Consider the following 72,089-nt stretch of genomic DNA (forward strand, 5'->3'; position numbering starts at 1 on the left):
CAGCCCAGTAACATCTCTACACTCCTCCCAGGGTGCCTGTTCCTACTTCTACTTCCTGTGCATTTTCTTCTTGCTCTCCAGTTTGACCAGTATGTCCCAGTTCAGACATATCAATCTTGTCTTCCTTTCCTGACTTCCTACATCTAAAGATGGAGAGCTCCTCTGCGCTAAGGAAAGCTTCCTTAAAGTTCTGCCAGCTCTGCTCTGCTCTCTTGTCCTTGAGGACAGATTCCCAGGGGGTTTTGTTGGCTAACATCTGTTGACCCTGCAGAGCTGGAAGCTGGCTTTTCTAAGATTAAGCTTCCTGATTTCTCTGTCTGATATCCCTTAAGAGAGTGAACTCCACCATTGTATAGTCACTGCAACCCAGGCAGCCTCCAATCCTGATGTCACTAATCAGTTCCCTAATATTGGTGAGCAACAGATCCAGCAATGAATCCACCTGGTGGGGCTGTGTATTATCTGGCTCAGAAAGTTATTCTCAGTACATTCCAGGAATGGATGTAAGAAGGGAATGTTTAAGATGGGGTTTGAGTTTTTTGGTCACCAGAAATTCTGACTTTAGATCAACATGATCCACCTTTCCACTTTGAGGGGTTCTCCTGCATAGAGTGCAGCTTGTGCAGCCTGACCCATCTGGCTGAAATCAATAGCTGGCATATCTGATGCTACAGCAGAAAAGCTTGTTGCCAGGAATGTGCATGATGAGATTTTTTTTTTCCCCCAGCAATAAAATCAGAAAAAAAATCCAAAACTTCTTCAATGTCAGCTCCATGGTAGAGGCCTATGTACCACCCAAAAACAAAACAAGCTTCTCAGGAGATGGAAAAGAATTAAAACCAGGAGAACTTTTAGTCTCTCCTGCCAAAGGAAAATAACCTCAGCCAACAATAGATTTGTTTTATCCAACAGTTGCACAGGGAAGAAAAGAAATAAAAAAGAAAGAGAAATGGGATGATGAAAGAATCTTGTTTTGACGTGCTGATCCTGCCTGTCCATTCAGCATCTTAGGGCAGCCTGAACTTCACTCCCTATTTTGCAGAGTATTTTCTTTCATCTGTTTTTAACCAACATACCTCTGAGTTCAGCTGCTTCCAGCTCTAGCACTGCAGGATTCCTGAGAAGTTCTGCTTTAACATTATCCACTACCTTCCTAACACTGGAAACATGAAGTGCATCTCTTCTCCTCTACAGACTGAGAAGTTGTAGACTTTTTTAGTTACTTCTTATGAAGAAATGCGTCCACTCTTTTCTTCTAACTCCTCTACAGGTAGGCATGCTCTTCTCATAGGATTGTAGAATCATTAAGGCTGGAAAAGACCTCTAAGATCACCAAGTCCAACCCCAGCCCATCACCACCATGCCCACTGACCGTGTCCCTCCACTCATGGAGTAAAGCAGTGGTGTCAGATCCCAGAGCAGTAATTGAGGACATCACATTCACCTTCTGCTGAATTCTGACTCATTTCTGGCATTTCTATGTCAGCTATCCAACAAGGACACAAAAGCCTCCAACAAGAGTGGTTTCCCTGTTTCTCCAGCTAGTCACTAAGGTTTCAGTGATTTATTGCTGGTCTGCCTGATGCTCTCGCCTCTAAAATCTTGGACCATCAGAAGACACAAATAACAACTCATTCTCCCATTTCTGCAGCTGCCTTAACATTTAAGGACCATCTCTTACAGAAGGTAGCTCTGCATGCCGCAGTCATGAACCTCATGCAGCTGACGAGCACAACCCACCCACCCTCACCAATGCAGGCTGTTATGATTGGAGGGTGAAGTCAATCTGAAACGTCCTTCCAAGAGCAGGTGTATGCCAATGGGAGGTGGAAGTGCTCATGATCTCAGCAGGTTGGAAACATCTGGACAGCAGATCTGCTCCAGTTCCTTGCTGGGTTCAGGGGGCTGTTTCCCCTCCAGACTCTGCTGTTTGGTCTGGGAGTCTGTGTGCATGCATTAGTAGAGATACAGATAGATCTCACACAACAGCTTCCAGGGTGCTAAAATAAGTGTTGGGAATGTGATCCTGCACAGCATTTATGGGGATATAGGGGACACACAGAGAGCATGGCCAGAAGCAGGAAGGGGCCCTTGCTTTTTGCTTTGTGGAGACAGGTTTCCCCCTGCACACCATTATTGCAGGGGTGGAACTGGATGGTCTTAGGATCATAGAATCCTTAGAGTTGGAAGGGACCTTTAAAGGTCATCTAGCCCAACTCCCCTGCAATGTTCAGAGGCATGACAGCTGGATCAGGTTGCCCAGAACCCGGTCCAGCCTGACCTTGACAGTCTCCAGGGATGGGGCATCCACCACATCTCTGAGCAACCTGTGCCAGTGCCTCACCATCCTCACTGTAAAAGATTTCTTCCTTATATCTAACCTAAATTTCCTCTCTGTAAGCTTGAAACCATTTCCCCTTGCCCTATCACAGCAGACCCCACTAAAGAGTCTGCCCCCTTCTTTCCTGTAGCTCCCTGTTAGATATTGGAAGGGATACTTCAGATATCTCCAAGGTCCCTTCCAACCCAAGCCATACATTTTTTTTTTTGTATGAACTAAAGAAAAAGGATCCCTGTGCAGGCAGAGTTCTTGGGCATGAAATGGCAGTCTGTAGAATATCCTTCTGTCATTAGTTCTAAAGACAACCAAGAAAATGAAGTTAGATTTTTAGGAGGCCAACAAAAGGTAAGAGAAATATCCCAGGAGAAGAAAATGAAAAAGTCCTCAGGTTTCTTTCAGAGGAAGGTATCATTATTAATTTTCTTCTTTTTTCTTTATTCTGCCCCAGTTTCTCATCCTACCATCTTGTACGTTTCTAGCAGTTCCTATTTCCCCATGATTATAGAAAATATAATAATGACTGAGGCAACAGATCACGAACACTTGAGCAACTAGGAACATAATGGGGGATGAGAGGGAGTTTGACATTGTGCTCAAGTTTTTCAGTATCTTTCAAATAAGAGTGGTCTCGTGTCATGTTGTCTGCTGGAGGGGAGGAGGAAGGCTGAGTCATGTAGTCCTCCAGGGATGTAGACGAGAAGACCCCCCATACTGAGCCACAGCTCTAATACCTTGAGCACTGGGCTCAACTCTGCATTTCCTGTCATGGTTGCTTTGAAGCATTGAGATGAGCAGTACAATGACAGCTGCAGGGTCCAAGGTGACCACTGATTTGTTACAATAATCACTGGTTTAAACACAGTTTGTGTGAGATTTGATGTCTGCTGTCATCAGCTCCTCTCATCTTCCTAGAGCTCTTCAAAGAAGACAGAGGTGCTGGGCTCTGCATATAAATCAAGGCCCAGGCACATAGTGGCCTCAATAAATACCAACCATTACAAGTGGTTCTTTACCTGAAATAGATTCATAAACCCAACGGAGCAAAAATAGACTATTTATTTGGAATATTTTATTTCTCTCCTCATTAACAAACTGTCAGGCAGCACATCAAAATCTCCACCAGGTCATCTGTTATTCATCAAATAATTTATGAGAGCAGAACTGACATGCACAGAGTGCTTTTCTACTGCCACTTCATGACAATTATTCAGCAGCTGACCTGTTTTGACTGACACTGACTTCATCTTACGAGCCCTGCTCTCGCAATGTATCAGTGATAATATTTAGACTGATAAGATTGTAATGGTAGTCCATTAAACATTAGCAACCACTTGAAGTTCTGTCCTGCCAGTACTATAAAGAAACTACAGAGTAAAGTATTTGTATTTTCACTTTCATTGTGGAGACCCCCCCTAAATGATTGCAGCTGGTTCTGGAGGGAGGATGCCAGCACCTGGTGCAATGCAGTTGTACAATTAGTCATATTCACAATGATCTGTATTTAACCCAGAAGAAAGCCAGTACCATTTTTTGAGAGATAAGCATGTCCTTGATTAATAGCCTGAGTGCTGTATGCAGATGAAGACCTGGCCAGGCAATGTCTGTAATACATAACAGCTGTTCTAGAAAATGTTTTGCCTGAAAGAAAGTGACGGAGCAAATAATGAATGCATTGAGCAGAGTTTAACTTGAAGTTGCTGCATTCCTCTACACAGAAGCCAAAAATCTTTCAAAATCTGACTTGATGGGGAAACCACTGAACATTTTCACTCATTCATAAAATGAACAAATTTCTTTTGGGCTTGAGACCCTCTGAAAAATTACTTTTCCCGTTCCAAGGACTGACTTAATTCTCTATGGGCAATTATAGCAATGCAGCAGTTAGAAGAAAACACAGATCAATCAAGTCTGGACAAAAGTACATCACTCCTCTCCCAGTGCACATCCAGGCTGCACTCAACAGATGCATAATTTAGCACTTTCCTCTCATTCTTTAGTCTAAATGTCACTGCAGTCGTGGGAGATAGTAAAGGTTGATGACGGATGGATACATATCTCTGGGGCACATTCTCCAAATCCATTCAGATAAATGAAATTCTAACAAAAAATAAATTAATTAATGGAAACAGCTGCTACACACTCTCTAAGTGGAGGCAGATAAATAAGGTGGATCTACTTCTGGTGGGTTTTTTGTCTTTTTTTTAATGTTCTTGTTTTTTTTTCTATTAAAAATAGCTGTTATCAAGACTGTGTTTTGGTTTTGTCACACAGGATGTCTCCGTGAATAGCTGTTTGGGCTGTGAATTTATACCATGTGGTAGAATCACTGCCAAGAGTGAAAACATACAGGAAAAATATTTAGAGATGAGTACAATGATGTATTAAAGAACATTACAAGCTTCCACAAACTCACCTACTCTGAAGGTAGTCAAATTTTAGCTTTGGGGTTTATTGGGTGTTTTCATACTAGAACTACTGTGCAAAGGGTTAGAATTGATGTTATTTTTTGCACAATTTGTTCTGAGCAAAATTAACTCCTTGCCTCCCATTTATGTCTCAGTCTCCACTTGGGACCACCATTGAAGGGATGAATGGAGCCCAGCAAACCCTGACTGCTGTGGCCAAGGAAGACATTTGAGGGTTGTCGTCAGCCCCATCCATCTGCTCGTGGCTGATAGTGGAGATCCCAACATTCCTGCTGCTGGAGATGTCCTTGAGGCATTCTGATGAGCTCTCAAATTGTTTTCCTTCTCTCCAATTAATTAGGCAGCTATCTGTGGCATCCAGAGTAGCAACATTTTTAATCTAGCATGTCAAGACAGCCATCTGTCCTTCCTCCCTGAGGCTAGAGGAACTTGTCCTGTTACAGATAGGGTAATGCAACCACAGAGAGGCAGTGTCACTCAACTGGATAAAGAGGGCACAGCCATGTTTTTGGCTCTTCCCTCCATCCCTTCTGTTCTCAGTTCCTTCTGCCCATTCCAACAGGATTTCTCCCTGTTCCAGTCCATTTCCCCTTTACTTTTTCAAGTTTCTCTGCTTTTTACCTTCCTTTCTCTTTCTCATACAAGTTTTCTGTTGTCTCGGGCATTTCAGCTATTCTCTTGTAGTTTCTACTGGTCCTTCCCAATTCTATTCCACACTCGGTGCACTTCTCTGCACCCTTTTTTTCCTTACTCAGCTTTTGTGAGCAATTTCTTCCCCATGTTCCTTGAGCCACACACTACAACCTCCCATGGGTTCTTTGTCTCCTGGGAGAGATGAGTGGGTATTACACTATATTGATCAAAGGAGAAAGCATGACAACCTACGTGACTGTAGGCAAAAGTTTCCATGGACTCCTAAGAGGATCTAGTACTATTTGAGATGAGCTGGGGCACCCTGTCACAGAAAAGCATCTTCCCAAAGTCTTGCATATGGTGTGTTTTATTTCAGCTTGCATCTGAAGATTAAGACTAAAACAATTAATGATTAATCAAGTTACTGTCATCCTTCATTCTGTCCTTATCTAGTTTGGCTCATCACTCAAAGAACACTCACTGTATGAATACACAATTAAGAAGGATGATGTTCCCAAATTACATATAATTGTCCCCAGTAGGAACCTACTGACAGTTGTGCCAAAGACCTAATTTCTGGAAATCACTGACTATATGCTTTCATGAATGTTCCATTTTGTTGCACCTCCTGTCAATTTCATGGGTGTTTTTCATTCTCATTCACATGCTAGAAAGTCTAAAATAAATATCCCACAAGAGTAATATATGCCAGATAAAGAACATCCCTCACAAAGGCTGGAATTGATGATCTGATCATAGAATCATAACATGGCCAGAGTTGCAAAGGACCAGAAAGACCATGTAGTTTCATCTCCCCTGATGTGGGTAGGGTTACCAACCACTAGACCAGGCTCCCCAGAGAGCCACATCCAGCCTTGACTTCAATGCCTCCAGGGATGGGCATCCACAATCTCCGGGCAACCTGTTCAGTGCATCACCATCCTCTGAGTGAAGAACGTTCTGTCACACTGTTGGTGATTTGATGTCTCGATGATGCTCTTCACAGAATCACAGAATTGCAGAGGTTGGAAGGGATCTCAAGAGATCACCGAGTCCAACCCCTCTGACAAAGCAGGTACCCTATGACAGGTAGCACAGGTTGGTGTCCAGATGGGTCTTGAATATTTCCATAGAAGGAGACTCCACAACCTCTCTGGGCAACCTGTTCCAGTGCTCTGTCACCCTTACTGTAAAGAAGTTCTTCCACATGTTCGTATGGAACTTCCTATGTTCAAGTTTTAGGCCATTATTTCTTGTCCTGTTGGTATGCATCACCAGCCTGGCCTCATTCATTTGCCTCCTTTTAGATATTTATAAACATTTATCAGTTCCCCACTCATTCTTCTTTTCCCCAGGGTGAACAGATACAGATCACTCAGCTTTTCCTTGAACAGGAGATGCTCCAAGCTCTTTATCATCTTTGTTCAGGACTGCTTCTAGGAGATCCCTGTCTTTTTTGAACTTGGGAGCCCAGAACTGAACATAGTAGTCTAAACGTGGCCTCACCAGAGCAGAGTAGAGAGGGAAGATCAGCTCCCTTGACCTCCTGGCCACATTCTTTTTAATGCACCCAGGATACCATCAGCCTTCTTGACCACAGGGCACACTGCTGGCTCATGGACAGCCTGCTGTCCACCAGGACCCCCTCAGGTCTTTTTCTGCAGAGCTCCTCTCCAGTAAGTCAACCTCGAACCTGTACTGATACACATTCCATACAAAGAGGCTTTCAATATTCCTAAAATCCAGTAAAGGCAAACAGGAACACCAACAGAGGGGTTATGGGCTCCCACATTTTTCAGACAAAAAGCTCAGTGCACTGAAAATTTTAACAAAAAGCACAACATAGCCAAGAGTCAGGCAAAAAAATAAATAAATTCTTTCAGTTCTGGAAAGAGAAGAGATGCCAAGAAACTAAAGAGATGTTTCAAAGAATCTTTCCCTTGGGGCAAATTCCTACACATCCTAAACCTCTCCTTAGACACATTTCTACCAATTTTCAGCTCCTGTTGTAAAATTCTGTTTGGAATTTTCCCCTGCAGGTCTAACAGGAAGAGACAATACCCACCTGGTGGAAACACAGTCATATCTCCTTCACTTTATAGATAGAGAAGAGAGGAAAAGGGAAAATAAATCTGTACATTTTTCCCCTGTTGAATTAGTCTTTGATTTAGAGTATTTAGACCCATTACTGTATGCACCTAATCAAGTGGGTTTGGGAGTTGTAGCAACAGCAAAAACACACATCTGCTGGGGAACTTCTGCCAGACTCCTCCACCCATCTGCATTACAGGTAGACCTAAAGAAGTCTTTATCCCTCTAGGCTCTAACAGAGCTGAAAGGTTTCAGAGTCAGACTGAGCAGGCTCCCAAGCCTGAACTTAGGCTTTTATCCAGTTAAGCAGCACGCAAGTTAAAATTGAAATCCACAATCCTAACCAGAGCCTGCCCTGCAATGTAAGCCTATCCTAAGTGGTTTGCAGAGGAAGCCTGGGGCATACTCAGCTACAACATCAGATCTATATTGTTCACAGGATGCATTTTCTGTAATGCCTCTGATCGTGGTTCCATTACGCTATTTACAAAGCAATTTCTGCTTTGTGTACAGTTCAAATCCAGGCAGAAATGGATTTATAGGTCTTTGAATGCAAATGCCTTGTTATATGATACGGAGTGGTGGGTTGGTTGGTTTTTCTTGCCTTTTTTTTTTTTTTTTTTTTTTTTTTTTTTGCAAGAAAGCTAATTACAACATATTTCAGAGAAGGTTTATGTTCTCCTGCTCTTATGCTATCAGCTTTCTCAGCTACTGCAGCAATGAAAATCACATCCAGATTGCAGAGGAAATCACTCTAATCTGTGCAGCATGCTGGACATTAATTCACACAAAGTGCAAAGTTATGTGAAGAAAGATGGTCGTGAACTTAGTTTCTCAGGAAGGAGGGAAAATGTTTCTGGAAAAAAATAAAATAAAAAGACAATGAGGAAAGAAAGGAGAGAAACTTGGAAGAGGAAAGAAAAGGGGAGCCAAAGAAGGAAGGTGGAGTTTGGTCAATTAAAATTTCCCAAGAGCCCCAACTACTCTTTCCCCAGAGTAGAAATTGGAGTTAGAGGCCGTGCTTTAGCATGCAAGCCTTGGCTTTCCTTCAGCTCTCTCCATGCAGCCCTTGTCCAATTTGTTGCACTTGTGGAACTGATTAGTCCAGAGTGGAACCACTGTCATAAATAGGGTTATCTGAAATAACCCAGCAATAACCCCTTTATTCTGAATTCCTCTATGACTCCACGAGGGCAACTGTTGGTCTTACATGGGGAATGAGCATTGCATATATCAACAGCATTGGTACAGAGCAACCTCACCAGGTGATGTGGTTCTGGGGTTTGGGCACATGGAAGGACAAAATATGGTCATTTTACCAGAAATAAGACTTGGAGCATGGAGGAATGATAAATACAAGTGGGTGCCCCATCCCTGGAGATCAAGGCTGGGGCCAGGCTGGATGGGGCCCTGTCCAGCCTGCTCTGATGGAGGCGACCAGAGGTTGGAAGTGGATGGGCTTAGAAGTCCCTTCTAACTCAACCATTCCATTATTCTATGATTCTATCACTCCACGATGAAGAAGACTCCAGCAAACACCTCTCCTGCCCCAGAGCTATGAGTATGTCACAGCTGTACTTCTGGGGACAACGATGAGACCACTTCTATCCCCCCAGCCGTATCTGATAGTATGAAATGTATCTAAGGTGAAGGAACAATTCTTGCCACTTCCCATCCAGATCTGCTAGGTCCAGAGTCCCCCCACTACTTTAGAAGAATTGCTAAAACCCATGGAAAAGAATGCTATGGTTGACAGCTCAAACACAACCTGGTTCTTCAGCCTTTCAGGTGAGATGTGAACACCAGTCTCCTCAGGGTAGTCAGAAGGTTTTCTTCCTCCATGGCATTCCTCTGTATTCACTGTACATATTCCCTCTGCAAAGCCACATACATTCCAATTCCAAGGACATGGTATAAGAAACAAGGCTGTAGCTGGAGCTAGAAATGACAATTTTACTCCTTTCAATGCAGGTGAAGAAGAGGTGAGAGATATTTGTCTTACATTGCTGTTGGTCTCGGTATCAAAAATTAGAATAAAAGCAAAATTAAAAAGGAAAAAGAGAAAGGGGTAAAAGGGGAAAAATGAGGAAAAGGGAAAAGGAGAGGAAAAAAAACAAAAGAGAAAAAATGTCCAGGATTGACTGAAGGTAAAAATCAACCCAGGTTCGTTTGAAATTTGGCCTTCCTTTGTGTCATGCCTATGCTGAAACAGCCCAGGTTCACTCCAGACACGGCCAAAGTCTTTTTAAAGTGCAACCCAGTCCTGTAAGGTACAGCCATGGTACTGTACAAATTGGTCTCCATTAGCTCAGGTTTGGGGCCAAGCTGACTTGAAAGCAGCTCTGGTCTCTGAGGATCTGGGGGGAGTCATAGTGGAGGTGGGAACCTGGGGAAGAGGCATCAGGTTCACCTGCTGTGAGCCAAAAATAAGGAGCCCCATCAGCTGTGCTTCCATCCACATGGTAAGAAGGCCTTTTTGAGACAGAGAGAATAAACAGAGGGGTGTTAGCTCCCACCCCCACATGGCCAAATGATGACATTCTCTTTTATAAGAAGTTAATTACTTTCACAAAACCCCACATGCTTCTCATTGGCACGGGTTGGGGTGCTGCCGTTCTGCTCTTTGAATTGCCATACCTCCTTGATTAACTCTGCCAGAAGAGCAAGCACAGCTCCACGCTGGGGAGGCTCGGCTGGCTGGCTTTCATAAACACTTTTGCAGGCCCACAAATCTTTTGCAGGAGCTCAAAGGGAAATTAATTTGTTACATAAATTTTAGGATAAACACCATGGTTGGGAGGCTTCCTGGCTTCGTGTAGTGGAACAGAGCTGGGGAGAGACACAGGTTGGGCTCGTGGGACAACAGTCTGCTGTAGAAACCCATAGCCATTCTAATTACACTGAGACACCTGCCTTCAACAGGCATTAGAGCTGCAGGATCAAACACTTAACATTTAGGAAATGCCAGAATTAGGGTAGCTGTGCCATAACGTTGGATACTTTTAATACTTTTATTTGTTGTTTGTTTGCCAAAGCTTAAATGAAAATAAATTTTGTTTTGTTTTATTTTTTACTGGCTTTATATCAGTCCCTTGGAATGAAATGGATCCATGAAACTGGAAGTCCTTCAGTCTTCATTTGAGATCAACTTGGAACGAGAATGAACATAATGCCTCTATTGGATCCTCTCAAAATTAAGCCTAGATTCAGATTTGAAGCAAAATATTGCTTCCTCCTGACATGTTCTGTTTGAAGTGGCTGAAAAATCTCCAGAATTTATTTATTTTTTCCAGTGTGAGTCCCATGCCCCAATTCCCATTCATTCACACACAGAATGCTGTTCCCAACTAATTTGCAATTTGCATCCCGAAGCCATTTGGTTTTAATTGCCATCAATTATCTTCTGTGCAAGGATGCATCACAACTTAACTGAATAAGATGAATGTATGCTCCTTTGGTCCAATGTCTGGGGCTCATCACCTATTTTTTGTTTAGGATGGATGGGGCTTGCTAGAGAAGAAACTGTTGAAAGTCTGCTTTCTTCCCCTTGTTTGTTGCTGTGAACCATACTGTTGTGCCTGGCCAATCCCTGCTCTGAAGACTGAACAGCTTGTTTTTCATAGCTTCCCTGCAGCACTGACTACACTGATGCTTGTGTGCTTTTCAAACAGGAATCCATCATGTCATTGCTCAGGAGCAGGAGGATGTCACCACAGCATCCAACAAAGCCAGTGTCAATACAACAGCCCAAGAGTATCTGCTAGCTTTCAGGAGCTGGGAAGTGGAGATCTGCTGGTGTTTTGGGAAGGCTATTCCCACCTGAAATTTGACTTGAAATTAGGTGTCCAGACTGGCATTTGGATTTCTTATGGTCAGGGGATTAAAATCAGGTGAATGCAGAACTCAGTGCCCATTTAACCACCATCTATGAGAAGGTGGCTCAGACGTGTATAACCCAGTAGTATCTCTTCTCCATCAACAAGCTTTTGCCTTACTCATCCATCTCCTTTTCTTCTGCAACAAACGTTGTAGAGGGGATTGAATAACAGCCCTTTCCTTGCCAAATTGCATAGTAATGATTGATTTTTGTTTTGTTTTGTTTTGTTTTTTTCTGAGCATCTACAGTGTGTTCAGTACTTAAATCCGTGGCTTTCTGGCCATTTGTTGAGCAGGAAATACAAGATGGGAATAAAGCCAGAAATGCCTGCTTTGTATTACACATGCAAGGACATCTTTATACCTAAAAGTAATATATTTTATTAGACATAATATTATAGCTAGGAAAAGAAGGTGAATTTACAGATGTGTGAACCGTTTTTCAGATATGGAAAAGCGATAGCAAATGCCACAGTTATATTCAAGTTGACAGCTCAGTTTAACATGCTATGGATTCTTTAGACCATCTGAGAGAACAGCTAGTACTCACGAAGAGGGGCAGGGAGCATGATGTAGAGAAGTCATGATTCAGAGAGGCTGGTTATCTTCCATGGGGAAGGAAGATGCGAGACATTCATCGCGCGTAGAGCTATGAAGATTTGATGAAAGATATTATATATCAAATTATAAAGTTTTATGAAGATGTTTTACAACAAGGTGACCTTGCCAACCACAAGGAAGTCCTGGACCATTTGATCTCAGGTCCTGCTTTTACACAAAACCAGGATGGAGGTGGCACTGCTAGAGCTGGTGCAGTGGAGCACATTGGCATCAGATTTATTATATAATAATTAATTCATGTCATACCTAGAATATCCCATCGTTGTCACACAAGATGTCATTCTCCTTTTGCTTATTCTGTATTTTAGTGGAAACATGAAACAAGTTTTGATTTATACAGTCACGTTCTGGGGGGCTGCTATGTGCTGACATAGCAGTGGTGGATCATAGAGCTGGCCATGAGTTGTGCACACTCATCAGTGCAGTGCAGTACAGCTTGCTCAGCTGTCGTGCCTGTGGCAGGCAAAAGATTCTGGACAAGTGAGCATCCTGACCTGTGACATGTCTTCACACACCTGTGCAACAATATTTTCAACTGTAATGATCTGCTAGTTCTTCATAACCGTGCTCATTCTCAATATTTAGGTCACAGCTATAACTCTGCACTACAGAACTGAAAAGACTTTTTAGAAGACACTCATCAGCACACAGCACTTCAAAAAAGAAAGAAAGAAAGAAAGAAAGAAAGAAAGAAAAAGAAAGAAAGAAAGAAAGAAAGAAAGAAAGAAAGAAAGAAAGAAAGAAAGAAAGAAAGAAAGAAAGAAAGAAAGAAAGAAAGAAAGAAAGAAAGAAAGAAAGAAAGAAAGAAAGAAACAAAGAAAGAAAGAAAGAAAGAGAAAGAAAGAAAGAAAGAAAGAAAGAAAGAAAGAAAGAAAGAAAGAAAGAAAGAAAGAAAGAAAGAAAGAAAGAAAGAAAGAAAGAAAGAAAGAAAGAAAGAAAGAAAGAAAGAAAGAAAGAAAGAAAGAAAGAAAGAAACTAATACAATTAAACAACAGAAGAAAAAAAAAGGTGAGGAAAAGTTGAAAGGAGAGATTTAGACTAGTTATAAAGGAAACGTTTTTCATAATAAGGGTGGTGAGGCAGTAGCACAGTTTGCCCAAAGAGGCGATAGATGCCCCATCCCTGGAAACACTCAAGGTCAGGCTGGATGGGGCTCTGAGCACCTGATGGAGCTGTGGGTGTCCCTGTTCATTGCAGAGGAGTCGGATCAGACAATCTTTAAGGGTCCCTCCAGCTCAAACGACTCTATGATTCTCATTTCTGAAAAGACATCTGCGTTGGATGTGATGTATGCTGATTCTAACAAAAGTTTTGGAGGCAAGATATGTTCCTTCACTTGCTGTCCAGCAATGAGAAGTGATGAGGGTGTGTGAGCAATAACTGGCTGGCAATTGCCTCCTGTGTAACACACTGTGTATTGCTGGAACAGGACCTCATGGGTGGTGCTTGGGACAGCTCTACTTTCCCCATCTAAAAGGAGGAATGTCTATGCCACAAAGTAAATAGCAGGCTGGAGACTGGGTACAAGCCTGCTGAGTGCTTCAGTCTTTATGCTTACTTATGCCTGGCTCTGTAGCTCCAACAACATGGGTGGGATCCATCCTTGCTAAAGATGGGTGTCAAGACAGACAGCTCTGCCTGAGCTAGCCACCCTGGCATTCATTTGCCAGAATATGATCAGTGTATTCAAAGAGGCCTAGGGAGTGATTTGCTTCATCCCAACATGTCAGAATACAGAAAAGATGTTCAGAGCAGAAGATGTGGAGCAAGACAAACAGCCTGAGAAGGGAAGGCTGAGAACCAAGGACACTCCAGAAGAAAAGGAAAACAAATTCAAGTAAGCTGTGTGATGGCTGCATGATGATGACCCTGATTGGAGGAAGAGTGTGTGGCTTGGAAACAACTCATGACTCTGACTGGATAAGCACCTGTACACACAATTAAGGAGTGTTTGTGGAATGTTTTGTTGACGTGTAAAGGTGAGTGGGAAAGTTAAAGGAGAAAACTTGTGAATATATGTAAGAACTCATTAGAACCTGTAAGAAACTATTTGGATTATCCATATCTGAGTCCACGCCTCAGATGCTGCACAAGGATGTGGCAGGGTGAGTTATTCTTAAAATTCAGTCATCCTGACTGAGTTGAGCTTTCCTTTTTTGGAGAATTGGGATTTCAGCAAGGTGGTGAGAAAGTTCTTGCTCCCTCTAAGCCAGATAGTTCTAGTCAATGCTGTGTCTGACATTGAGCACCTGATAACTGAGTGAAGTCAAACCTGGACCTAATTTGCTGTTAGAGAGCCCCAGAAAGGACACTTCAGATTCATAGATTTACATAGGATCATGTTTTATTGAATGGGCTTCCAAGAAGGCAAGTCTAAATGATTATGAACTTCCCTGACAGTAAGGAAGGCTTAAATACCTGTCCTTGTATCTTTAAAAAATATGTTGTTAACAGAAGAAAAAGATGCTAGGAAGGCTTGGGGCATCATCCCCAGGCAACTTAATCAACAGTAATGCTCTACTGAGTCAACAGTGCTTCACCTTAGCCACTGAGTGACCAACAGTTGCAATCAACTCTTACAACCCTCAGAGAAAGCAGTATGGGCCATCAGAGCCTCCTCCTCCTGTCCTGCATTTCTACCTCCCAGTTGGCATAAGTCATAGCCAGAAAAATATGTGCTGCAGGAGGAGTTTCTGAAAACACTGGTCTCTCATCTTGGCACAGCTGGGTCACTGTGAGCAGATGTTGTGAGAAGCAGAGCTGGAACAAGTCGTTCTGTGGGGCATACAACAGAGCTGTCTATATTAGGCTCAGATCTGCTTGGAAACGATTTAAACAGAAATGAAACATTCCTCTTTGGCAAGACGTTCAGCAGAAAATTTCTAGTCGTTGGTTAGACCCTCTCCTTCCCCCCCCACCCTGGTATCTTTTTTCTTCTGCCATTAGCAGAAAACCTTTTGGCTTCCAGCTACTTCAGTGAGAAGATTTCATTCATGAAGATTTTGGTGGAAAAGTAGAGAAGAAAAGAAAAATGCCAGCACTGATGGAAATGGATATGTTCCACAGTATTTATCACCAAACTAGAGAGGAACACTCATGGGAAGGGAAACTTACCTCACTTGTCTAACAAAAGAAACCACTTGCTGCTTACAATTTGCCATGCTCTGCACTTCTGGATCATCATAGCTGGAACATAACTAATAAAAATATCAATAAAGAAATCTGCCACTTATTTTAATTAAAAAAAATGGGATGTTCATAAGCAATCATTATTAGTTGAATTCTGCTTCAACAAAGTCAACCACTCACCCTGGAGGGCAGAGAAGTGACTATTTCCAGACTGTGTGGTCCTGGGAAAAATGTTTTCCCACCCCTGTACCCCAGTTGCTTGGTCTCTCGCATACTATGTCTTCCTCTGGGCCACTGTGGATTGAACAAAGCTCTACAGAGTTAATGTTTATTGTTAACATATGGCTGCTCCACTCATCTGCATTGTGAAGCTCTGTTCAATGTGACAACCACTCTCCCAAAATAAATTCTGTTGTTTTTAAACATATTTTTACCCACATATTTCTGAGTCATTTGGGGTCAAAGTATTGATTCCATTTGTCACCCAGCTTTATCTTGGCCAGAAAATGTGTTTGTAAATAAATAATCAGCAAGAAGGAATTCATGGGACGTGAAGCATTCACTCCCTTTTCTGCAGGGCCAAAACACCTTGAGCCGTAATAACACCGTTCCTTCTCTCTCTCTCTTTCATCTGGCTCCCTCACTTGCTTCTGAGTTAGTATCTTAGCATTTCACAATGGGTCTGTTGATCTCTCCCTTCCTCTTCTCTGCACACCCCTCCAGAAGAAGTCCTTAAATTCGGGATAAGCAGAAGGAGATTTATCAGTCAGGTTGCTGTGGGTACCCTGGGTAGGGAGCATAACCCTGGGTCTGCCCAGAGGATCCACAAAGGAACAAGCAGAGGAGCCTGTGAGATTATTTGGAAATGGGGAGAAGGTCCCCAGGATCAGGGCTGGGACACAGATGCAGGTTTTCTCCAACTTCTTTGTCTCTCAAGCTGGAATTGACATTTATTTGTCCTGGTGGGCAGCTTTACTACATGAGTGAATTCATTACAAACCCCTTGAACCTTGTGTTTGCTCTACAAACACCAGAGAATCATTGTTATAGAATTATTAAGATTGGAAAAGACCTCTGAGATCACCAACCCCAACCCACTTTCACCTGCCTGGGTGGGAGCCAGCCTAGCCTGTGCTAGTGCATCACCACTCCTTCTGAACAGAAACTTTTCCTAATATCCAACCTCCCCTCGTTGAACCCGAAGCCATCTCATCCTATCACTGCTACCTGGGAACAGAGGTGGACCACCACTTCCCTACAATCTCTCTTCAAGTAGTTATAGAGTGGTGAGGTCTCCCCTGTGACTCCTCTTCTCCAGAATGAACAATCCCACTGGCTTTACAAACAGAGGCTAGAATTGCATCGCTTTATCTAACTAGACAACCATTTCCAGAGCTCAATGGGACATGGAATTGGAGGTGGTTGTGCAACATGCATGGAAGGAGGTCTTGCTTTGATCCTTCAACAAGTGTTGCCTCAGGGCTGAATATCTAGAAAAGGTTTTTCCCTGAAATGAACGATGAGTTAGCACATCTTGAGCACTCTGAATGTGCCTTCATTCAGCTCACACAGCCACGCCTAAGCACTGCTCTGACCTCAGCTCCACCTGTGGGTGCCTAATGGGTGGGATGAATCCGGAGCTGGGAGAGGTGAGGAAGTCACAGCAGGTCAGGAATCTAGCACTGGACCCTCTTCCTGAACTAGCAAATTGTTGTAATTACACAGGTGAGGGAAGCAGAGTTCAGCCAACATTACAGGCATTATTTCTCCCCTCGCCTACGCTCTTCTCCTTCATCACTTACCTCCAGAGACCAGACCTCTCTGCTGCTCTCTGATAAAGGATACCAGACTGCACTTCACACATTTTTTTTTTTTAATGAGCTCAGTTCCTGGACTTCATTACATATATATATTGGACAAAGTGCAACTCACTGTGCATGAATCCCAGTGGTGGAAAGGACATCTGGTTCAAATGAGCCATATCCATCCCATTGGTGAATTGGGACACCAAAGGAGTCACTGTGCCAGAAGGCACTGCTGTGGGGCAACAGATGTGCCACTAACTGGCTGTGTCTGAGGTAACACTCCATCACCATGGGTGTCAGAAACCTGATGCTTTCCCTGACATAGATACTGCTAAATAAAACAGGTCCACTTACCGAGTTTGCTAAAGTGTGAAGGGTGTGGGAAGTGAGCAGGCTAGGGTCATCAGCAGGCTGATAAATACAGCCCTCCCATCCCCACCCTTCCTTGTAAAACAAAGTATAGCAGTCTAATGGCAAACAGACAATCAAGCTGTCCTCAGTTTTCTGATTTCAAGGTGTCTCTTGTTCCAGGTGGCACACCTGATTGCCAGGAAATGTCCTTATTAAACATGTTAAAAATGGGAGAATTCTTGCAAGGTGCAGAATTGTGCTTGGTCTTAGGTTTCATTTGAAATGCTTGGGGAAAGGGAAGCCTCCTGCTGGTAGGTGGGAAGCCAGAGTTCCCTGGATTAGCAAAGGAGGTGAGGAGATCTGAGATATGATGGGAGGTTCAAGACTTCCTAGGCCAAAGGTTGGATCCTGAGTGCTTCTGGAGTGCTCCTTTCAGGTGTGCAATTTGGGTAGCTGTGAACTAGGGTGCTCTACCAGGAAAGAAAGACAGAAAACCAAATACCCCCAGAGCATTCACACACTGAACCCATGGGGAGTGAGAAAAATCTTGTTCCCATGAACTAAAACAGATTCCTTCACAGTACTGAGCTATTGTTTCCATGTGACAGAGAACAGTACTTTCTGAGTTGGAAGGGCTCGTTCCCTCCCAATGTGCATGATGCCTTCATGTGTACTGCCCTGACTCTTTCATGATAAAGGGTCTGTTTTTCCAGGCTAGGACCTCATGGCCCTGCCTCCCTTTGACCTTTTGTTCTTTGAAAAGATGACTGTTCACTTGTTTGGGTTTGCTTGCATGATCACATGGTCTCTTTCGGTTGGAGTCATTCAATGTATTGTAGCTGTAAAAACATTTACGGCCCTTGATGTCAAGGCCTGGAAGGAAATTCCTTCCCTCAGAAGATGAATTCCATTCAAATAGTAATCTCAGCATTCTGATGGCCTCATCTAAGTCCTGTTGTAGAGAAGAGACCTCCACAACTCCCACAAGAGTTATAAAGGAATTGGGATCATTTGAATCTTCCCAGCTTGGCTATCTGGAGAAATACAACTGCAAAGTGTTGAGGGAATAAATCTAAGTGCACTGAGACAGTGCCACAGGTTGTCCAGAGAGGTGAGGGATGCTCCATCCCTGAAGACACCCAAGGTCAGGCTGGATGGGGCTCTGAGCACAATGGAGATGTGGGTGTCCCTGTTCATTGCAGGAGAGTTAGACCAGATGATCTTCCCAGGTCCCTTCCAACTCAAAATGTGATTCTAAACCAAATGCTCATTGAGCATAAAATTCAGTGGGAAGAATCTCATCTCAGGTGTCCCAGCTAAGCTACTCTTGTCAGTCCCCTGTCACAGTCAGTTAAGATCTTCCCAGAAGGTGATTCACCTCAATGATGTTGATCACCAAAGACACACATCAGCTCAGGATCTTCAGTCTTCCCGCAGCATCTGCTGGTGATGAGACCATAGAGAGCTAACCAAGGGAGTACTGGATCTGATTTGCCAACTTTTCAACTTCATGAAACCAGGCAGGTGCCTCTCTGTTCCGCCACTGACTGAAGGATGAACCTGTTCAGACTGCACGCCAAGATTCCAGCTGCAGAAATAGTAAATCACACAGCTTTTTCAGTGTACTTTTTCAGTGCTGCCATTTTCAGGAGCTAGCTGAGATTTCCACACAGAAATATAGAAGAAAAAGTATTTGTATAAGTTACTCTTTTATATCAGAAAAAGAAAGCCCTCCGTGCCCTCTTTATATCCATGGCAAAAGCAAGACTCCCTGTTTAGTCTATCATTCAAGGAACGGCAACGGGGAGAGGAAGAGAAAACAAGACTTATCTGATCAGCATCGAAGAGCTTTTAGAGCACCATTTCTGCCTCCTAGAGTCAGGATTTGGGGAAGATGCATGTCCTGCCCTTCTCATTTATAGCAGCAGCACCACATGTTTTCGACAGATGTTTGTGCTGAACCATAGAAGTACTTTGACAAAGATTATTTGCTTGTCTAACACAGTTGGGTGAATGTCCCCATGACAGATTAATGGACTCAGTGACGGATAGGAGAAGAAAACACAGTCGAAGTACAAAGGAAAAAAAGGTTGGCTGTCCTGCTTGAAGCAGCCCAGAGGACTGTTTATTCCAATCTGCTAAATTTGCTCCAAACTGCTTTCTCTCCAAACCCAGCAACGATACAATCTTTGCAACTGACTGTATCAAACCACCACGAAGCCAAAATAACCTGGAGGCCAGACCAAGCCCACTTCCCGCTGAGACATAGACCAAGTCCTTTCAGGTTTTGCCAGACTGTAATACTCTATAATTTCCCATAGCTATAATAATAATCCATAGCATCTGTGCAGGGTCCCCAAGGGCTGCTACTCCCAAAGCTACAGCACCTTTGAAAAGCACAATGGTGCAGCAGGAGGTGGACCTTGTCCTACCAACCTACTTGTTCACGCACTTGGCAAGTCATAGCTTCTACATAAAATCAGCTCATATAATTCTATAAACTCCCTAATTTTTTTTTTTTAAGCACAGCAACATATCACCTCTCTCCCCTGCCTGCCCAACGACCACAGATATGAGGATTTTTACAGATTAAGCACAAAAAAAAAAAAAAGAGAAAAAAAAAGAAAAAACTCTGCTCAGTGCCTAACAGGATTAAACTGTCTCTGCAAGATGAGGAACTAAACCATGAGTCACCACAGGCAGACCTTCACGCTGCCTGCCAGGAATGACTTCTCAGATTTATTTTTTCTTCTATTGTTGCAGTTTTATGTACTTTTTCTCCTCCCCAGAACCAGGTCACTATTTGACTCAAACACATGAATTGCTGCCAGGGTGCTTTATTTTATTTATTTATTTATTTATTGTGAGAAAGTTGCTCTTGTAAAATGATCCAGCAAGCCTCGTTATGCAAATCCCAAATAAGCTCATCTGTACCATTATCCATAATCAGCCTATCTGCCTGTGCAGGGTTCAAGAGCTTGGACTGATTATAAAAAGAAAGTTATAATCCTGGCCGCTAAATTTGGTCTCCTTTGACAAGGATGGAGAAACACAGATCATTTCCTATTCAGGATCATTTCTGCATCTGATCAAGCTGCCTTTCGTAGTGACGTTTGGTGACTTTCTCCTAAGCTAATTGCATGCACTGGAAAAAGAGCAATATTAATAACACAATGCCATCAAAGCAGTGTGGTGGTTTCCCTATATGGCTTCAGCAGCAGCCACTTTCACCTGGCAGACAACACAGTATATCGTTTTCCTTTCTTCTTATTTGAAGTCCAGACATCCTCCAGCTTTAGTGCCCTCTTTGACTAATCAGAGCTGCTGACATCCAAAGTGACGTGATGTTCCATTTATCTATTGATTTTTTTTCCTGAATGTTAAAGTCAATGTGATGTGGACACATCGCCATGTGCTACGAAGAAGCATTTCCCCAGTGACATTGCTGATAATTACTCGGAGCAGCTACAGGTGCCTGCAGCAGTCATACCAAAGGTCAGACGTGTTATAAAGGTGTGAAGATTCACTTCAGTGATGGGCTCAAATATTACAACCCCAAATTTTGCATTCTTCAACAGAAAGATATATATATGCATCTTTATATATATATAAAAGAAAGGTTTCTGGACTCTTCTGATCTCACCACAGCCTGGGAAATGGAAGTCATCCAAAAGGTTTTAGCCTGCCCTTCCCTTTCACAAACCAGCTGGATGCACTTGTGGGGTGCAGTTGGGGTGGGACCCCATGTCACATAATCCTCAAGTCACAGTATGAAGGATCCCAGTGGAAAAAAATATAGCCATCAGGATCAGAGCAAAGCAGATTCCATTGCTCCTGACCATCACTCCATTATGCCATGGCCACAGACAGCAGCTATTACTTGGGGAGCAGCAGCAAAGTGGGCAGAAAGAAGACACGAGGCACCGTGCTCACGCAGCCAGGCTGTGATAAAGATCAGGGACTGGTCCTTTGCTTCACCCTGTGGTGATGAACTGTGTCATCTCATTAACAACCAACCACAGCTGAAGGACTGCTGTTTTGCAAGGCAGAGTAAAGGGCAGAAGGAATGAAAGCCTGGAGGAAAAGGTTCAAGGAGAATCCCTCAAGCCAACATTTTATATGATAGACTTCAAATGTAGGGCTTCAGGTACATTTTCTCTAGAGCTGCAGAGTGGCTGATCTTTTGATGATCACTAATAAATAAAATTTGTGCCAAATATTTTCCCTTTTAATGGAAATTCCAGGCTTTGTAACAAAATAAATTTAAAGCAAGGGCTGCAATGGTTGTTCTGCTGGACTAGCATTCGCCACGTCTTCTGCTGATGCAAGAAAACGAATGCATTCTTCTACAAACACATTTAGAAGAAGAGGAGACTTGGTATTAAGTCCTCTTCTAAAAATTCATGAGCACATTTTTGAAAAGCCCAAATGATTTCACGAAAAAAGGCTGAACTACATGAGAAAAGTTATTCCTTTCAAGCTGCTTCAGGAAATAAGCTTATCTTTCTCAGAGCAGATTTTGCAAGTTAGCAGCTGAGCATCAATTATTTCTGTCATCACTGCAGTGGTTTTAGGGAAAATATCTCTGTCAAATTATGACATTAATTTTACTTTGCAACTATTGTTCGTAATTGCAGCCTTCCTTCTCGAGCAGAAGCCTCGGTTTTGTAGCCAAGAAGAGTGATAAAAGCCCATATTCACTGCTGGAAATACATGACATTGAAATATTTGATGCATCCAGTAGCTTTGCTGAATCCAAGCATCACAAATGGATAGATCTCAAAATACTTCAGAAAGGGAGAGAGAAGATAAATAGTGATTATCTGTGCATACACGTGCCCAAACCCCACATGCAATGGCAAACACAGCCCTAAAGAGTTCCCAACACTGATATGCAGGGTGCATTCATTAGATCTCAAGAGGTTTCAGAAGCATCACAAAAATAAGACGAAGATGATAACAGTTAGATACCAGGGTATAGGCAAACACAGTAGCTGTGTACATAACCTCCATGGTTTTATCTACAGAAGGTTTTTAAGAACAGAACAGTTCAACTTCTGTGAGAAAATATTTCCATGGACCAGGTCCTACCTGGAACTACGGATGGATGACCCAACTTCTCAAGGATCCCCCCAGCCTCATTTTGGTGACTGCTTCTCCACAGAAGCACCATGTGTTCCTGTAGCATGAATGGGCCCTGGTAAGTTAATGGTATATGTAATCCTCTATCCTTACTCCATAATTTTGGACGTTGAACAGCAGGGGAGTCAACTTCTATAGGTTCTGTAAGTCACTCCATGCAGAGTTCGGGCTGTTACAGGATAGAACACCCATAGCTCAAACCATGGATGAAGTATTTTTTTGTTCCAAGTAATTTCTGTCCTGTGGAGGGTTTGCAGAGAAAAGAGAATGAGAGACACAGGCCAAAAAGAAATATTTTACACAGAAAATGAACAGAGAAACATGGAGTGAGCCAGATCCATAATACATTTGAACAAATACAACATAACTGACAGTCAGGGTGAGGCAGGTTTGCACCACCTGCCCTGCAAAGTCTATCAGAAGTCCTGGGGATTTCCAGAAGCATCTTAGCCTCTATTTGACAACAAGGCTACACAGCATCTCCTAAATGGCATCTATTGACCAACTTAATCTTCATGTGCTCCTCAGTATGAGCCTGTTCCTGATTATAGGGAGAACTGAATTATTGTGATAAATATATGCAGAAGAAGGATGGGAATGGATAAGGGCAATTCTATCAGCAGGAGACATGCTAATGGCAGAGAAGCACCGATTGGTGTGTTTAATGCATCCCCCCTGTTTAATGAGACTGGAGGTAATAGAGAGCAAGAGTGAATTCAAATAATATCATTTTGAGAGGTAATGGGAACAATAATGTTATTATCAACAGAGTCTAGAATGGCACAGTGTTGTTAAGAGAATCTAAAACCAGGTTGCAATTATTCATGTCATAATCCATTGTGGCAGTTTATGTGAATGCCAGCAATTACAGGCTCTCGTTGCTCAGCAGTTATAATAACAGGCAGATCTCGTGCAAGTTTCTGGTAGACACAACGCATCCCAAACCACTTTACTGTGAACGGAAATGCAACTAAGGTTTTCTGATGCTGTCTTTCTTCTTTTCTAATGTAAAATATATGAGCAAATGATAAGGATAAGATAAACACCCAGAATGGATGTGAAGTCAGGACATACAGTTACCCTAGTTCTGAACCACCTCTCTAACAGACATAAACAAGAATGAAATCGCTATTTAAATCTCAGTTTGATACATTACTGAGAGTAATGCTAACAACCTACTGAGGGGGACTGGTGAAGGGTCTAACAACAGCTCTAGATCAAGACACGTGGATTTCCACGACCAAATACGGTCTTCTCAAGGTTCACAGTACTTCCAGTGACAGCAACCATGCTGCAGATATTTGCAAGTCACAGAGGGGCAACCATCATAAGACATCTCAGGTAGTCCAACAGGAGCATAACTACTTTTGCACCATTCCAATAGTTCTGCTCTTGGGCAATTTTTAACAAAATAGTAAGCCAAGAACCATCAAAATGAACGTAAGCAGTGATCATGGATTAACAGACACATTTGTGTAACTTCATGATGTGCATCCAAATCCTAAAAAGAAAGTATTTAAAAGTTATTCTAGAAAATAGCCCAGAGGAAGTCAGCAGCAAATACAGAGTCTTTGCAAAGCTTTTCTGGTGCTGTAGAACAACACTCAAGTTTACCCATCACAAAAAGAGCCCTCTTCAAAGCACAAACATATTTTGAGGAACATCCCCATAACATCCAGAGCTAGTTCACCATCTGTTACATAGCAGGGCAAGTCCACTGACCTCAAATGAGCTTCTGCTTCATGAAGGGAACTTCACTTGTACTCCAGGAAGTCCAGAAATAAGAAGTTGATGAACACCAACCCTACTCAGGTACATCATCCTCCAGCAAAAAGAGGTGAGCCAACACCACTGGATCTCATTAAAGGGACCTGAGTGGTGAGGGGTCAGCTGGAGATCATTAGTGCCTGGTGCTGAATGTTTGCTCCTCTGAGGATCAATTAGCTTTCATCAAGCAGCTGATCAGGCTGTTCGAGGACAAAACAATGTTCTATACACTCCAGCCATAACAAACTGGCAAGAAGAGGCACTGTCCAGCCTATGTGGTGAAGTCTACAGGGAGAACTTACAGGCACATCTAGAGAAGAAATCTTTCCAGTCTAAGTTAGATGGCAAAGGATGAGGTTTCACAGCAGTCAAATCTAACAACTCACTGAAGCTAAATTCAAGGTCTTTCTTCCCACCTTCTCCCATCAGGTTGTTTCACTGGGTCTAGCAATCATGAAGTCAAAAATCTAAATTTCAGCAAGATTAAGCTCAGTAGGGATTACCCCATGGTCAGACAAATTGTGCTAGTGGAGATCCATGTATCCAGACCTAGTGAGAGACCTGGACTCTGTGTGACCATTCTTCACTGAAGTCTCTCACTGCGTGGACATAGTGCTGGGGATGTTATACCCCTACCACATCTGTTGTGCAGCAGAAATAACACCAGACTCTAGGGATCATCTCGCGAGATACAGGTACAGTGTCACAGGGCAGAAGGAGAGAAACAAGCTGGTCTCACTCCAAGTGCACGTTTCTTGGCAGGTTTAAAAAACAGCTGAGGGATTTGCAAAGTGAAATCTGATCTGTAAGCACGCACAGTGACAAAATTAACGGGGTATCCCATGATGTCATTTTGAGCAACCACTTTCCTGGCTGAGACAGAGGCAGACAATTCCGTGAGTCCAAGTCTGCACATGAATCCTCACTGAGGCATCTGCTGTTATTCTCCTTTCTTATCCTTCCCTCTATTACAGCAGCTCTGCCCAGGTCCTATAAACATCCATGCGGCGATCAATGAGGTGTGAATATTTAGCTTATAAAGCAGCTCAAGCATGAAGGATAGCCATTAAAAGAGGTTGGGAAAGCAGCAGTGGAAAATTATTTCCATCCTTACTGTTACTGCATTGCTGCTGTTTTGGATGCACCCAATTAGAGAAGTCATCTATGGGCGCTGAACTAAAGACCCACGAGAGGCACCATACTGGGCATGAACCCATGTGCTTGGAAAGAAGAAAAGTTGTATACCTACAGATTTTCCTCAGAGCATTTGGAAGTGCTTCACATACCCCCAGCAGTTTGGAAACTGACAGCTTAAGTGCTCTACCCAGACAGAACTTGAAGGTCGAGATGCTCATGGACGCATCTGCAATTGAAAGCAAGATGTGCCAGGCAACATCCATTCCTATGTGCCCTCCATTATGGTGCTCAGCCAATACAACACATTCCACTCCCCACCTATTATGTTACACTATTTTCACCTCCAGAGCATGGTGTCCACACTGACTGTTCACCAGGAGCTCTTCTTGGCCAGCATGAATCTCTGTTTAATGATGAACCCTGTTCAGATAATGAACTCTGTTTAATCATTGCCTGGGAAAACTCTGCTTGGCCTGAACAAAAAACAGACCAAAAAACACTGTGACTATTAAGTAATATAGGTAGTCGTGGCCTTGATAGCAAGTGATATAGCATGACTCACATCAGTACTTCTCTTTCCCTCCTTGAAACAGTGGCTTGCTCTGTACTCTATAGGAGGAGGTGTTCTTGGTGGACAAAATGTCCTTTCCATACACATGCAATTAATGGAACATGTCTAGCAAATCACAAGTTGGCGTGAGTCAAAGCTGTACTGAATAGCATGCTTACTATTAAGCAGTAAGGGCAAGCAAGTTCCAGTTCTTGAGTCCATGCCTTGGTTTGGTTTACAAGTATTTTCTAGAAGTCGTTGCTAACAAAAGATTTTACACTTCATTATGTGAATAGTACTAGTGAATTCCCTAGGGTTTCTTAAGGGGTCTAAAGCAAAAGATGTCAACAAATGTCAAAGAAATACTTTGCTCATGGTGGTTTATTGCTGTTTTGTTTTGTTTTTTTCTTTCAGGCTGTTTGAAATTAGAGAGGGAAAAAAAAAGAAGAAAAAACTAAACTTGAAATATTACCATGTTTTGTGAAGATGTAGGAGAGATTATTTGTCATGTTTTACCACTGGATACACCACTTGTGGGAGACATCTCCACCCCTCTCAGTAGTAGAGCAGCTCTATTAACAAGGTTAAAAACAAGGTCAGGGTGGATGGGGCTCTGAGCACCCTGACTGAGACGTAGGCGTCCCTGCTCATTGCAGGACAGTTGGACTAGATGGATTTTAAAGGTACTTTCCAATTCAGAAAACCCCACAACTCTATGAAAAACGATTGGAGGAATAAACTACATTGGCAGCCACAAATGGAATATTCATTTAGGAAGGAGGAGATTTATTCCAAGTAGTTTTAGACACCAAGATCTATCGTCTTCTCTAAGTTCGTCATCTAATGATCCTCCACGAATGAGAAAGTTCCTTCAGAAAGCAATTCATGCCATCTTTGTTGCACACCAGTCTTAGGGCAGAATGAGACTCCCTGTGGAGGCCCTGATCTCTTTGTATTGACTTTAGAGAGAAGCTAAAGAGCCGCTGTTCACTAGATGGCCTGCTTTTAGGCAGCCACAGTTAATAGAGAAAAATCCCACCCATGGAGACCAACTGGCCAATTCCTTCTCCAGCGTCAGTCACCACTTCTGTTGAGCCCTCTTCCCCTGCCACACTACAGTCACGAACATAACCCAATGTCCCAGCTGGAGGCAGATCCTTGCTGGAAAGCTACAGAATAGCAGTCAACAGGGGGTTGGCATGTGGATGTAAAGCCTGCAGTGCCATGAGATCACCCAAGAGGCAAAGCAGGGTCACGCCCTGGATGGTCTGAACCATCCAAAATCTGAATCTAGCATTTTCCATTGGTCTCTTTGCTGAGCTTGCAGAGTTTGAAGGCAGGAGGGAAAGGGGAATAACCTCAATCACCCCACACAGCCCAGCCCTAACCCCACAGGAGCAACTAAAAGAGATTCCCAAGGAGGAGAGCATCCTTTGAATGGGGAATCCTGCTCAGAAATCCTGACAGACAAGGACAGAGGAGGAGGAATGAAATGAAAGCATGACACTGTCTACATCTAGGACTAAACATGTGCTGTTCTTGGCCATAGCCGTTCTTGAGCCATCTGTGTCCTGACAAGGCATCACTTTAACCTCGGGGATGGTGTAACCCCAGGGAGTGGGTTTATGATATTCAGGCAGTATGTGCATCTGCTTTTGCTCACATCAAGGAGCCTTTATGCCCATCTGGGCTGGAGAAGGTGGGGAGGTTAGCTCGTGTTGAAGTAACAAACCTCATTTGAAATAGGTCCTGTTTCAGCTTACTTAGGACTGCAGACAATTACACAGGCTCTTTACAAACTATTCCCACAACCTCTCACATGTGGCAGCAGAAGTCTAACTCCGTTGGCAGCCTGAACACATTCTGTTCCCCTATCTTTGGAGGTGAACACTTCCAAAGTAAAGTCAGACCGGGGAGGAAGCATGCCTCCTCGAGCCAAAGAATGAGCCAGTCAGTTTGGGACAGACAAAGTCCTTCTATAGGATCAGGCTTCATTTTCTGGCAAAAATTCCTGCAGCACTTCACCACCCCTCATCTTTGGAAAAGCCAGTAAACATGACTGTGCAAATGGCAGAGGAGAAAAGAGGCCCTTTGGCATCTTGGAGGTGGCTGTGAGCTCTGGGAAGAGTCTAAAGCTTCTGCTGGTTGAGGGGTGGCTTTACTGGAATATTTTTTGTATTGTGGGAACACCTAGAGCCCCAGATCGAGATGAGCAGGTGGAAGAGAAAGGGGTGCACATATCAATCAGGTTGGATATTAAGAATAATTTCTTCTCCAAAAAAGTGATGCACTGGTGGGAAGTGATGCGGTCACATCCCTGGAGGGGTCCCAGAAGTGTGGAGATGTGGCACTGAGGGACACGGTCAGGGGACATGGTGGGAATGGGTTGGGGTTGTGGACTTGGGATCTCAGGGGCTGTTTTCAACCTTAATGATTCTGTGATTATCTCATGGCCTAATGCTGGAAGGTAAAGGAAGCATTTTGGTCACAGATTTGGAAAGCAAAGCCCAGAGAGAGATTGAGCTGTTTCCCAGCTGGGTAGTCATTACAAATTTTATTCTCATCACCTGGACCTTTTGCTCAGAAATCTTAGGGTTTTTTTTTGTTTGTTTGTTTTTTGTTTTGTTTTTGTTTGGATTTTTTCATCAAGGGCTTGTAAGGCAGGAAAAATATGACAGAAATTAAGATATAAATCTGCACTGGATTTGTATTGTTCTAATTCAGCAGAGCAGGCTGTGACTGAAGTCTCAGAAAGGTCCTGAGGTGATGATTTTTTTTTGTTGTCACTGCTGTTTGCTTCCTCAGAAACTCCTCCATTGACAGAAGTCCCTCTTCACTGCTTTCCTAATCATGCTGAAACATGTCGCTCTCCTTCACACAGGAAGATGCAAAGAGATTACGTGCCATGGATGTCCAGGTGATTTAATTGCCAACAAGCTCCCTAGCCATGCTAATGGCCCCCCAAGGAAACATACATTATAGGTGCAAAAACTGTTCCCATTAGACCACCTTGAACAAGAGCACCCTAAGTGTGCATTCTGGGTCTAGTAGCATGGGCAAGAGCTGTGCCATGCTACTAGTAGCATCTCAGGCAGCAACACATGCATGTGCGTATACATACATGTGTTTTCACATATTCATACATGTCTGACCAAAACTTTTGGCATACGACACCCTTCATCCCATTGTTACAATCACATCAATCCCACCTCCTATTGGAGGCCTTACTGTCTTCTCGTTGCCAAATTCAAGCATAATTTCAGAGAAGTCTGATGGGCACACAATTATGGGGAGCTGTTGGAGCCTGACTACTAGCTTCAAGTCTAGCCCCTTTCTATTTTTGCTGTGTCCTTTTAAGGAAAAAAGAAAAAAACAGTGTAATGACAAGGGATGGCTATGCTGTCCCATTTGTGTTTATGACATCCTGGCCAACAGCCAAAAAAGCACAAATTTTTCTGATCTCAAAATAACTTTCAGCCTGCCCCTACGTTATTTTTTATGGCCACTGAACACCAAGCAGATGACCTCATTGATTTGAGCACAGTGGTGACCAAATAGAGACAGCAATTAACCGAGCAAAGCCTTGTGGAAAACAAGCAAACTGATCAGGCTTAGGATGGCAGAATCAAGACAAAAGGCAACATGACATTCTGCAGAAGATCACACCATGCTGAAAACAAGAGACTCCTCTCTGGTCACATCCTTGTCCTGACATGCTTCTCATGGAGAAGCAATCCAACCACAGCTTACTTGAACCTGCAACAGGAACAGGATTTACAACAAGAAGGCAGAAGCAAGCTCCAGGAGTGTGGGAAAGTGGAAGATGAGTTTATGCATCATTTAACAAAATTTAGTCAAACTTTAGTGCAAGGTGAACTTCGATTTTGAAGGTTTGAAGGTTGGACCTTAGTAGTCTTTTCCAACCTTAATGATTCTATGATCCTATGACACATTCAAAGCTTTTGCTCAAAGTACTTTTTTCATAGTAAAGGTAAATAACCTATTAGGAACACAGAAATGTGAGCTTTGGGTGTCATTCCCCACTTACTGAGTCCTTTATTAAACACTACTTCTGGAGAAGAGGTCTTCAGAAATGAGAATTCATCCTGAATCATACAATCCAGTGCTGGACTCACTGAGCGAAGTCTCCAGTTTATATTCTGCATCAACCTGGATTATCTGTCAATCATTTATTATTTGTCTAAACAGAGTTGACAGATAGAAAGTCCTGGTTATCTTCTGTTTTCTATTTATTCAAAGAGGATGAAGAAACATGCCTACTGCTAGCACGGTACATTTTCCATTCCCTTAGCAAAAACACAAATAATTACACAAGGCAGAGAATCAAATCCAGCACAGCCTGCACTGCCTTTGCTCTGTAACCGAGCTCCCTCTGGCCGTGATTTATGTACACTAATCCACACAGGTAGGTTTCCTAAAGTGATTCATGTCTCTGCTGGAAAGCTCCTTGTGGTACCCCACCCCCTGATGTGTGTCTGCTGCATGGCTGAAAATTGTTGGGATGTTGACAAGAGAATAGAGTCTGGAAAAACCAAGTAAAGGAGATGGTAAAGAGAAAAAGGGAAAACCTGAAACGTGGAGACAAGTCTTCCCTTCACATCCAATGCAAAGTAACACAGAGGAACAAAACCAGAGGTCTTCAACGTGCATGTAAAAAGCTACTAAAAAAGTAAAAACCCAGAGAACGTCAAGGAACCAAGGAAAGGGGAAAGGAGGAGAAGAAGCAGTGTGGGAACTGCTCCGTCTCTTCCTGAACACTGGGGGATTCAGAAAGAGCCTAAACCACAGCAAAGAGCCAAAGTTGAGGAAAGCCACAAGCACGTTCTGAGCACCGCCAGCTCCACTCGAAGCAGATTAGCAGCACTGATAGATAATTGCAGAGTGAAATGCCTGCCATGTGCCACAAGACTCAAGCTTCCCACTGGGGCCCTTCCCCCCCCCAAAAAAAAATGCAAACAAGATGAACATGCATAGCTATAACTCACTGAGCAGAGAAAGGAAGAGGACTGAGTCGGACCTTGGACTCCTGCTAAGCCTCTGTTGAATGACACAAAAAAAAAGGGTTGGGAGGAAAGAGCAAGAAGTAGCAAGGAATGAGACTCCAGCATAATTTGTGCTCAAATATATTGGTATGGTGTTGAGTGAAGGTCTTTCCCCCAAGAAAAGCAGAACTACAGGAACCAGGTTTAAGTCCTCGCTGTTTTGCCTGACAAAAGAATCAATAATAATAAGGTATTTAATTTCAGTGCTAATCATTTGATTACTTCTTCTTAAACTTTCCCTTTTAGAGACTTCAGGAAGTAAATGAAATAATCACAGCTTGCTTAACCTCCAAAGTTGATTGAAATATTTTAACAGGCCAAAGGGGAATCTTAGGTAAAATAAATAAATAAATAAATGTGTTGAGCTGGGGAAATACCTAAGCAGTGATCCCAGATGAAGACCACAGTGGGCTTCCATGAGATGTCACATAGGCTTGGGAGCTTTCTTTGAACACTTTCCTCAGAGAAGAAACTTCCCCAGGCCCAACACTGGTTCACATCATCCTCCCTGGGATAATTAGGACTGAGAGGCATTGGCAGGAAGGATGGTGAGCTCTGCAGTGATGTCTTTCTCAGCAATTCAGCTCCTACATTTTCACCACCTCCAGGTGCCAAATGGCTCTCGGACCTTCTGCAGAGAAACACTTGCTGCACTGCATGTTCAGAATCTGGATGGGAGTGCTCAGTTCCCAGATGTTCTGGAGTCTCTACAGGACCTCGACACTGGCTATAAAACTAAACCCTGAACAAGTTTCTGTAAAAGGAAATGCTTGGCTACCAGCCTCAACAAGGGTTGCCCCAAAGGTGGGGCAGACCTCATTCATTATGAAGTCTTTAAACCAGGCAAGCATTAAATGAAACAAATGCCAAAAGTGTTGCAAGTTAACTTTTCATAGGATTCAAATAATCCTAACTTCAGGTTCTCTCCATAAATATAGCTTTACTAAATTTCTGTTTAATAACTACAGAGAAGAAAACATTGATGACCCGTATTGTTCACGGCCTCACTGCTGGTCTCAAGGAATGGCTCACAGACATCTCACCCAGCCTTGAGGTCAGAAGTTGGCTCAGAGAACTGATGAACATCCCTCCCAGCTCTGTTTTCTGCAAGTCTACAAAGGATTCACGAAACAGCGTCCACTCTGACACCATTTTTCCTAAGGAACGACTGAATTCTGCCTGAACCAACTCCTGTGCTGGCAGCACTCAAAGCAAGAGTTGTATCTGAATTAAGTAATAGAAAAATGTGACTGTATCAAAGTTTGTAGGGGGAGGGTTTAGATTTTCTCCATTAAAATCCTCCTAGTGGCTCTGCAGATGAAACTCTTTGGCAACAGCAGTGTGCTCTATTTAAAACACGTGCCAGCCCACCAAAAGCTGTCTTTGCTCACTGAGCTTTTGCTGTTACTTTCTTTTATTCTCGTTCTGTTTACATTTCCTGTTGCAATTCCAAACTTTATGAGGTGAAGGAATGACAGAGCAGCAATGTTTTAATTGCATCCCTCTTTTTGCTTTCCTCTGTTGGTCTTTTTTGTTTTACTTGTCTCCAGACATTGAATGTTTTATATGCCTGCTGTAACCAAAAAAAAAGGGAGAAGCAAGAAATGGAATTTATTGGGAAAAAAAAGATTTTAAAACCTACTTAGACAAAGTCCATAAAATAAGCTGAGGTAGATAATGAAAATTACTTTCAGATTTGCTACAAAACAAAGTCATACGGAAGCTATGGGAGTTGTCAACAATATGTGATGCACAACCTAACAATATTAACTACTCCTCTGAGTAATCAGGTAGTTGTTCTCTCTCATAGGCAGAGATGAAGCACTGACAGAAGCTCAGGTTCCCCTCTCAGTGGAGTGGTTGATCAGGGCAGAATTTGACTGATCAGGATGAGTGTACCAGACAAGGCAGGACTCGCCTCAAGAAGACATGGTATGGCCTCATCCTTACTTCTGACAGGGTTCTTGAGCCTTGTGCCATGGACTGTAAGCCAGCCATGGTCTTAGAAAACACCAAGCTGTGCAATAGTAACCTAGCCTTGAAGAAATGTCTTCCCACTTCACCTCAGAGCCAAGGTAGGGCACGAAGCAAGGGGACAGAATCATACAGTCATCACAGAATGGCTTGGGTGGGAAGGGACCTCTCAAAGATCATCCAGTTTCAACCCCTCTGCAGTGGGCTGATCGCTACCCACCAGCTCAGGCTGCACAGGGCCCTATCCAACCTGGCCTTGAGCACCTCCAGGGATGGGCATCCACAGCTCTCAGGGCAGCCTAGTGCCAGCACCTCACCAGAAGAGCTGAGCTGGTGTAATCTCAAGATCCCTGAGTCACCCAAGTGTCTTCTGGCCCCAAATCTGTATGCCCGAGTCCTCTCCCCGAGCTACATTACTCTGTCTTTCCAACAAGAAAGAATTTTCACACAGGGCAATGCTTTCCTAGGTTAGGCCAAAGACTTTGTAGAAAAGGATAATGCCATTTGATGCCAGTGGAGTGTTTTGAGATCTTCAACAGGAAGGGTTATAAGAAAGCAGAAAATAGGCTTGTTGTGACTTAAGAAACACAAAAATACCTTCAGCTTAAAACAAGAGGATCTTCAATAAACCCAAGCCTTCTTTCCAGAAACTAATTTCAACCTTGATCCAGGAAGAAAGAGACTGAGAACAAAAAGGAATCAATACTTGTCTCGTAGGCCACAAAGCAAGAAAACAGTGCAATTCAATTACTTTTTAAGTGCAACTATATGAATCAGGGCTCTGAATTGTCCTGAGAGCATCAGCATCAAGCTCCCTTTCAGTGGAAAAATTCCACCAACAACAAATTCTCCACTGCAGCCCTGGCACCTGGGGACAAAAGCAGAAACAAACAGGGCTATGAAACAAAGGTTGGGAGGATAAAAATGGTGTGGAACAATGAGAGAGTTCATAAGTTCATAAGTTCATAAGGTTGGAAAGGACCTATAAGATCATCTAGTCCAACCATCCTCCTATCCCTATCTCTACCCAACTACTAAATTAAGTCCTTTAGCACCTCATCTAAACGCTTCTTGAACAGCGCTAGGGATGGTGCCTCAACCACCTCCCTAGGCAGGCCATTCCAGTGCCTGACCACTCTTTCAGAAAAGAAGGGCAGCAGGAGCCTGAAAAGGGTCACTGGGGGAACATAGCTAATGATCAAAGCCAAATAGGGGCCTTCCACTGGGGAGGGTGGAATTAGCTGGGAAGCTGAGGATGGCTTGGAAGCAGGCAGCTCTGTCCTGGCTCCTGATGGCAGTGTGTACAGAAATACAGCAGGGGCATTATTCTGACTGGGAAAGAGAGAAAGGGGGAAATAAAAATAACCATGTTTACTTTCCATGACACTCTTAAAATGAGTAACACCAGTCATTTCTTATTCTAAGTGCAGGGTGTTGTTGTCTGTGGTGTAATACTTCCATACCACAGTGCACTGACTCCTGTTTTATTAGGAGCCACCACATACCAACAGTCTCCATAGGACATTACAAACAGGTAGCTTTTTTTTTTAAAAGGTACTCTGTGTGAAAAGCAAGTTTGCTTGGGTAAGTACTGAAAAAAATAAAATAAAATCAGGAAATGCTGTGGTCTTGGTTATTATTACTGCTCTGAAGCAGCAGGGCCACAAGCCTCAGTCTTATCTTTACCTATCCAGCTTGAGAAGGTCTTGAGAGACACTTTGGTCTTGTGGAAAGAAGAATCAGCAGCCCAGGAGAGACAATGGTTGTAGCACTGGGCACAACCATATTCAGCCCACCCTGCATGCAGATGTCTTTGAAAGCATGATACAGAACCACAGCCACACTCCCACCTCACTGTGCCATCTGCAAACCCCACCACAAAGGCCACATATATTTCAGCTCCCTTCAGGCACCTTCTGATGGCACCAGCTTAGGGCATTGGTCACACTCAAGAGTCTGGGAAGGGTCACAAAAGTAGGAGGTGAACCACCATCTCCATCACCCACATCGGGGACCTGCTGGGTGATCAGCTAAAGATGTGAAGCCACTGAACCAGGCATTGCAATAAGAAAAATAGCCAGTTCCAGGATATTAAAATAGGAACAGCAACATCAGAATTTAGACTCTAGTCTCCAAAAGCTGAAGTTATGGGGCCTGATCTACAATATAGGCTGTAACAGTGTTTCTCAGAGTGATATCTTTCCTCCGGCTCTTACAGGAATTAGCCTTGTTTTTGTCACCATCTGTGTCCCTTTCTGCTGTAATTGTCCAAACCACTGCCAGTTACAGAATCATCTGAGTAGGAAGGGACCCCTGAAGGCCACCTGGTCCAATTCCCCTGCAATGAACAAGGACATGCACAGCTTGATCTGGTGTTCACCCTGACCTTGAGTGCCTTCAAAGATGGGTCATCCACCAGTTCCAGATGCTCTCAAGAACAGGGCTGATACTCTCAAAAATATCAGATGTCTGCAACACGTCTGAAGACAAGTGGCCAGCTCAGAGAGAAAGAAAATTGCAGCCCACTGGAAGGAAAGTCTGCTACAAGGCTCAGCCTTGATTAAACACACCACAGAACAGAGATGCTAAACTCATCCTTGAAATCCACAGCAAGCCAGGCAGTTTGGGTCTTGCAGTGGGATGAGAAAAATAAAGAGAAAAGACAACAGTGATGCCAACGCATAGGAAAGAAAGTGGAGGGAAAAGGCTGCAACAGCCCATGCAGCATTGCATGAGAATGAGCTCATCCCCCTGCTCTAACATCCACATTTCTGGGTGCATGTTCTTTTTGGAGCACCACATTCACTACCTGGTGAAGCTCTTCTGCTGGAGCCACTGCACATAATGGGGGCATCAGTGACCAATCCATGGCCATGCAAGGGACAGGGATGGTCTGGAAGGGGATGGCTTTAAGTTGTGCCAGGGGAGGGTGTGGTTGGATATTCATGAAAATGTCTTCTACAAAAGAGTTGTAATGCATTGGCTCAGAGTGCCCAGGGAGGTGGTGGAGTCATCCTCCTTGGAGATGTTCAAGATCTGTGGAGATGTGTTGCTGGGAGGTGGGCTGGACTTGATGATCTTGGTGGTCTTTTACAACCTTATTGGTTCTACAGTTCTATGAGATAGGGTCCAGAGGGATGCCCAACCCACACTCTAACTTGTATGTGCAAGATTAGGGTGAACTGACCTGAGAGGAGGTCCAGAAATGGTGCCATCATGGGGATCCCCATGCTAAGGGACACGTCAGCATTGCTGCTCCTCTTCCAGGATAAACACCAACACCTGCTGCACACAGGATGCCCAATATCCAACAGATCCTTTGCTCCTCTTAGCCAATCCCTCCTCTGCTGTCCAGAACATGCAAACTCAGCAGTAAGATACAGCATCCTCACACGTGACTTCATGTGCAAACCACCAACTTCACGAAAGGCTAAATTAAATGTCATAAGGAGGAAATTGCTAAGTAGATAACCTAATCAGATAAAGTGTCAAAACTATGCAGACGTAACGCGAGGAGGGAAATTGGGTCTGTGGAAAGATGCCCCAGAGATTATTTAGGGCAAACCACATGAAGGGCTATGACTGGAACCATAGAATCAGACAACTATTTGAGCTGGAAGGGACACAAAAGCCACCTGGGTCCACCCCCCTGCAAACAGGGACACCTACAGCTCCTTCAGGCACTCAGAGCTCTGTCCAGTCCGATCTTGAGCATCTCCAGGGATGGAGCACCACCATCTCTCTGGAGCAGACTAACAGACTTTATCAGAGAAAAGCGTGCACAAAAGCAGAAAACACTTCATTAAAACATCAGCATTCAAATCAGGTCAATCACAGCAAAGCCAGCTTGGGAATGATGGCTCTTCCCAGACTTACTTCTTGCAGGTGCTCAAGGAAGGGAGAGGAAGGATGAGTGGGGTTTGTTCAGGATGGGTGCTTCAAGGAACTGACCAAACTCACCTATGTTGCTCTGACACAGTCCAGCTGCTCTGGATAAACCAAGCTCAAAGCTGCTTCAGATGCAGCTAGGGTGATCAGCACCAATCACAGAGACAAGGCTGCAGTAAACAACCTCTGCCCCAGCTGTATTTACAGCCCAGCTCCCTACTTAACAGGCAGGTATTTGGGCAGGAGGCCTCTCAAAGCCATCTCTGCATGTTTCAGATTTCTGGGGTCATTCGACATCCTCAGACTGAGGGTTCTTTATACATAGAGCATCACAAGACCTTGGCTCGCCCCATCCTTGAAGGGATCAGTGAGGAGGCTTGAGAAGGAATAACCAAGACACGTGTGCATTTTGCATCCAGCAGAGGATGGTATTCAGCACTGAGCACAGCCCTGTGCCAGGGCTTTCTGACATAACATCCATGCACTGTTCTTCTAGCTCACATTACAAACACATTCATGCCATGCCACACGCTGTACAGCCAGGAAAATCAGTCTTCTCTTCTTAGGACAGCAGTAGTCCAAACCTCCTGGCTTAACCTTTGAAGCACCCTGAGATGAAAGCACACAAGATTTGTCCAGAATTAATCCTGGATCCAGCTGACCCTTAAGCTATCAAAAAAAACCATCAGTGCCTAAACGCATCTGTGAATTTGGCAGAAGATTGTTCTCAAGCCCAATGGGACCCAAAGAGATCTATTGATTCACTCCATCAGATGAAGACCTAAGATGAGAGTCTTCTCCCTCTCCCTATGCACTAAATAGTAAGAGATATGCATCTCTAGGTAAGTCAAGGCCAGGTCTCTCTACATCTCTCTGACTGGTGGGGCTGGCATAGTGGGATCAGTTCATTTCAGCCTCTAGTCTCTGAGAGATCCAAGATTTTTGCAGGGAAGAACGCATTCTTTACCACATTTCTTCCAACATTAAACTTCTTCCATCCCTTGTCACCCAAGCTCTATGGCATGGTAATTCCTCTATGACTCCCACTGTGACCTGAGGTTTCCTTCTGAACTCTGTCCCTTCTAAATAACACAGAAAAACCCTCTCAGGTCTCATGCCAGAGCTTTTGCTCTGAGATTACAACTGCAAGGTGCAGTCACACTGCATTCTTTTTCCTTTCTTTTGAAGATAAATCTATAAAGCAAGGGAGGAACACTTAGTACTGAGCACTGGCTGGCTTGAATCATTTGTGAATCAATATCCTTTGACCTATGGGGGTTCTGCAACAAGACACAGTCTTCCTTGCCCTTTTGGGTGCATGCCAAATCTCATGCTGAGTACATTAAGGAGTTCAAGCGTATTGCAGAGAAGAGCAAGATAGGATTGTACTGGTTGAGAAAGAGCTACACGGGCCGAAGATACCTGATGTTTTAGACACATTCATGCGTGAGTGAGTGACAAAAAAAAAAGTCGTTAACATCAGTAAAAACCAAAAAGATCCTAAGTAGTAATTATGTGCAGAAATATAGCAAGCATAATTCAATCAGTGGAACTTCAGTTAGGAAATACATTCTCCATCTAAGAAGATTAATCCTGGAGATGAAAGAGGGTGTGATAATCTCCCATCACTCCCATCCAGTTAGCGCCACATGGCATGGCATATGGTCCTCGTTGTATGACTGGAGACCAGTTGCAGAGTGATTCAGCTGCTATCCAAAACACAGCCTTGCTTACATTATCAAAATCAGGACCAGATGCTTTTTCCAATAGATACTGTGGACCAGCTCTAAGTTGTAGAGTTGAAAATGATAGCAGCACAGAATAAGTCATGTTGGAAGGGACCTCAGGAGGACTCTAGACCAACCTCCTGTTGAAAGCAGGTTTGGGTCTGAGCTCAGACAGGGCTCTGCATTGTACAGTTGGGTCAAGAAGACCTCCAGGATGGATGTAAACCTTTGAAGATTACACAGCTTCTCTTAGCAATTTTTCCTTATGTTTGACTGATATAGAAAACTGTAGGGTGAAATCCAGAGGTCTTCTTTTACCTTTCACTTCTCTGATCCCCAGCTTCTCTGAAACAAGACGTCTATGTTTGGTAGACACCTTCCTGGGCAGCCTCCTAGGCAGAAGTGCAGACTGCAGCTCCTCATTAGCCCCACTGTGTTTACCAGCAGGGTATCTGCTGCTTGTATGGTACCTTTCTGATACTGAATCTGCATATGCCTCCATTGCTCTGATAGCATAGCAGATTCACTGCTGCTAAAAATACCACTTGCGTTTAGAGGTTGAGCAATTATTGGGAGAAGTAATTTCTTTAATTAGAGGCAATGTTATAACAAACCTCCAAGTGCATAATACCTTGATCAGGACCAACAAAAGAATACATAGGTGATCGAGGAGGGAGGAATAACCTCATGCACCAGTATAGCTTAGGGGATGAGCTGTTGGAGAGGAACACTGAGGAAAGGGACCCGGGTGTTCTGCTGACAGGTTGACCATGAGCCTGCAGTGTGCCCTGGTAGCCACAAAAGACCAATGAGATGCATTAAAAAGTGGTTAAAAATGCATTAAAAATGCATTAAAAAGTGCATTAAAAATCTCTAGAGGTCCCTTCCAACCCCTACAATTCTGTGATTCTGAGTACTGCTTCTTTCTTGACCTAATTATTATAAATATGTGGAAAACAAGAGGAAATAAAGCAGCAGATCTGGAGCGGAAATGAGTGTTAGCAGGCAGTCAGTCAGCAGCTCATTCACCTTGGGGGTAGCTACTCCATCAAATTCAAAGATTAGTACAAACCATATCCTTGGCTGATTTACCCTCAGTTACCAATCACTCCAAAATCTTATTTGCTCTTAATCCTGCAGTAAGAGGTTAAGAAAACTCAATCATCTGTGTCAGAGCTTCTTTCAAAGACAAGCAGCACTGGACAATATTATTACCTACATATGTCTCATATCCCTGAGCAGGAGGCACAGTTCAGACTAAAACATCTTAAATGTTATTGTGCTTATAAAAATGCTATACTGATTGTGTTGTGATGTACTGCCACTTGTGTTCGATGAAATATCATGCACTGTCCCAGTGCAACTAGAGAACAAGATTTAGACAGCACTGATCAAGCAGTACTGAAAAAGATGATGTGAGTCCAGTTCTTAGATACGGACAACAGGCTGCAGAGATGCAAGCTGAACTCCATGTTTCTTTACAGTCTTACAAAACCCTAAAGTAGAAAATAAGGAAGAAGCAGGGGCACGATTCAGATGGCAGATCTTGGATACCCACTTCAGGGTGCAATGTGTTATACACTAACCTCCACTGGTGGAGACTCATCAACCAGACTCATTGACAAAGAGAGCATGGAGCAATGGGTTCAGAGATTGATGTGCATCGTGTAGGCACTGCTGGGTCAGATGAATTTAACTTGGGACCCACAAGGAATCCAAAAGCCTCTGAGGCAGGAATTCATCCCCCTCCAAAACTAAATCTGTACAAACACAAAGCACCCCATATTCTTACTCTTTCCCCCCCCCCCGCAAGGAACTCCTCAAAATCACATCAGCACATCCAAGACCAGCAGGGCACCTGGGAGTTACTACAGCCAGTCCTGTGTCCCCAAATTCCTGCCAGCACTGCTTTGCTGGCACGATGTTGAAAGAAGTACACTTCATAGAGGTCCTCCACTGTTGGGAATGCAATGACACTGCCTTTCTTTGTCTTCTCAGGGATCACAGAACAGTTTATTTTGGACCACAGCTCATCTGGTCCAATGAAAGTGATACAGCATTGCTGGCACCTGTTGCTTTTTCTTTGACTGGGAGACTGTTGATAGAATGGAGAAAAATAGGCCCAATTTTGTGGCTAAGAATCAGTATGAAAGCCACTTTTGTTTTGAATTAACAGACTGCACCCTAATTCTTCTGGGGCTGATTTTATTTAGTGGCAAAACTATTCTATTCTGCCTAACAACACTAAGTTACTGTAAACTCAACTATAAAGGTGTTTCTCAAGTCTAGGAGAGGTTTAAGTAGCCATCTATCTATATAACAAAAACAATTATAGAGAAGTTGCAGAAGACTCTTACAAAGGTTGTAAAAGCAAAGAGACCAGCATGAACAATGAGGTGTTACAAAAGAAGGAAAATGAATACACACCCACCACTGAAGATCTAGGCTCACAGGGAAGGAACTCCAAAAATAAGCAACTTCCAACAAGAGACCCTTTCTTAGTGTCAGTCAGCCCCTAAATGTGGTCTAAGAGGCCACATGCTGGCTCCACCCCTTCTGGTCCCACAGGTGAATCACCTTCACCTGTTCTCCCAGGGCTGACCAGATCTTTCCTTCAGGTGCTCATTCAGTGGTTCAGGCTGCGACTCAGTAGATCCCATACAAATCTACAGCCAGTTTCTATGCATCAAACTAATAGAAACATAGAATCATTAAGGTTGGAAGAGACAACTAAGATCACAAAGTCAACCATCAACCCATCTCTACCATGCTAACTAACCATGTCCCACAGTGCAACATCTATCCTTGAGTCACTTCATAATAACCATCCCAAGAAACACAAAGATTAATAGTGTTGTGATAAGAGCTGGTGGTGGTGAAGACACAGAAAGGAAAGACATAAAATCATCTGAAATATCACTAATTCTTTCTGGCTCAAGGTAGTATGGCATAGCTCTACTTTCAGTTAACCAATGCAAAGCCATGAATCCAGGAATCAAAGAGCATAGAATCATAAAATCATTTGAGTTGAAAGGGATCCTTTTAGGCCATCTAGTCCAACTTCCCTGAAATGAACAGGGACACCTACTGATCCATCAGGTGCTCAGAGTCACATCCAGCCTGACCTTCAATGTTTCCATGGATGGGACACCCACCACCTCTGTGGGCAGACCTCAGGAGGTCCAGATCAATATTTTCTCTCCCCAGGTCCCTTTCATCCAGTCCCACTCTCTCCTCCAAAATCCACAAGCTGTCAGGAGGAGGGAGCTGCAGGCAGGACTCAAAACGAAACACAAGAGAAAGGACTGATGCCCAAAGGCTCAGAGCCTTATTATTAAGGACAGACGTGGCATCTGCCCCATCTTGCATGACCATGCCCATGAATATCCTTTTTCAACCTGTGGTAGAAGCAGTCCATCTTCCTGGGGCCAGGACAGGCATCAAGCATTGGTATGAAGCACAAAGGTTTGCCAAGGCATGTGGGATCTGTGGGGAGCAGGCAGTGGAAAAGGAGACGAGATACCCTTGTGCAAGAGGAAGAAGAATATCATTAAGAAATAAAGGGCCACCAATGGGAGCAAAGGGGAATGTTTAAAAAGAAAAAAAAAAAGGAGGGGAAAAATAATCAAAAGGCCTAAACATCCCTGGTTTGGTTGAGAAACTCAGCATAAAGACAGCCTTTTTGGGATAGAAAGACAAAGCACTACCTTTTCTGGAATTCAAGGATACAGACGTCTCTTTTTTGGGAATTGTTTACACCTGGACACCAGGGAGTGGATTGAACAGCCAAAAAAGACTGAGGTAACTTTGAAAAAGACTGTGTTGGGACTGTGGGTTTTGTTTTATATTATTTGTTTATTTAATTTTTTTTTTTTTTTAATGAAGCAGCTAGTGTTTGAAGAGATTGAGCTTGGTAGGATCAAGGTACATTTTTAGGTTAGTGGTAGCACTATTTATCATTTTTAAGACAAATTTGATTACCCTGATGGGAATTTGTGTCTTCAGGGAAAGCTGCCCAGTTGTCATATTAATCATTGCTTTTAGTGTTTTCATTAGGGTTTGGGTTTTTGGTTTAGTATGGGATATTCATTTTTTTTCCCCCTTTTAATTTAGCTTTCAGTTGCCCCAGGGCTTTGGCCTGGTAACCTCTGCAGAGTGTTTTTCCTTCAGTCCCCTTCCAACCTCTGAGCTTTGTGAAGGCTGTTACTTTGCAGTACTGCTGTTGCTAAAGATCTGCTGCTCCTTCCACTGACGGGGAACTGATGTTCATGGGATTCTTTCTCGGATGAAGAAGTAACAAATAAAAATATCTCAGAACAAAAATGAACATTTACTGTTTCAATTATGGAGCATGCCACACTGATGTTCTTCCAAAGCCTTTATAGGACACTATTTCTAGTGTCTTCTATTATGGTAACACCTCGATATCTGCACTACATTCCAGGAGTGCCCTGTGCTAGATGAGAGAAATCTGGATATTTCTTACTCCAAGAAGTTGCTCGGGCTCCTCTGAGGCAAATGGAAATTTTTGTCTTGGTGAAGACCACATATCACTAGAAGAGGCCAAGATAGTCCAGTCTGGACTCAGGGACATTGAAGGTTTCCACCCAGTGACTCCTCCATCCAACACCAAGCCCTCCTGGTGAACATACTCCATCTGTGGGGTGGCATGCACTGGGACATTATCTACTATCCACTCCTGGGATCAGATCTGTATTTTCTACCTGTGCTGTAGTACAGTCAGGAGGTGTTTGGGTGTTTGTGCTGATGAAGACCTGCTGTGTCCTGTTATCCCAGGCAAAGTGAGGCAGCTGTAGGAAAGTCATCCCAGCCTCTGTATTAGACAGCTCATCCCAGATACTCCAAGCACCACAGGAGGGTGAAATGAACCCATGGAGGATCCTGTCTCTTTGCCCAGAGTGAGAGTGTCCAGAATTTCCTTGGAAATTCTATCTGTATTTTATGAATGAAAAAAAAAAGACAAAATCCCAAGTTAAATGAATTATGAGACACTCCTACAGAGTGACACCTATAGAAAAGAGCAAAAGCTGAGCAGTGAGGAGTTCTGAGATAACAGTTTTACAGCTATAGCAGCATTTCCATTGAAATCTGGCAATGCTGGAAAATATAGCTGAGAAGTGCTGAAACAGATTGCTTCCGTTTTCCAATTTCATCTCAGTGATGTTTAAATAATCCCCTTTAGTAAATAAAACGGATCTAACCACTGTATTATTTTGATTCATTCAGCTTTGCCTTGTATTTTACAAGCTGCTGCTTTCAAAGTCACTTGACATTTCTTACATTAAATTCCACCTTATGACAAACTGTATTGATGTGGCATTTTCAAAATAAAAGCACTCTGTATCATCTCAATGAGGCAATTCACCATAACAGACCAGATCAGCATTATCAAAAAGAAATACTTAGATAGTCTGTAAGATCAGCCTTTTCTAATTTCTTTCCTGCAAAGTTCTCCCGTGAACAGAAATCAGTGATAAAAATGTTTAAATGCCCAATAAATAAAAAGTTATCTTTCCCAGTGGGGGTTAATAAATGACAAATGGCAATTTAAGGGGATATAGGGCAATTCTCAATAGCAAGGGGAAAGGGGGGGGGGGGGGGGTGAGGATGGAAAGGTAAGAAAACAACCACATGGTTTCAATTCCCATCAATACCCCAAATTCAGGAGATATTTAAGAAGTGCTGTAGTCAGTATGAGCTGATCTCTCTCCTGCCTGCATGTTTGATGAGTTGACAGTTGGACTAGAAGATCACAGTGGTATAATTTTATATTGTTAAGGACTCCAATAAAGCACATAAATATCACTCTCAATGAAGCAAAATACCAAATTGGAGCATTTAGATTGGGCCACGTAGATCTCTGTGCTGGGAGTTCCTGTGCTGGAAGGAATTCTGTTTCCTTCCCCTGCCCACCCCACAACACCACATGAAGGGCAGACCCAGACCCAGCACAAGGTGAAGAGCTGGGAGAATTGGTAGTTCTCAGCTCTGCACTTCGTGTCCTTCTTACCACATCCCCAGAAACTGAAGTGCTGCAGAAAAAAATATTGGCCTTAACTGGGAATGCACGAACCCCAGTGTTGAACACGGATGAAGGCAGGGAAGAAGAGGACACCAAAGCCTCGGCCCCATCCAGTGCATCCCTGCTTAGCTTTCCTATGGTTTATCATAGAATCAGAATGGCTTAGGTTGGAAGGGACCTCAAAGATCATCCAGTGCCAACCCTAAATCAGGCACCAGATCAGGCTGCCCAGGGTCCCATCCAACCTGGCCTTGAACACCTTCAGAGATGGGGCACCCCTGCAGGGATGAATCAAACCTTAAGCTAAATGGAATCAGCCTCTCTGGAGCCGGATCTGCTGTCATGACTGCAGAAGGAGCCCAGGGGTAAGAAGGATTCATATTTGGGCATCTTCAATAAGTTGCCAGGGCCAAACAAGGCAATGGGAAGGTGAACATCCAGCTGCAGCAGGAACTGAAGTGCCACTGCATGAACCGCTCCGTCCCTCTGCGCTTCACCCCTGCTCCCTGAAATGAGAACAGGAAAATAGTCAGTAAAGTTAACTAGTGGACGTATTTAAAAGAAATTAGAGGAAATGGACCCACATCCTGTGGAATTCACCCCTGCCAAAGTCTGCAAAGTCGAGTCCTGTGGCCACATTTAGAAAGGGAGTGGATAATTTAATGGCCAATAACATAGCTGAGCTGCAACGCCAGCGCACGCCCTGCAGTCCACAATAGTGAGGGTTATGTTTCTGCTTTGAATAGCTGAAAGCGCCTCTGTGACACAGGGCAGGAATGCAAGAGGCATCCCCCTAAATGCCTGTGTTACATTTTCAGACATGCAAATATGAATAGTGCTACAAGTATAGCAACACGGGCACCCAGGAGACCCAGGGCTGGGCAGTCCATCCAAGGCGTTAGCAAAGCAGGAATCTGTCACCCCAGCTAAAGCTGCCTAAGTTAAGGTCGAAGCTAATATTCTCATGCTTCCCCTCTGTCCACCCCCTCATTCAAGAGAAGGAAATTAGGAGAACTTCTTACTTCTGTGTCTTGAAATTGTACCTTCGTGCAGCAAAGAGCCCAGGGGTAAACCTGCTGGTTATGACACTTGACTGGGAAGAGTTTGGGGTAACTGTTTCTACTTCCCATCCAAGGGATGATAACCACTCCACAGCCCAAGTGCTGTGGTGTCTGATGGTTTCTATTGTCTGCAGAGGTTTCAGTCCAGTAGTTGCAGGGAATTACTCTTACAGACAAAATTTATACCTTCACATGCAGCATCGTCATCTGCCACCCGAAGCAAAATCCCTATTAAGCACCATAACAAGGTGGTGGCTGCAAGGGGTGTCACTCAGAAACTTCAAGGGAGCCTGCATTGCTAAACCCCTGGGCATGAAAACAACCCACAGCTGGTCATTTCTAGGGTAGCTTCAAGGATTCTGACATTGTTAGGAGAAAACTGGTGATGGTGATGCAAAAAGCCATACACCCGGCCTTCTGTCTTCTTGGTTTGAAATCCACACATGGATTAATTGGAGTGACAGAAGGCAGGAAGAAGACAGGAAGAAGGCAGAAATAAAGTTTTCAGCAAATCATAGAACAGTTTGGAGGGAACCTCAAAGATCACTTCGTTTCCTATGTAACGCCAGGCAGCAGGCTGCAAGGGGACTGCTCCCAGTCACGATATTGCATCATGTCATATCATGACATGGCATACTCTGGACTGCTTCTTCACCCTTAAAAACCTGTCAGTTGTCCTGATAGCTGTGTTTCAGAGAGGTGTTCCTAGTCACAGTCATGGGCTTCATTACTAATTGATCCCCACTGGTGGTGCTCCTTCCCATTTCTTTTCACTGTCTGCAGGTCTGAGACATGCTTTGTCAGCTGCAAACACCTATTATCACTGCAGTAGCAGCTAAATCAAATTACATTCTCCAGTTTTCATTGTGAGAACAGAAAAATTTGTCCCGATTTCACCTGTTCAGGTTGGATATTAGGAATAATTTCTTCTTTGAAAGAGTGGTGATGCAGTGGCACAGCTGCCCAGGGAGGTGGTGGGGTCACCGTCCCTGGAGGTGTTCCAGAACTGTGGGGATGTGGCACTGAGGGACGTGGCCAGTGGGCACGGTGGGGTAGGTTGGGGTGGGACTTGGGGATCTCAGTGGTCTTTTCCAACTTTAATGATTCTGTGATTCTGTGATCCTGTTCTGCAGTTACCACATCCTGGTTTCAGAGAACAGCTCTAGAGCTCCAAAGCTCAGAGCAGGGCCATGAGGACGGTCCGTATCACGAAGTGGATCCTAAATGAGGAACAATTGCACTTCTTAGCTTGCAAAAGTGATGATTTACAGAAAACATACAGATGTTTACAGGAATAAAGCACTACAGGAAGGGTGTCTGCTCTTTGTCTCTTCCAGAACAAGGCACTTACCTCAGTGCTTTCAGGACTGGAAAACCCCTTTAGAATGGAGTGCTCAGTGTTTGACTTGGAGTTCTTCATTGCAAGGAAGCTTGTGACATCCCGTTGTCACAAGCACTGCATAATTTTTTTTTATCAGATTGCTTAAACTGTGATCAAACTAGAAAGAAACTGTATCTACAAATTGGATTCTGGAAAAGTCCAGAGATTACTGGAAAGAAAACCCAAGAGGGAGCTCAGTAAATCACACTGGGAATTGGCCTTGACATGGGGCTCAGACGTTATTCCTTTTACCAAAAGACCAACCCAGGAGCATGAGACAGAAGCTGGATCACTGGAACTATTTCAGAGTAGGTTTCCAGCAGAACCATTGTGGCTCTGCTTTCAGAATCCAGTCCACATTGGAGCAAGGAATGAGATTACCTAACCATGGAAAAGTTTCTCATTTCCAGCAGCTAAGACCAAATAAAATGATGCCATTCAGAATAACTCTTTGTTACAAGTCTGCTCTTTCAATTCTGGACCAGAAGCTTCTCATAAGATTCACTTCCACCCATATTTTGCTTAAGGTTTATGTACAGCTTAAACGATCCACATGTTTTAGACAAGCATTTCCAGTATCAGTCAAGAACTGATTTGCATGTGTTGGAATGTTCCATGAGAGATATCTGGACTATTTTTATTTGTTGCACGCTCATTAAAGTGAGATCAGAAATCAAAATGTCATCTGCTACTTGATACCGATTACTAACTTTCTTGACATACATTTTCCTCTTAATATATTTCATATGGTTATGAAAAATTGCAATAAATCATTTATGGTGTTGTTCAATAAACTGAACAGGCTTTATTATTTTCATTTTTCCTAAGGGTCGAGGGACTCCTTTCAGCAATTTCTCCAGTACATTTTCCATGGCTCCCTTCCACACTGTTGACACTTTGCTGGTATCAAGATGTCCAAATGCCTTTTTTCCTACCCAGGATCTTCCTGTTGTGACTTCTTGCTCCTCAGTGCTGACGCAAAAATGAACTCCAAAATTCCCCTGATTTTTACAGCTTACATGGTATTATAATGAAGCTTCTAATAAATCACATATCACCTCATCTGACATTTCTGCTTTCTAGAGTGTTTCATAGCTCAGGGGACCAAGAATGACAGCTCAGCAGGTTCTGAAATGGTGCTGATGGGACCGCTCAGAGCCACACAGAGCCGGTTCCCAAACTGACATAAAATTTATGGGGAGCAAGGTGTCTGGTAAGTCTTCTGTCTTTATGGAGACAAAATACCACAGGAACATGAATTGGAACTGCCATTCCAACAGTCCAGACATAGGCTGATAATACACAGTTAACAAGTATGTAAATAGGTCAAAGTGGAAGAGTGAGAACCACAGATCTCACCTGGTGCTCATTGGGAAGGTCTGAATATTGGGGATGACATATTGTCTTGCACAGTGGTGCCCTGATCTGAGCCAGGTGCACTCCCCCCACCTTCAAGGTACAAGAGGAAGGTAGATGTCACACTGAGTGACATGGTTTAGTGGGCATGGTGGTGATGGACTAACTAACTAACTAACTAACTAGATGATCTGACCAGTCTTCTTCAACCGTAATGACTCTGTGACTCTCTACTCCCCATCAAGTTGGCGGCTGGTCTTCCAGATCCATAGTACTCAAAGCCACTGACTTGAAAGAAGCAAAGTGTAAGAGGAACAAAGGAATACAAGATGATCTTCAGGGAGCCTCAAAGCAGAAAATAAATTTGGAAAGGAGATACTAGCTCTAAGAAACACCAGTAACAAAAAGCATTGCTGTAGGCTCCGTGGGGAGGTTGTTAGAGTGCAGCCAAACCTACTGTCATTGAGGAAGTATAGAGCCCTAAGCTAAAAGAAAGCTAAAAGGCAAATAAATACAGAATCAGAATATTGAAATGACATATCCTGAGTATTCATTCAAGCCAAAGGACTATGCTAGAGTGTCCATGTTAGCCAAGCAATGTCAAGAGAAAGTAGACAAGGTATCAAATGGAAACAGGCTGTGGGGGAAATTTTAATACCAGACAAGGCTTGAAGATGACCAGAAAAATAGGTCTAAATCACAAAGAGGAAACCCACAGACTGGGAGAAAAAGAAGAGAATCCTCATAAAACAAAGGTGGCAAAGGCAACACCATGGCCCACGGTTGGACGTGGATCATATCACAAAAGCCAGAGTGCAAAGGCGGCTCATGCTTCCTTACAGTCAGCAAATCTGCCACCAGAGTAGCTCTGTGGAAATGATCAGAGCTCGTTCCACGAGTGGTCACCTCTCTCAGCCCACACCAAAATCCTCATATGGCCAAGAGCTGCCTGCAGGGTTGGGCTGGGCTAGCAGTGATCCTATAGACAGTGTGGTGACAGTAGCCCACGTCTCCATACATGTACCATCCTGCTCTCAGTTACATAAATACAAGACACCCAACCTAAGACCATCAATTAAACACCTCCTCCTTAGTACATGTATGCTGCCAGCGATGAAATACAAGAAAAAAGACCCAAAAGCTGAAACAGAATCAGGAAAAACATTAGAGTTGATGAGAGTCTGTGTCATCCTGAACGTATACAAGAAGCAGAGACCATCTTATTTTTATTCCTCTGACAGCAAGTAATTTTTTCCAATCGGATGACTTTTAAGTAGCTGTCACAATCCCAAATTTACTCATGATGTATGATCTATGAAACTGGGCAAACAAATCATTCAAGAATGTCAGCCTTGGTCTCAATGGAAAGAGAAGCGAATCCACAATATTTTTTTGTCAGTGTGTTTTGAGATCCGGTGAGATCAGGAGTAGCCAAAAAAACCACCATCCTGACAGCTTAGTAAATATGTTCTTCCATTTCCAGCTACCAAAATTCAGAAGGGGTTCTGTTTTCCTTTGTGACCTTGTTAATTTAGCATTAAAATTCACTGCCGATCTTGGAAACGCTGAGCAAAGCCTGCATACAGACTGGATTTGAAAGGATCACAAGATTACAGGCATGTACAATGTGTTGGAATGAAACACGCATTACAGAACGAAAAATGTCAACCATCAGTGGGATTTCATTGCTTTTAATGAGCAATTGTTGGATGGGAGGTGGATCATCACTCCTCAGTCCCTTGAGACTGAAGGTAAGGGCACTGTGCTGTTCAGTTGCAAAGAGGTTTCATTGCGTGCTGTCTCAGCACAGACCCTAAAGGAGGCAGGTGCAGAGCTGTGGTTTGTCTCTCCAAATCCTCACCCAGCTGGCAAACCATGGCACGGAATGGTGCATGGTACCTTCCAGATGGCTCCCCCCGATCTGCTGAGTGTTGGCTGCAGAAATCAGAACAGCCAAATTCCGTTCTTACCACTTCTGTTCCTGTCTCAGCAGGAAGAAGAGCTGGAATACTGGAGTTTCCATTCCTGAAGAGTCAAAGACCTGTGTTCAGGTTAGCTTGGATTTCCCCCATTGCCGTTTCAGTCATGAATTACAGCTTCTCAGACAGAGAAGAGACAGCACTACATCACAGATGATGTAGTCTAGCCAGGGTCCATCCAAACAGGGAATGAGCTGTGGAACTGACAGCTCCAAAAAAAATGTCAGTGTAGATTGACCCAACCGTATCACTTTTCTTCCTGGAGAGGATTTAGAAGAGGCAAAGGGATCCGGAGAAAACAGTGTTTCATCAAAACACGTTCAGATAGAAAACATACAGTATTTGTGTATAATTGGCAACATCTACTCAGAAACTTGTTCCAGCACTGGGATTCAGAAGGGCCCAAAATGCTTCTCACTGCCCACTGAAGACCAATTAAAATGGAAGTCCAGAACTTCAGATCTGATGTTTCAAAAATATGAGCCAAGAATCAAAAATAATTCCAGTCATCTTCATTGTGCTGTGGTCATGTAGAAACTATTTAGAACTGAGTAGAAACAGGACAAGTGGGGATGGTTTAAAACTAAAAGAAAGGAGATTTAGGTTAGAAGTTCTTACTCAGAGAGTCACGAGGCATTGGCAGAGGCTGCCCAAAGTGTTTTGGGTGCCCCATTCCTGGAGGTGCTCAGTGCCAGGTTGGATGGGGCCCTGGGCAGCCTGAGCTGGTAGGTGTCAACCACCCTGTGGCAGGAGGTTAAAAATGGGTGATCTCCAACCTGACCCGTTCCATGATTCTATTAAGCAACTTTTGCTCATGTATTTGTTTTTTTCAGATGAGAAAATCAATCCAGGAAACCAGACTTATGCAAACAAACTGTGCTATCCCTCCACACTTTTCTCCTTCTGTCCAAACTATCAACTGATCTGAATCCACAGGTTCATGTTCAGACAGTTTACAGAGCTCCAGCATGCCTGGAGCATGAAGTCAGGGAGGTGGTGGAGTCCCAGCTGTAGCCCAGGAGGAAAGCAAAGCCCTGGGCAGTGATGAAGGCAGGCAGTGTATAGGGATACGGGTGTTACTTGCATCCAGCCTTCAATGTTTTCTGGCACTGGACTTCCTAGAATTAAAACACCAGGCATGGGACACTGTTCCTTGGGTAAAATGTCAGCATCTTCACAAGAGCAGGACAATTAGAGCGCCCAGTGCAACTTATCTTAAACTAAGATTCAAAATATGTCAAATTATTATCTCTTTAAAGCCACTGTTCCCCTTCACTAAACAAAAGAGAGCATGAAGAAGGAAGAGGAAAGTATCTTCAAGGAAACAGAAGCAGACAGCCAAGCATATGTCTGCAGTTAAGGGAGATTCCCACACAGCTCCTCAAATTACAGAACTTTCCAGGACCAAACTGAGACCAATGATTGATGTAATTGTAGCTCAAGCCTGGAGAGTTATCCCAATCTGTTGACCAGTTTAGCAGAAGGAGCCCAGTCTTTCCCCAGTGTAATTGGCCTGCTGCAGCACTTCTCTTTGATCTATCTGCTAAAAACAGAAAAACAGTAGTTCCTTCTTTGGTCCCTATGTTTTCATATCCCACCAGAGAAAAGAAAAATTTAGATTTTCTGAAGAAAAGGTGCTGCAAAGTAACTTTCAGTACTTCTTTTAAGACTCACATCTGGAAAATCATCATCTCCTTGAAAAAAGAGACTGTGCTCTGGTCCTTGGATGAGGGATCTCACCTGAGGAGGAGACTGGTTTACACTGGGTTGGATGATAGGCACTCATTCCTTCCCCCTTTATCTTTCTGTGGAGCACTGACAATTTGCATTGCACATGACAGAGAGCCCAAGGTGCTTGCCCAGATTCCATCTCTGCCGGAGGTTTCCTGGCTGATCTCAGGCCAAGCATTCCATTTGTCAGTCAAAAATTTGGGCCAGGAATAGAATGGAGACATCTGGGCATAGTTCCCCACCGCCCTTAAGCTGTTAGGCAATATGTCTGTCAGCAATGACAGCTGGCACTGGAGGCCAGGAAGCCAATTTCTCTCACTTCTTGATGTGTAACATGAAAATCGCAGCCTTCGCTTTCCCATAGGATGCCTGTCCACATGAGGACATAGTGAGGCACCCTATCGATGTAACATCAGGAGCATCCTTTTTGATAGAGTCTTCTGGATAAGGACTCTCACTGTAGAGCCATCTCCTGCACCCATAGCTTTTGGCCCTGCCTGACATCCTTCCTGCAGGATCCTGTCTTCAGCTGCCAACTGTAACGAAAGCAAAAACCATGAGTTGTAGCCTTGCTAAGACAAAACAGAGACAAGCCAGTTATTGATTCGCCTTTCAGGTCAAAGCATAGAGCCCAAAGAAGATGTTAGCTCATCAGCAGCCTGAGTGATCAACAGTTCTAAACAGACAGAGCTCAAAAGATGACCATATGCATGAACCACTGGCTGCAACTGAGCTACAGCTGCTGAGTGACTTCTCCAGTGCATCAGAATATGGATGGCACTTGAGAAGCAAGGACAGCCCTACCTGCACTGTAAGTCATCAGTTCTCTGAGCAGGCAAGAGTAATTACTGGTAAAACTGTGACAAAGACCCAGGACCTTATTTCTTGTCCAGCTGCCATTAGAACTTCAGCCTGAGGTAATCAGATGACTTAATGGTGTCACTGGGTAACTGTTATTTTTACTGTTGGTCTAAAAGTGCTTTTGATAACCTTTATATCCATCCACAAACTCTTTGGAGGATTAAAACTGTGAGAGAACACAGCACTGTCATTTAAATATACGTGATCTAAGCACGAGGGCTGGGATGCTGCAGGTAGCCCCTCCAGCAATGAGATTCAGAGGATGGACAGCTGGGGGTGAGGGAAAGGCTCTGTCCCAGAGGGAGGTGGGCATGAAATGGGCTGCCCAGGGCAGTGGGCATGGCCCCAAACTGCCAGAGCTCAGGGAGTGGTGGTACCCTGCTCTCAGATATGGGGTTTGGCTTTGAGTTAGACTCAGTGGTCTTTGTGGGTCACATCCAACTCAGGATATGCTATGCTTTTATTATTCTATTATGAAAAATGCTCAAGACATTGATAAAAGCAAGAGCTTTGCTCATCTTCTGCCTGCATAGAGCAAGAGGACCACATACACCTCCTGTCACCTGTCCTTTTTGCTGTGAATATGAAAGGAACCACTCCTTCAAGGAGATATCTATCAAAGGGACAAGTCCATCAGGGTAAATGGACATGGGGACAAGTGTCAGACATCACAGTCCAGGTATTAGTGTCCTGCTCTGCTGCCTCAAGTCAAGGAGGCAGGTAGCAAGGCAGCTGGAACCTTAAAGGCTAGCAAACAGAGTTTCTCAATCCTGACCCAGAATGAAGGAGAGGAGGAAAGCTGAATGAAAATAAATAATTTCTGGCTCCTCTGAATCAAAGCCTGTTACAATCAAAACAGCCCTCCGTCTGCAGCCAATTCCCTGGGGCCTCGTTTGTCAAAAATTATATGAATTCTTGAAGCCACAGGGCAAGTCTCTTTGACAGAGAAGACCTTCCCCATGTCAAGCAGAGCTGGGGAATGCTTTTATGCCTCTATCTCTGTCCCAAGCTCTCCTGGAGTGTGTGTGGACTCTTTGTCCAGTGTCCAACCTGGAGTGTGCTAATCCTCCTGCTCTTGCTGCAGAGCTTGTGGCAGCCTCTGCCCATGGGAACGAAGGGAAAGGAGCAGGAGGAAATGAGGATTTGGGGGATAAATTGAAATGGGAAGTGGACAAGTGAGCATTGAAGGATGCTGGCTGGAGAAACCCTCCGCACAAACGCAGGCAATGAGCCTGATTTAGTTTTATCCTAGAGTGGGCCAGCACTACCAATTTCAGGGGAAATACTCCTGATTTACAGCAATATAAATAAGATCTGAAGCAGGTCCACTTAATGTCATCCATCAGCCTGCATGCGTGCCATGTGTAATGATGTAGCAGATAAAATGTGAGATCAAAATTTCTGATATGACAGTGTAAAGATCACAGAATCGTTAAGGTCGAAAAAGCCCTCTGAGATCACCAAGCCCAGCACCACATCCACTGATCGTGTCCCTCAGTGCCACATCTCCATATTCCTTCAACACCTCCAGGGATGGTGACCCCACCAGCTCCCTGGGCAGCCTGTGCCAATGCATCATCACTTTTTTGGAGGATAAGTTTTTCCCAATATCCAACCAGAACCTCCATTTGCACTACTGGACACCATTTTCTCTTGTCCTATTGATGTCCCAGCTTACACAGCCCCAAAAGACAGTGATATGTGCTGAGTATTTGAAGTAGATATTTTCTCTTTCCAAGACACAGTCTTGCAAGCTGGTTTCCATTGAAATCATCCAGCTGTTGTCTCTTGCAGTGTGGCATTGGTTTGTACTGGAACAAGGGCTCTTCTGCCAAGCTGTATGACCAAGAGCAGTGGGAAATGTGCACTGAAAGTCAAGCCACCAGGAGGATGGGGCAGCAGTGTGACCGAAGGCTTGGATAACCAAGACATTGGTTTGGAGAGGTTGGAAGGAAGGGAATAAATAGATAAAACTTGGCCACTGGGTCTTTCAGTTTCCTCTTTCATTCAAGCTTCACGTTGCTGATATACTATTTCTTCCAGCCTGAACATAACCAACATAATATCCTTTTCTGTGTATAGAGTTAATTTTGCTTCAACGATCAGGTCACATTCTACATTTTCTCCCTCCTTCTTAGCCTTCACATAACCCTATAAAGAGGTGTATTTGTGGTCAGACCCCTAAAAACTGCAGTCCCCTCCAACCTGAACCAGGCTGTGATTCTGTTACGCCATGGTGCCCAGGATACAGGCACTGCATGTGCAGAATCTGTTGAGAAAACGAACAAAACCCTTTTTCTTGGATTCTCTAGCAACAACATTTAAATAGAGTCAATTGGATGTTAATACTGTGATCTGGAAACAAAAAAATGCAATAAAAAGAGAAGCTGAGAAGAAAGGTGGGAGCTGGGACTGAACAACATTCAGGGAAGTTACAATAGCCCCCTTGTCTCACAGCTGGAGTCTGGCCAGCGAGGTCATGAACAAGAAACTCCTCATTCCCTGGGTAAGGTATATTATTTCTTTACTTGGTTTTATTTAATGTGGCAATAAATTCACGTATCCTACACGACTGGAATGGTCTGGGGTCTTGCTTATTGTAACAGTCTGACCACCTAAAGCTGTTGGAGTAAAAATGAGGGCCCAGCTATTGACAGATGTTTCACCACCAAAGTGACTGAAATAGACACATTCAAAAGGTGATCCAAGGTGCAAAATTCTTACCATATGAACCTCTCCATCGATTACAGAGAAAATCCCAAGACAGATTTGAGGCTAACGTTGTCAGTGATGGAGCTAGTCCTAAAAACTCTTACTCCTCATATCAAGTCTCTTTTTAGAACAAAGATGGAAAATTCACTTTGCAGCTGGAAAACTCAAAACATTTTAAGTCACATTACTGGGATTTGGGGTATGTGCTCTGGAGGATTCATTTTGATAGGTACAATTGTTTGACACTTTCCTATTTTTCTGCAGAATCCTGATAGATTCTGTGATACTATGATAGGCACAGGACCCTCAAAGTTCAGGCACAGGCTGCCCATGGAGGTGGTGGGGTCAGCACACATGGAGGTGTTCCCACTGATTGATGATGATAATGATGATGATAATGATCAAGGCAGAATTCTCTCTCTGAGACACATGCAGTTGCCCTCAGGAAGCCTAAGAAGTGACATTCCAAGTTAATCATCTCTCTGGGAATTACCACATGCCCCACAAATATTGATCTGCCATCCCTCATCTTGCCAGACCAAGCAAGATATGAAGACAGCACACAGGATGGCTGTCCATGCCTTACAAGTCCAGGTGCATAAGCATGTCTCAGCACTCCCAGGCTTCCAAGGCCTCCTCTCTTCTCTGAAACGTGTGGATTTGGAGTGAGCTGCTGATGGAAGGATGGAACAGTCACTGTGTGAGATGGCTGAGCTCAATTGATATTTGATGTCCATAATGTGGTCCCTGCTGGGACAGCAGATAGGGAAGGCTGAGAGGGGCCTTGTTTGGTATGGTGAGCACCTTTGCAATCAGCACATCTTGTAGATCTACTTTTATTGATATTTAACTGTATTAAATTCTGTATTTAACAGAGCTGTAACTCCAGTGAGGTATATATAACCTTATAAAAATATAACACAACGTAAGACACCGTTATGAACTAAACCACTATTCTAAAAATAATAATATATTGTGTGAGATAGATAGCTGTGTGCCAAAATGCTAGCTTTTGGGTTTCCCATAGTATTTTAATGACACACTGAGTCACTTCAGTGTTTCAGCTCCAGCCTGTGGGCTTGCTTTACCAATTGTACTATCTGTGAGCATTTCTCTTTGCTCAGTAGAGCTGCCACAGTTCTCTGAGCTCAGCATCCTTTTGTTCAGAAGTGCATCTGAGCTGTAGCTCAGAAAGCCATTCCTGGCAAAGGCTGATGCTGAAGCTTTGCTTTGTCTGTTCTGCTCTTCCAAGAGAAACCTAATCTATCATCTTCTCTGCTACTTGAAGGATATTACTTGGTGGATGTGGTTTCCAACACACAGCTCACTCTGATTTAGGACCTGATCCAAAAAAAAAAAAAAAACCCAGGAAAATCCACAGGAAATCTCCCATGAACAATCTCAGCAAGGCTGAAAAGGAAGATCTCTCTGGGTATTGCTGGAATCTCCCATCCACTAAGAGCAGCTATGATCCTACACCTCAAAGGAGCTATTTAAAACCTCCCTGTGACAGAAGAGGACATTTTCTTGCATTTCCAACTCCAAAATTGTCTGTCACAGAGACATTCCACACAGAAAGAGAAGCCATCAGCTTTATATCAGAGCACCCAGCCCATTGGGAAGGGAAGGTCAGATTATTTTGGTCCTGTCCCTGTCTGTGTAGTCTCATACCAGCACATGCATGCAGATTTGCAGATATCTAAGCTATGTGTTCAGAGACACACTGGCAGTAGTGATCTCTAGAAAGCATCTCTGGGGGCCCCAGAGCAATGGGGCCCAAGCTGCCAGCTTCAGCATGGACAGAAGCAAAGTTTTGACTCTGGAGATCAGTGTTAAACCATGTGTATTTTCCCCTTGTTTATCCCAGCATAAAATGAAAAGTAATTCTACCTGGACACAAATGAGTTCCAGTCACTAAAATATCCATCATGGTGCCTTATCAAATGGCAAATGGGTGGAAAGAAAAAAAGTAATCTAAGCCACACATTCTTTGCAACAGGGTGATCAAATTGAAGTTGGAGTTAAAATATTTCTGTTGCACTTTTGGGGGCTTAGCTGTCTTTTGTTACACATTGCTTGGTGCTCAAAAAGCCAGCAAGGATTTCCACAAATACCTGTTGAAACCGATGAGTGAAAAGATGGACTAACCCAGTGTTTTTCCCACTCTCTGCCTAAAAGAAATGTGTAAGAAAAATACTTGGGAGGTACAAGATTGCAGAGAGAAGCCTCCTAAAGGTTACAGCACTAGTAAACCTAAAGCTTTCCCTTTCAAGTGTAGAATCATGAAAGAATTATAGCATCAGGTGGTTCAGGTGGAGGATGGATTCATGGAACATGGTGGTGGGATGCAGCTCACAGCCACTTACTGCTGGTGGGTTGGTGGGTTGGGACAGAGCTGGCTGAACCATCTCCAAATTGCTTATTTTTGTATGAGGAACATTAACAGAGCCCAGGATGACCTGCTCAGCTGGATGTACCTGCCCTTTGTTGCCTTCAGAAAAGACACATTTTGTCTTCTTTCACTCCTAGACCTATTCATGGTGAGCATGCTGGAACAGATACAATACTTAAGTGAGTCTTCAAATTTTGGAAGCATGCAGGTCCTGATTGATTAGTCTCATGGGACTGGATGAACCTCTCAGATTCAGTGGCCCAAAATCAACCATGGGCAATGGCTTAAACAAACCACCCAAGGGTATTCAGCCACCCAGAGTCTTCCACAACACCTCTCAGCATCCAAGGGAAGAGCTGACCCCATATCCACCCAACCAGATTCCTTCTCCCCCTCTTGTCAATCCATCCCCAGCACACATCCAGACCCCATCTGTCTTCCACATTCCTCCTGCTCAGATTCCACTCTCTTGTACTGTGGTAGGTAAGGAGTTTTCAATAGCTTCTCACAGTGGGATATGGCTGAGGCTCTTTAAGAAAATCCTGCTTATGGTATAAGGTACGAGTCAGAGACATCTCCTCCTTACTGCCCAGATACCAACAGTCTCCAAACAGCAGGAAGAAGCAGTACAGAAGAAGATGACATGGGACCATTCAGAAACCCTCCTCTAAGAGAAGATACCCAACAGCAAGGAGCACAGAGCCTGCGGGATGAATACCAGGAGGCTTTCTCCCCTGATGGATAGGTTTGGGCAGGGAGAGGTTGCTTACTGCCCTCTCTTGAATTCAGCTGGCTTTCATCTATCCCAGGGAAAATCTCAGCCCTCAATTTGTGCAAGTCCTTGCAGAGAAGACGCAAAAGAACAACGGGACTCAGGAGCTCAGGAAAGCAGTTGTTGCTCTCCCACACTTCCAGACCTCAGAGCCAAGCTTGACGTAGAACATAGGTAGAGAAGATCTGGGGAGTAACCAGCCAGACTTAGAATCATAGAATCATTAAGGCTGAAAAAGACCTCCAAAACCATCACATCCAAACCCAACCCACCACCACCATGCCCACTGACTATGTCACTCAGTGCCACATCTCCACAGTTCTTGATCCCCTCCAGGGACGGTGACTCCACCACTTCCCTTGGTGGATATGGGATTATTTTTCTTCTAAATCAGTCCTGGAGAACTGATGGTTGAACCGTGTTTTCTGCATAGAGTCATCTGGTTTCTTTTGCTGGGCTACAATGGGAAGCATGGTTGAAAAATTCCCTTGATGGGGCTGTAGGAGCTGTGGATCCATTGACAGCAAGAGCAGCCTGTGCTGCAGTAACTTCTGCAGCCCTCCCAGTCCCCTTTCAAAGAGGCTTTGGTGATATTTTCCAGAGAGTCCCAAATTTGTCCAAAATGGGACAACTCTGATGGACTGGCTTTAATTTGTTCATTAAAAACAGTATGGGAAACTATGAAAATGTCAAAATATCTTGTTTCTAAGTGATGAAGCTGAGGACGGAGTGTTTGCTTACAAAATTTTGAAACCAAGTTTTCTGCTTTCAGCTTTTGAAATAGTATTTATATTCTGTTAGGTGAGTTATGAATTGTGAAGAGTTACCTAACAATGCAACAGAACAAATGTAGTTTTGAAGTGATCTGAAATCAAACATTTTGGGGGTTGGTTGCCTCATTGTCTCAGGGAAATAAGACAGCAATATACAGTATCAAGGGCTCTGAATCTCTGTCACATTCACCTGCTATGTTTTACACTCCTATGACAAGATGAGCCAAACTCCCACTTGTGACACCTCTGACAATAAAGGAGAAGGGCTGGGTCACCATGAGATACTCAACTGGATGCACTTCTCTTGAGTTTCCAAAGGAAACCAAAGGCACTGATGAGTCTTCTGGTTTTACAGTTGGCCTACTCTTGTTTTGCACTGAAAAATCCACATTGAAAGCAGCTAGTGGAACAGACCATGGTTTTCAGGGCATCTCCCAGTCAATGGGTGTAAATAATCAGTGGGGGCAGAGATTGAGCATTCTTATCTGGACTGAGTATTGTTATCTTTGCTGAAAGATTTAATCTTGACAACTTAGGATAAAAATAATAACACACATTTAAAATGATTATTCTCATGAATGTGTCTGGTTACAATGAGCTCCAAGTGAAATCCAAACCCTGATGATCTGCCCTCAGACCCAGATCTCCCAGTGGTATGGTGGTGCCAAAAAATACACTTGCAAAGTACCCAAACGTCACTGAGCTGAGGAATTCTGAATTGAGCTCATCTGGGGGCTCTTTCCCTTCTGTTTTATGGATGTCATGTATCATTTTCTGGCTGCATCAGTAAAAATCTGAGATTCTACTTAGACTTTTACTACCTCTGGGATAATGACAAGTCGTATCATCCGTGTTCATTGATTCTCTGTTGCTCCTGGCACAGAGAAAGCACCATAAGACTGTGCCCTTCTGAAGGTCCTTCATGCACTTATCTCTTATAAAGACTGTGGCAATCAAAAATCCTGTTCAGAGTTTGTTCTAATGAGTGGGGAGCAGAAATCATACGGTCTCCATGTACATCAGCAGGGTCATGTCAGTCCTCCTCTGGAAATTTGGGGCAGTTTGGAAAGCCTCTGAAGTCGAACCCAGCTTCTGGTAGTTGTATTCATTTGGAAAACATGGGAAAGAAGTGTTTAGGACAGAGACTTGACTTTACTCCTGGGTCTTCTGAACCATTGCAACAGCCCCAAGGAGACAAGGTAGGAGTAACTGTGCAGTTTGGTAGGGAAGAGGTTGGCTGTGGGGTTCATTACCCAGAGGCAGCCAAGGAATTGAGTTCCTATCGCAGACTGTCTTTGGGACATGCAGTCTTCGAAATGACATTTGTTGAGAATCAAGAACAACTTCAATCTAATGAACTTCTAATGTGAAATTGAGCTAAACCAAATGAAGGGGGGGTTGACTCTAAATGAGACCATCTGGGCTGTGATTTGATGTAGTTCAAATCATAAATCACTTTAGATACATGCCTAGCATGAATTTGCATCAGTTTTCCTGAGTATCCTCATAGTGATGGGCTTCGTGCCACAGACCATAGCCAGGACATGGTGAGTCTGAGCTGTCCTGCAAGAGGACAGTCAGAGCTGAGAGGGTGAACAGAGCAGAGGTTCAACAGCTATAGACGTAGGACAGGCTGGACAGGGAAGTACGTGGTGCAGTCACTGTCCCTGGAGCTGTTCAAGAACTGTGAAGATGTGGCACTTGGGGACACAGTGAGTGGGCAAGGTGGGGATAGGTTGGGGTTGGTGAATTTGGAGATCTTTTCCAACCTTAGTGATTCGAAGAGGAGATCTTCAAGATCATCAATTCCCACTACTGAGTCCCGTTATTACAACATGTCCCTTAGAGTTGTGCCCACATACCTTGTAAAAAACGTCAGGGAATGGGGACTCCTCCACCACTTCCCTGGGCAGCCCATTTCAACACCTTCTCCACGTTGAAATTCTTCCTGATATTCCATCTAACTCATTCCCAGTGCATTTTGAGGTCCACAGATCCTTGGGGCTGGAGGGAGGGAGGAAAAAACAGCAAAGCCCATCAGCAGGGAAATGGGTCAATACCTGGTGGGGACGAGGCAGGGGAGGCAGCTATACAAACAGAAGAACTGAGCCAGGTGTGAGTGACAGAAACAAATGAGGCTGCAATGAACCTGCAAGCTGCTCTGCACAGCACAGCCCAGCACACCCTGAGGCTTCTTAGTAGCAGGGATTCATATTTCAGCATTTAGTGCAGCCCTCCATCACACTGAAATGTGCAGCATTTAATGTTCTCTGATGCTAATTCTGTGGTGAAGATGGAAAACTCAGTAACTACTGCATGCTGCAAATTCAGCTCAACTTCCACCACATTCCAGCAACAGGAAAGGGAGCTTCTGCTGCCTTCCTCCCCCTCCCATTCCCTCTTTCCCTTCTTCTAGCTTTGTTCTGATCCATCTCATTCCCCCCTTGCAGCTGAAACAACTCCCACTTCCAACTAAATGATTCTATGATCAGAGAGCCAGAACTGTCTTAAAAGATAATCTTAACAAGGGTATGGATGTTTGTTATTAAAGAAATGAGGTGAGATGATGAAGAAATTGTGCAATCCCAGGGATCCCCGTGTTAACTATAGATGCAGATTCACCCCCAACATCCCCCCCACAACACGCAGGGCACCCAGTATCCTATGTCAAGTGGTTTGGAGACGTGAAGCACTTGGTGTGGGAACTATTCCCTCCTTAATGTGCGTGAGAAACCCGATTAAGCATGCAAGCTTCGTGGCAGTGGCTATACTTTCTGACTGAGCTGCAGCAGAAAGAGCTTTTTCATGGCTGAGAGTTCATTTCAGATTACAGATGACTGTGAGATGCTTCTCACTGTTCAATCCCCTTTTTATAGCTGTGATAGATGTTGGGAACTAGGGTTGGTTTGATTTCAGGAAGTGTAGCTCAGCCTGTTTTTGTAAGTTGCTCTGGGATCTTGATAAATTTCCATTATATGTTTCCATTTCCATATATCTGACTCCAGTCATTGCACAAGATCCCCTCAATGGAGGAGATGGAATCAGAGGGAAACTGAGCTCTTTGGTGGGGCAGTATGAAAAGCTTCAAGTGCAGGATTTTATTTCCTGCAGGAGTACCCAAACCCAACCACCTCCACTGGGGCTTCCCAAGGACCCAGCTTGGTTTCCTCTCCAACCAAGAAAACAAGTGTGCGCATCCTACTTCCCCAGTTGTGTGAGCCTCAGAAAGATCTGGAAGTCATGGCTTTTTTGTCTCAAAATCTGTTTTCCCAACTTATTCACATCTTGATCGTTCGTTTGATGAAATCTACAGATCTGCAGTTCCTTGAAGGACAGATCCCCTTCCCAGGCCAGAAAACAGCTCGCACATAAAAGAGAATCACAGAATCATTAAGGTTGGAAAAGACCTCCATGGTCACCAACCCCAACCCACCCCCACCGTGCCCACTGACCACGTCCCTCAGTGCCACATCTCCATGGTTCTGGATCACCTCCAGGGATAGTGACTCCACCACCTCCCCGTGCAGCTGTGCCTCTGCATCACCATTCTTTTGGAGAAATTGTTCCTAATATTCAACCTGAACCTCCCCTGGCACAACTTAAGGCCTTCACCTCTCGTCTTAAATACCCTTTATCTTCCCTTTTTCCCCCTGATGCTAAAATGCAAAGGAAAAAAATACCTTACAGCAACAACTTACTGAATATATTAATATTTCTAGTTCCAATAGTTACGCTAATATTTATAGACTCAAAAGTTTGGTGAGATATACATACATAAGTGTGATCTACTTTTCCTCACTTATGCCATTCATTTCCTTTTCACACTTTGCATGGGCATGAGCCAACAGCAGGTGCCTTGCACTGGGATTTGCCACTCCAAGAGGAGAAAAACTCTTTCGACAGAGAAGAGGAAGCTATTTCTCTCCATCTCAGCCCACCCCATTTACACATGGAGCAATGGTTGATGTTTCATTTCAGGGCTGGATGCCATGAAGACACAGGCACTTAACAGCATCACATGGGCTCGTGTTAAGCAGTCTTCCTCACTGTTCTCCTCCTCCTCCTTGACAAAATGATTCTCACGATAAACTTCACTTTCCTATAGCCATAGATTTTCCTTCCCAGAGACAACCTGAAACACCTCAGTTATCTCTTCCCATTCCATCCCTGGACCAGCACGAGCCACGGGAACGGACACTGCTTTCTCCCAGGCAGCTCACCATAACATCTGAGCCTCTACATGTCTATCCTGGACACTTTTAAAGCGTATTCCAATATTTAGCACTAATGTTTCACTTGCATATTAATGCCTCAAATTTTATTACCCTGCAATCGTAAAACCCCAGCTGCTGATCGCGGCCCCAGCCTTCTTTATTTTACCCAGATGAATTCCTGGGATGAAGTCCAGAGTTGCTCAGTATAGCCAGGCACTCGGTTGGTGTGTGGAGACAGCCCTCTACAGATTGCTGGCCACATTCATTCACTCACACAAAATATTCAGCTCAGCTGCCAGCGAGCAGCATTCCTCCTGCATCCAAAATCCCCAGGGCAGCCGGCAGTGGAGTATGGATGGAGAAAAAGACACAATGATCAGAGTCCCCCGTGCTGGACCAGCTCCTAATTTTGTCTCAGGATGCACAGGTATTTGATAGTTCCCCTTAAATCCTGCTGTTCTGATGCCTTACAGATGGACAGGGACAGCCCGGCCCCATGCTGTGCTGCAGAGAGCCCTGCTGCATCCCATGGCCACAGGTCAGGCTGCAGGAGTAGCACTCACTGCATCTGTTGGGCTGATCCCCAATAGCAATCAACCAGTGTGAAAAATTGTGATTTGATGACAGCTGCAAGTAAGGAACAGAAAACTGCAGCCCTCTGCCCCTCATGGAAGTACTGGCTCTTAATGAATCTTCTGAGTCTGTGTCAATTACTACATTAGCTAATCAGGTACACAGTTTAGTTGGCTGTAAACTGAGTTGACCCACAGCTAATGAGAAATTACAAATGTGCTCATTGTTGAATTGGAGGGAGATCACCTCACACGGGTCAGCGTGGGCTCATAACCAGGCAGATTATGATGGGAGTCACTGCAGGACAACGATGCAGACGTGGTAGAGAACCTGGGGAACCTGTTCCAGGTTTGTGTTATTTCTCTGTCAGCATCTGCACAGCCAAGATGGATAAATTACCCAGAAACAGCACATCTTTGCACACAGAAATGATGGATTCTGTAACAATTGTCAGTGTAAGCGAGCACTGATTTTCAGAATTCTCTGGGAAAGTCATAGAAATTCCCCAGGGTCATGTTCTGGATTTCCCAAGTGGTTTGGGGGAGGCCATGTGAATTCAGCTTAAAAGGACAGAACTTTGGAGCCTGAAGGGAGAAGACATGATGTGAGCATAGCATGTCCCCTCTGTACTGCCATGTTGGACAATCCCATGCAATCCAGAGCTTATGGAGTTATGAACCAAAGGGATGTGTCTCCTTGATATTACAGCCCTCCCAGGGACACCAGCTGGTTAAGATGGATGGTGATAGATAAAAGCATGAGCTTGTCCCTCTCCTCACTTGCTTGTTGGTTCCCCCCCCCTGCCAGCCAGCTGAGATCTCCCCCTGCCCCCACACTCAGTCCTTTCCCAGGCAGCTCCATGCAAACCATAACTCAGACTCGTGGCCTTTTTGTTGGAGAGCATGGAGGAGAGGATGAGTACAGGTGGGAATTATCTGCTGTACTTCAGAGTAGGGTGTGGTCACGGGGAAGCAGCATGTATCCACCCTCACCCCATCTCTGATGTCCTTCAGCCTATCACTCTTCGCTGGTAGAGTGCCCAACTCAAAGAGCAGCCTAATATTGGGGATCCCCAAGGGGACACTAGATGCACAACCACCCCACTGCATGAGGCTGCCCCAGCTGTCCTCCACAGTAGCCATATGGTCCTTTGGACAGTTCCTGAGTGATGTGACATCCAGATCTATGAAGAGTGGCGGAGCCACGCAGCAGTGAGTGCTCTAAAAGTCTTGATGTGGTAGTGAGTGCTTGTATAGTTGACTGAGGTCAAGACACTGACTGCACACAAGGCACAGAAAGGAGTGAAGGACAGTGCAGCTGCCAACCCAGGCCATGGCAGGAGGAAAGTCCTGGAGGCCACCATTAGATTCACCACCCTTCCACTATCTCGTGTGACAATAGATCTTCAGCGATAAGAAAGTGCTGACTTCTGTCAGCTCATCCTCTCCAAAAGAAGATTGGTCAACACCTTGACTTGGAAGAGACATCTGGATGTCAAAGCATTAGGCCTTGAGAGGCAACGTGGAACACAAACTGATGGAGCAACAGACACTGAGGTCAGCAAGCTGCCTGGAAAGCAGTTTTTCTGTAGCCACAGACACTAATGAGGCAGTTCGGGGCTCCCTCCTTTTGGGTATGGATAAATGCTGGCTGTGATTTCTAGAGTGTTTCTGATCCATTTCTGATAGCTTGGCAGCAACCTAATTAAAACACAGGGCTGATAGACAGCTTTTTCACACTGCCAGCTTTCGTGAAGAAGGGTGATTCAGATGTGCTGAAGCATGAGCCAGCCAGGAAATACAAGCTGCATCCTGGAGAGAAAGTGGCCAGGGAACTGAAGGAGGTGTTGTTGCCTGCAGATTGGACCCAAGGGGGGATGAACTGAGCTATGTGAGAATACAGTATGAATTGGAGCATCCTCGTGGGTGTATCCTGCCACTGAAGACCCATCTGAGAGAGGGTGTAACCCTGGAGCTAAATGCTACCTGCTTTTTACACTGTGGGTTTTTTGAGAACACAATGCTTTCTTGGTGCTTGCTTTATTCAGGAATCTGAGCTGAAAAGAGAGCCTCCAACCTCCTCCTATGGGTCACTGGCACAGCAGGTCCCCTTCAAGGAGTAAGGGAACTCATGAAATATCATTAATGAACAAGTAGAGAAAGAGAAAGAGAGAAAGAAAAAGGGGGAGGGGAGGGGAGGGGAGGGGAGAAGAGGGGAGAAGGGAAGGGAAGGGAAGGGAAGGGAAGGGAAGGGAAGGGAAGGGAAGGGAAGGGAAGGGAAGGGAAGGGAAGGGAAGGGAAGGGAAGGGAAGGGAAGGGAAGGGAAGGGAAGGGAAGGGAAGGGAAGGGAAGGGAAGGGAAGGGAAGGGAAGGGAAGGGAAGGGAAGGGAAGGGAAGGGAAGGGAAGGGAAGGGAAGGGAAGGGAAGGGAAGGGAAGGGAAGGGAAGGGAAGGGAAGGGAAGGGAAGGGAAGGGAAGGGAAGGGAAGGGAAGGGAAGGGAAGAGAAGAAGAGAAGAGAAGAGAAGAGAAGAGAAGAGAAGAGAAGAAGAGAAGAGAAGAGAAGAGAAGAGAAGAGAAGAGAAGAGAAGAGAAGAGAAGAGAAGAGAAGAGAAGAGAAGAGAAGAGAAGAGAAGAGAAGAGAAGAGAAGAGAAGAGAAGAGAAGAAGAGAAGAGAAGAGAAGAGAAGAGAAGAGAAGAGAAGGACTGAGTTGAGTGGAGTTGGGTTGGAAGGGACCTCAGAGGTCATGTAGACCCAAACCTTCTGCCATGGGCAGGGTTGGCAACCACTAAATCAGACACCAGATCACATTGCCAATCTCCCCAAAAATAGAAGATGGAAGAGGAAGAAAAGTAGGAGGGCACTGCGATCCTATTGCACTCTTCTTCCCAGCCCTTCCAGTCATTGGTAGGACTGCTGTAATTGCTCTGAGGGCTTGTGCAGAGAGAAGTATTTCAAGTTAGCAGCACAGAGGACTTTTAAACATTGAAGCTGAGAGCTTGAATGGGACCATTCAGAGGGGAACAATACAGATGGTGAACCACCCGGAGAATTTCATGAGGGTGGCATGGGAAACTCCACAGATTTTTCTCACCAGGATATTGTGGATGTGTTTCTTGATACCACAGCATTCAGTAACTGGTAGACTGCTGTTCATCGTCCATATGAAGTGTGATGGAGTGGGCCTCATTTCAGTTTAGGAGCAGATCAGTCGGTGAACTCTGTCATTTTCTAGCTATTGCATAATCACAGTATATAGCTTCAAACAAAACCCAAAACCCACAAATGATTGAACACAGAAGCTCCAGAGGAAGAGTGATGTACTAAAGACAGAAAGTTCTTCAAACTCTCATCTCTTCTTTGTACCAGCATCATTTCTGCCACACCAAAGTCTGTGAGCCTCATCAGTGCCACTGAGCATAGGGAAGCCAAAGAAGTATGTTATTTATATCAGGCTATTTTAAAAGATTGCTTCACTTCCCTTACTGTGTCCACAGCTATCTCTGCAGCTACAGGCAGATGCTCAAGAATAAGACAGGAGGCTTTGAGTGTGGAGGATTTGCTGGTCAGGAAGTCTGGTTGAGTCTTTTGTTCACATGAAAAAGTGAGGGGAAAAGTGGAAGTGGTTTAGCTCTCACTGGATTTCTTGCTTTTGCATTTTATCAAATAAACTGATTGTAAAACCATGTGTAGGTTGCAGATAGGGCTTGCAGATAGGATTGGATCTGTTTGTCCAAGGGCTTGCAGGACTTGATCTCTATACCTATGGAATAGGAGAGAAGTCATCTCCATCTGATGCACCAGGAATGGTAACTACTAATATGGAGCTGATCAACAGCAAGGAGTCTGGAGCCAGCTAGGAAAGATTAATAGTTTTCATTAAGATTATTTCCACTGGTGTTAATTAAAATGACAAGAGTGGAAGGAGAACTGAAGTTGCTTTGTTAGGTCAGGCTCTCTCTGGCAGACGAGATCTTGAATAACGGACACGACTCTTAATTGTTCAGTATCTCCATGAGTACCTGATAGGCTCAGTGAGGATTTACAAAGAATTAATTTAAAAAAGTGGACTCTGTGGTTTGACCCTTGTGGACTGAATTCTGCTATTACTCTGTATTATTAACAAATAGAGATGAAGTCCATCTCCTCCCTCTGAGGCATTCAGCAGAACAAAGAACGGCTGAAACATCTGAGTCTAGGTAAAACCTAGAATGAAGGGGTACAACATCCACCCTAAAACATTCTCCCACAAAAACAATCAAACCAAAAAAACCCACCAACACAACACTATATAAACTTCTGTACACAGTCCACTGCACTCTAAATTAAATTACCTCCATGGAATTGCAATTCTCAACTCGCAGTCATCAAGCATACTGGAAATTTTCTTATGTAGAGCTTTATACCACCATAAAAAAATGGCATTATAGTTCTACACAGCACATTATGGTTGGCTATGTGTTCTCACTGAAAGGTGTTTTTAATGCACTTGTATTGATTTCAGAAGAATCCTGGTGCCACTACTCCAATTAAGGAGATTTATCCAAAAGGGTGATGGTGAGAACACAGATATTTATTGGAAATCGTTGAAGTCAGGTAGAAAAATAGGAAATAAAATCAGCTCAGCAGCCCAGATTAGGGTAGGGTCGTGCCATGTGGAGACATGAAATTACACATAACAAGAGGTGGGTGCCTGTCCCTAGAGGCATTCAAGGTCAGGCTAGATGGGACTCTGAGCACCTAACAGAGCTTTATCTGTCCCTGTTCATTGCAGGGCAGTGGGACCAGGCGACCTTTAAGGTTCCCTTCCAATTGAAATGATTCTATGGCTATGAAAATATTTGGAAATCATACCTTGCACACTGCCCACACACTGCAAACTGTGGGAGTGAGGAGGGAGGGAGAGAACATTTGTGCAGTGCTCTGCTATCTGCCAGGTTAAATCACAACAAAGTGGTATTTGGATAATGCCTTCATTCATATGCTTTAGTTTTTAGTTAGACATGAAGTCATCAGGCAGTTGGACAAGCACCTGTCCAACCATTCTCCTTTCTCTTCTCTTCCCTTCCCTCCCCTCCCCTCTTCATTTTCTATTCTAATCCCTCCCATCCCATGCCATCCCAACACACACCACCTTGCACATCACACCACACATCCCACACCGCACCCCACATCTCATCCCACCACCCCACTGCAGAGTACAGGGCCCTGAAACCTCCTGGCCCCCTTTCAGGATCGTGCTCTCCATACTAATATATAACCTTATTTCAGAAGATGTGCAAGATGGAGCCAAGCCCTATTTTTCCAAATACTTCCACCACTGGAAACTCAATTAAAGCAGGAGAAAGAGATGAGATACGCTTCAGATTAATTAAAACCTCTTTGAGGAGCACACTACCTTCTCCTGAGAAAAGCAGGATTTTGGAAAAAAAGGGGAAAAAATGTCATGGAAAAAAAAAAAAAAACAACCAGGAGAACTTGTCGTTGTTTAAATTACAACCACTTATCTCAGTGGGTGAGACATTGTCCCTGGAGGGACTCACAGACAAATTATTTCAAGCCTTGCTGCTGGAAAACAAACCTTTAAAGCCAGTGAAGGGCTGGCTCCTGGCTGGGAACTCTGCAGGGCTTCTTGTTGCTGGAAGGCGAGGACAGGCCTGGAAGGGCCCATTCAATGGAAGCTCCCTGTGTTAGCACCAACCACCCCTGTGTATTCTCAGCAGATGCCAGTGGGAACCACGCTTCCTCACCCTTCCCTACTGCATGCAGTCCAAAGGGAGTGGGAGCAAGAAAAATTGTCCCATTGAAAAGGCTTTGGTGGCATCTCCTGGGGAGCGACATCAGAAGCTCAGCCTAGGGCACAGTTTGAGATGTCCGAGGAAAGCTGGGGTTGGATTATATGACTAAAGAGGTCCTTTCCAACCCAAATTGTTCTCCAACTCTGTCCCACCCAGCTCCCAAGTGCTGTCCTGAGGGGAATGGGTCTCCACAGGGCCTGGGCCCTGTGTCACTACACGGCCTGGATGTCTCAAGCATCTCCAATGGCACCAGGTGCTTACATGTGGGTATCAGAACCATTCTCCACATCCCCTCTCCAGATTACATTTGTGCTGACTTTGACCATGAGGAGCTGAAAACACTCCTGCAGGACCAGCTGGCAGATGTGGCACAGACCCCACAGGAGACTCACACATGTCCGCCCCTGTTCTCCACCCCATCTCAAATAACTCATCCACTGCAAGAGTCCCCAACATCAGAGAGCTACAGAGCTCCCAAGGAACTTGGACAGCACTCTCAGACATCATGTTTGGATTCTGGTTGGTCCTGTGTGGAACCAGGGGTTGGACTTGAAGATCCTTGTGGATCTTTTCCAACTCAGGATACTCAATGATTCTATGATTAACGAGGTCTGAGGCTTGAGGAACTTCTCCAGGATCTCTACCACTAAACATAACAGGACAAGAGATGATGGCTTCAAGATGGCCAGGGGAGATTCTGGTTGGATATTAGGGAAAATTGTTCTCAGAAAGAGTGGTCATGCAGTGAGTAGCACGGGCTGCCCAAGGAGGTGGTAGAGTCACCATCCCCGGAGCTGTTGCAGAACCATGGAAATATGACACTGAGGGATATGGTCACTGCACATGGTGGGGGTGGGTTGGGGTTGGACTTTATGATCTCAATGGTCTTTTCCAACCTTTATGATTCTGTGTGCCTCTGAGCAGAAAGGCCATGACACCCTGGGTACAGGTGGGCATGAAGTAGAAGGAGAGAGAAAAGGAGGGGATGATGGAGAAGGCTGAGGCATGGAGAAGGATTTGTTGTCTAGGAAGAAAAGATGCATTAGCCACTTGTTCACTGGGGTGGCAATGGCAAGAAGAAGACTCAAGTGGTGAAAATACAACGGCTCCTTGTAAAGAGAGCTAAATAAATAAAAATCATAGAACCATTTCAGTTGGAAGGGACCTTTGAAGGTTATCCAACTCCCATGCAGTGAACAGGGACACCTACAGCTTGATTGGGAATATCCAGAATATTAGAGAAATCAATTTTGCTGAAGAGTGAGAAAGGCCTGAGTAGTCTCTACTCCAGGGGATGTTATTTTGCATGAAAAGGTCAACCACAGAGTAGTCACCACTTCTCAAAACCTTATAGCAGATGGGAATCAAATACTAGACAAGGAGCCATGCCATTCAGCATCATTTCTGCTAGCTGACAGCTCCATGGACATCAGGGCTCTGTTATTGATGAAGACCTCCTGTGCACTGTAGATCAGCTTTTAGGGCTCTCTGGGGTAAAAGTCTCCTTCTCTCCCATTGAAGCTGTTCATAGAAAACTTAGTGTTCCATTGTGCAGAGAGAAGCATTTGGAATTGATTGGGCCGGAGCAGCAGAGGATGACTACAGGATCCTACAGGACACCCATAGAGGATGACTCTGCAGCTGAGCAACTGCAACACTCAGTAAGACCTGAATACTTATCCCGTCCTTAAATCAATGTGAGAAAAAAAAAGCTTCAGTATTATGGGGGCATAGAAACCTACTGAAGCTGGCAGCAGACCACCCAAAAGGAGTGGAAAGCCCTGATGCTGACCTTGGTCTTCTGCAGAGTCGGATGTGCACTCACAACCAAGTGTCACCAGGAGCAAGGCAGGGCAGAGTAACAGCATCTCCTATTGGAGTAGCTTCACCTGAGTGGCACAGATCATCTTACATTGGGAATGAGG

The sequence above is a fragment of the Cyrtonyx montezumae genome, unplaced genomic scaffold, assembly GCF_038088225.1.
Source record: "Cyrtonyx montezumae isolate F1298 unplaced genomic scaffold, pur_monq_1.0 scaffold_32, whole genome shotgun sequence".
Lineage (NCBI taxonomy): Eukaryota > Metazoa > Chordata > Aves > Galliformes > Odontophoridae > Cyrtonyx > Cyrtonyx montezumae.